A 72,089-nucleotide genomic window follows, 5' to 3' on the forward strand; every position below is an offset into this window, starting at 1 on the left:
AAATGTGTAGATACACTTAAAAGAGTCGTTTCGATCTAGGAAGCTATTTTCGAAATAATAGATTTGTTTTTCACCTCATAAAATTGCAAAATGGAAAGAACTCACATGTAGTTTCTTTGTAAAACCTATATTAATGGAAACAGCAGGTAGTTTCAAAATGTCATTTCAACTGCATCATGGCATTAAAAACAAATCAGTAACTGCTTTGAAATTCGCAAAGAAATAGTTTCTGCAGGCCCGGATTTGAAAATTTTGGTCCCTCCAGCAAAAACTCAGCAATGCCGCAAATCGCCTACTGGATTGCTTATTTCCCACTCCCCCCCCCCCCTCAATAATGAAGAGAGCGTTTGTTTAAATTTTAAACTGCTTTAATATTTCTACCTTCTAGATAGTTATGTGGTTTTTTTAAGCCCGATTTTTGAACACTTATTTTATTTAAAAATTATGTCAGCAAGGAAACAAGTCTCCCATAAATTGACATTGTTTCCATCCGTGTCTCCGGCAATTCGCCCTCTCCAGCGTTTCGCCATCCAAATGATTGACATGTCAAATCAGGTGAGGCATCATCACACTTCAGTGATTTCCCTACAAAGTAGGTAGGGAAAAGACGTAGGGATTATTTATCCCTATCACTGAGCTTAAAGAAAGAAAATATTCCTAAAAGTTTCAAGATCCCTTAACCCCTCCCTAGCCCCTTATCACTTCGTGGGTGTTCATTTGCACATGGATTGAAGAGAGGTACGCATTAGAAAAATGGCGGTCAATTTCGTGCGATCTCAACGCGGAGGGAAACTAGATTTTTTCCAAGGATATTTATATCTTATCGCTTACAGTAAAAACGGAAAATTATACTGGAAAACCTGCGGTGGCCATACAGTCCTATTTTTTGATGCCATATTCCACATTTTTGAACGCTATTAAATTAGTAATATTAAGAGACAGTAATATAGTCCAATTTTCCGGAAAAAACAACAAATCAGCTTTAGGGACCACGCCCCCTAACTTCTAAACTTCTTTTGACCCCCCCCCCCCCCACTTTTTTGATGCAAAAGCCGCCCTGCTTACATCTTCGGACATTTTCAGAAGCCAGATTTTTGTCACTTAGACGGAGACTGAAGGCTAGCACCTAAAAAATTTTTTAGTATAACGAAGGACACTCATCCGTTGGATAACCAATTACATAGTTTGCAAGGTACACCGATCACGCAACATTTTTAAGGTTTTGGGGAATTCGCTTACGTAGCGTACAGTGCATAAAAAATGACAAAACGTACAACTTCAAATTTAGCATATTTATTAAATGCTAATGTATTATATTGAAACCAAGTTTAAGGTAAAAATTTTTTAATAGCTGAAATTTCGACTAAATGGAACATACAAACGGAAAATGACTACTAGAATATACAGCTCAAAAAAAAAAAAAAAAAAACTTTATCAACTTTCTTTACTAAGAACAAAACGCATTTTATCAGGGGGGAAAAATCTGAGCTTTTCTATGGCAATCAAGTTTGTCTGAGCAACAACGACCAAACAAAAAAAAAAAAAAAATAAATAAAATAAATGGAATTATTGTATTTATTTTATTGTATATTGTTTAGACTACGTTTTTTATTTATCGTTTGCCAAGTTTAGCTTATGTTTAGTCCTAATGTTATTTTCTTACAATGCATTTTGGAAACAAAACAATTTTTGTCTTTTAATTTTTAGAACACCGATGAGAAAATAAAATATTTAAAACTTAGTGTTATAGGTGGCTTTAGAATTATTATCATACATTTTTTAACAGTATTATACAAAAATGAAATTATATCTTTTGAAATTCGTGTTATATTGAAACCGTGTAGTATTAAATTAAAATTTTGTTTCGTGTAATATCGAAACCGTGTTGTAGAAGCATCGTGTGATATGAGGGATGCCTGTATTCAGATACGCTAGTCTCCGTTGTAGGGGCCATTCATTCATTATGTATGGGTTCCGAGGGGGAGGGGTGTTGGAGAAATCTCTACATACCCTTACTTGGGGGGAGGGGAGGGGTCAAACCCATTCCTACGTAATATTTTCCAAGTCGATATTTTATATTAGAAATCGCGCGGTCAAGTGATTCGGCAGGGATCATATTTCATTTGCTTCTACAAGGTTAAAAACGTATTAGGATAAGATGTTTTTTACTTGTTTTTCAAACTGATAGTGTAAAATATAATAAAAGAATCGCACTGTGTATGGCATGCCTTATTTTTAATTAGTATCGCATCATATTCAAAAAAGAATTTATCGAAAAAACATTCAGTCACGATTTCTTTTAGTAAATATTTCTTTGCACAAAAATGTTTTTAAAAAATTTAATAATAGTGAATTTAATAACGCTTTCAGTGATGTACGATTTGTTATTTTATTATTTTGAATAACAAAGTGGAATCTTACGTAAGATGGGGGGGGGGGTGAATATTTTACTTACCCTTACATGGGGGAGGGGGTCAAAAATTGCCAAAATCATCCTCACGTAGTTACTGAATGGCACCTTACTTTGACAATAATTTTTAAAACTTATTAAATTTTAAGAAAATGTTCAAGGGGTCGATCCAAGTTTTATTTTCTGGGTCCCCATTTTGTTAAAAAACAAAATATTTTTCTAAATTTTCTTTGTTTTTGAGAATGAAGTTACTGTGAATTGCCAGGTTATACATGGGCATGGCAAAATGATGCTCATTCACAATATGAAATATAAGAAGAGAATTGTTAATGTCCTAGTGATAGAATCACAAAAACCGTTTTTTGGAGGTCACCACTTCGTCACACTGAATCACCATGTGGCAAGGGATGACCCTAAATCTTGAATTTCAGTTCATGATGCAAATTTTTGTGAATGAGCCGCTTTTACGATGTGGAATTTTGTGAAGCTGCCGCTTTTACAATGCAGATTTTTGTGAAGGGGCCGCAAGGCGGACCCAATTCCAGTCGGGGATCGATCTTATTTTGGTGAGCACAGGGCCGCATAGAGCCGATTGAGCCCCTCGTCATTTTGGTCGCCAGGTCTCCCTTTTCTCATACAATTTGTACATTTATGTGTCTCAGATTCCAAGCTGGGCCCCTATTTCCCGACTAGGCTGACAAGGCCTGTAGGCGAGCAACAAATGTTGTTCCCTAATTTTGTGTTTCTCCCAATTAATAATGTTGAAAAAAGAGCAATTATAATTTAAAAAAACATGCTGGTATCATTGTGGCACTCTACTCACTGACATTTTTGCTGTTGCTTATGATATGGCACTGGAGACTCTGAAGAAATACATCGGTTTTTTGCAGAAATTTAAGAGAATTTAAATTCACAGTTTTAAATTTTATCAAAATCTTGGTTGAGGTTCTACTCTACTGTAAAGTATTGTTTCTGAATTCAATCAAATCCATCAACTTAAAACAGCAAAACATGCAACAAAAAATCAAGTAACTTCAATTGTTAATGGAGTTTTTTACAATAACAACAAACAATATCAATAATCCTGATTATTACATTACGAAATCAAATGAAATTAGTGTAAAAATTTGAGCATCAAAACACTATAATTGAAATAAAATTGGACAGGAACTATTTTTACCTACTTGTCACAATCCAAAAAAGTGCAGCCTGTAGAACAAAAAAGTCAGCAATAGAATATGTTAGATTTTAAAGTATACTAGCACTCGCTTTTGCCGCCCATTTTGTTATCGATGTTTCTATAACAAAGTTCGTTTAATGCAGTAGCGTATTTTCAGAATAACTTTATATTCAAAAGAACGATGCAGGAATGACAACAAAAAAGGCTTGTAATTTTTTTTTTTTTTTTTTTGAAAAACCTTTCTTTGATTCTGACCCTTTTATGCATATTCAAGAAAATTAAAAATGAGAACTAAATAGAAGACCACAGAATACTTAAGACGAATCCGATTGACTTTTTACATGCTTTTTCTTAAGACTATGGATCGAGCAAATGTCAGGTATGGAAGCTTCTACATTTCACGCTACAACATGATCTCCATTCCCTATTTCCACATTCCAGTGTCAAACAGAAGCGCGGCACAATGAAACCTTTCTCCCAAACCAAAAATATAGCATGAAAACAACAAAAACATATTTTTAATCCTGAATTTTAACGGGAACTTTTCCAGTACTTAGCCTTGATATTCAAAATGTTAACTCACAGATCACGTGGTTTCCACTAACCTCGAACCCAAATCGTGAATAGACCACTTTTTCCCTAAAATTTTCCCTGCCGTTAAGAGAAATCCCTACGATTTAGTTACGGTTCATTGATTTGCAATGTTTCCCCCTCCCTTGCAGAGCAGACACGCCTTCTTCTTTGTGAGCGCCGTGGATGGCGAATATGCGGAGAGGGCGAATTTGGGGTAGAATCGTTTCCATCTCCCGAAATTAAAAAAACCTTGTAATTTCAATGTCGGCTACTATTAGTGAAGATTCGCTGTTGTTCTTGATGCGTAGTATGCGCTGAGTTTCTAATTTTCCTGAAATTTTTACTAAAACATTACAAAAATATTTCCATTTTTTAAAACTTGATTAAAGTTCCTTTTATTTTTTTATTTTTTTCTTCGTTTCTTGGGCCGTGGGCCCCTTAGTGCTGTGGGACCTGCGGTTACGTAGATCCGGGCCTGAGCTTCTGAATTCTTCAATGAAACTTATGAAGTTGATTTTCCTAATTACATGATATTTTACAGCTAAAACATAAATTAATTTATAAAACTCAAATGAGGTATGAGTTTATTTAAAAGCCTCGCCCTCAGGGCCGACTCTAGGAATTCTGCCGCCCTAGGTGATACTGACAAATGCCGCCCCCTCACATTGAATCCTAATAACAACAATATAAAATAATAATATATTAAGAAAATAAAAATTATTTTAAAGTGCTTAAAATTAAAATGAGTTTCTTGTTAAATTCCAAACTGGGTTTAGCATATCCAAGCACTGCTACACACTTGGAATTATCTTTTTTAACATTAAAATTGCTCAACTTATCACACTGAAACATATATTAAAATGACTTTTAAATCATGCTTCACTAAATTCGCCGCCTCTAAAATTAAATTGAATTTACTGTTAAATTCCGAACTATATATATATATGTTTTGCACATCCAAGCACTGGTACACAATCTAAATTCTTTTTTCGTTTTAGCATGAAGCAGTGAATTTTATGACGCTGAAACAAACATTTATATATTTAAAATATATATGTTTCAATTTTTATACATTTATATATTTAAAATATATATGTTTCAACTTCGAAATTTGCCGCCTTAGGCGGCCGTCTTCCCCAAGAGCCGGGCCTGCGCTGCCCTCGTGTTATAATCATTATGACAATGTTCCTAATTAAAACCGTTCATATAATAACATCTCGCTGACATTATATAGTGTTTAGTATTTAATTTGCTTGAAATGTTAAAGATATTTTACGTCCACATTTAAAGCATATTAGTGCATAATATTTATGTACCTAAAAGTAGACGAAAAGGCCCTAAGTGATAGTAAAAAAAAAATAAAAAAATAAAAGTCGTGAAAACTTTGGTATGAAACATTGTGTTCGGGGGGAGGGGAGGAAGGTGCGCTATGCAATTTCCGTGCCCCCTCCAAAAGTTTTTTTCTGTATCCGTTCCTGCCATAGATTAACCGTTTTCCCTGAGGCTGTAACATATCAATGCTTGCTTTTAAGAGCAGTTATAGTCGGCATTTTCGTTATAAAAAAAAATCTACGCATCCGATTTAAAACCCAACAATGGATCCAAACAGAACAATAAAACAATGAAAAACAATAAAAAGCCGCCAAATGGCATCTTCACCAAATACCTGCCAAAACAGCGATAAAGTTGCCAAGCTGGCAGCACAGCCGAAATCCGCCCCATGATGGCGGCGAAAGGCTTCGCTGTGTCGAGAAGCTGTGAAAGGGAAGAGGATATATAAAATGGGATTGTTTTGAGCTTTTTTCTAATTTATGTATGTCGCAGTTTAAAAAAAAGTGGTTGCTTTGAAACATCTCTCTATTCTTTACTTGCGACGTATTTTGAAAATAAATCGTGGAGTCTGAGGTCTGAGAGCATAAGAAAGAAATAAAATAAAATTGAATTTTGAAACTCTTGGCTTCTCAAAAAATGCCTTTCGGCATATTTGGTCCATTAATAAACAATTTTCACTACTGACTTACACAGGAGACTATCATATATGTACTAAGTCTGTAGTGTATGTTGTATATTTAAAAATGTATGTTATATATTAATAAAAAGATCGATGTTTTAAAACATCAATGTTTTTTCGTCGATGAATCAATATCATCGATGTTTTATTTTCTTGTATCGATGTTTTGCCATCGATGTCGCACCTCTACAATGTATACTTAAAATATTTTAGGGGTTCTTTAATCTACAATTGCCCTCCTTTATTTTACACAATTTTACTAATTCCTCATTCGCAAATGTCGTCGTAAATGATCAAGGAACGAAGCAACCACGCGACGTACAACACCTACCGCACCTAAAGCTCTGTGTACAGAGCAGTATAGAGGCGTCCCTCGTATAACACTATACTTCTACAACACGGTTTCGATATTACACGGAACCAAATTTGCGATTATTATCACACAGTTCCGATATTACACGGTACGAACTTGAATTTAATACTACAAGGTTTTGATATAACACGGGAGTTATGTTTAAAAAAGATGGAATTTCATTTTTTTTAAATACATTCTGCTAACGGTTGATAACGCTAATAAGTTTTGTTTTGTTTTTATGAAACGTGGTTTCGATATAACACGATACAAATCCCTTGCTTTGCATTATTTCTAAGTGTCTTATAACACGGTTTCGATATAACATGGAACACGGTTTCGATATATTACGATATATCTTATATATATATATATATATATATATATATATATATATATATATATATATATATATAAACTGATATTTCTCATGCACATACATAATTATTATTAAAAATAAAAAAAATGTTATTTTAAGAAAAGTCTCGTATAACACGGTTTCGATCTTACATGGAACGAATATACTGTGTTATACGAGGGATTCCTGTACAGTGCTTTAGCCGCAGCTGAAAAAAAATAACGAGTCCTCCCCCCTACTCGTCCTCTATCCTTGAGTAAAGCTATTATCACTATTCCATCCAAAATTATCGGACAACCCCCCCCCCCTTTTTTTTTGTTCTTAAAATGTCCCAATGAGAGGCTCAGCAAGGGGGTGGGTGGGGATAAACTACTAGAACACCTGGTTTTTTGCCATGCTGTCAATCCTATTATAGAAATAAATGTACAATCAATACAGTTATGCCCTTTGAAATGCTATGGAATATCCCCTCAAGAGAATAAACATCGAGAGTGTAAACCAGCACTTTTTAAAGTAAATGAGAGCATGTATAACACAGGGTCGGGGGAGTCAGTTTCGGGGCAGGTTTTACAGAGCACATTTCGCGTGAAATCTACATGATTGATAACATTTGATTTCACCTGTAAAATTCTAATGATTTTTGTTACAGTAGGTTATTTAAATGACGGGGGGGGGGGAGATGCTTTAAGGCCATGAACATGTGCAAATGTAAAAGATGATTATCTATTGAATGAAAGAAAAAAAATATGTGTACACTACATCACTTCACTCCTGTGAAATGTTCCATGTATTTTCATCCACCCAAAAGAATAGTGAGCTCGTATATAGTGCACTCGTAATAAGTGAGCTCGTATAATCGCATTCGAAGTAGCCGGTATTAAATTCATATTTTTTGACACCCATAAAATATGTGAAATACACCGCCAGCTCAGTCATTTCCAGCCGAGGACTGCAGTTTCGTGCTTATTAGCAAGATATAGAATTAGACACTTTGAAATTTAAAGAACTTGGATGTTCTTGTTGGCGTTAGATATATAAACATTTGAAGAAAAATGCAACAACTACAATAAAAATAAATACTGTAGATAAAGCACTAAGACTGCATAGTTCTTCAATTATAATAATTTCATTTTTCAAATGAAATTGAAAAATAAAATAGTAGTGACAAAGTTTTTTACAATTAGTGTGTAATAAAAAACGTTTTTTGGAAAAGTTTTGAAAAATTTCGGAGAACGTTTGAACCTTAAATACACACCCCTTATTTACGCGACCCTAGTATAATATATAAAGATTCCTCAGAAACACTTAATAGCTGAACCAAAGAATTTTTATAATGCTCAAAATGTAAAATTGCGCCATCTGTTGCAAATATATCAAGAATACAATGGAAAAAAGAAAAATCTCCTGAAAGCTATTGTGAAGACTCGAGTCATATGCATTAATAAGAACTATTTGTTTTGAATGTTGTAGCTAAAGAATCTCGCACTGGCCTCAAATGAAAGGTTGCGCCATCTGTTGGAAGTTAAGGAAAAATGAATAGGCAAAAAAAAAGCATAATGTTTTGTAGGAAGAAAACAACTCTTCAAAGCAATTTTGTGAAGAAATATGCGTTTCTCTTAAATATTAATTTTAAAAATTAAACCAAAAAAAAAAAAAAAAAATTTAGTTATGTGCAGGCCGTATCGCCACATTTTAAAATTTGAATCTGCTTAACATGAAAGATCTATCCTATTCTTTCAACAATAGCGATTGGAGTGGATAGAAAAGAACGAAATAAAGTAATATTATGTGTCAATATAGGTTACAAATCGAGCGAATATTACCAATAAACGCCAAGTGAATTAGATAATACTTAAAAACATCAATTTCTGGTGCCAAATAAAGGTCATCTTTATCGAAAAATATAAAAAAACAACAAATCAGTTCATCTACAGAATTTAGTATTTCCTGTGGAATGCAGAAATTGAAATGAAAAAAAAAAAAAAAAAAAAACAGTTTTTTAATAACATCATATTTTGTATCGTAAGAGCCTCAAGCATTGTGTCATGCTCTGTACGATTCCACACCCAAAAGTATTGCGGGGACAAAACGTTTTTCATTACGTGATAATATTAGGGGAAAGTGGGACAAAGAGAAATAGCGGGGAAAAGTGATATTTACTATGCTTTTGGCACCACTTGTCTAATTATATTTTAACTTTGCAGTAGCACATATAGTATTCTATTCCAGTCAAGAAAAAATTACCTCTGAAGATCAAAGAATATTGAATAAGAAGCAACTTCCAAAAATTGATACTCATGTTCTAATATTTTGATGCAAGTTAAAAATTATTTTTGTTATTATTAAATAATAAAGTGCACGCTATTATTATAAGGTTTTCCAAATGAAAAATGGACAGGCGCGATAACGTCAGAATGAATGATTCGATTACAGAGCCACTGCACAAGTATATACAGTAGGGGCATGCATCTCAGATGCCGTTGAGCATGGAAATCTGTTTGCATCAGCGGGAATTGCACAAAAGATTGTCGTGCTATCCATGGCTGCATCCAGATCGGAACAACGCGCGGTAGCACGGTTTCTGGTTGCGGAAGGTGAGCGTAGTGGGGACATCTATCGGCGAAAGGTGGCGGTGTATGGCTACAACTGTTTAGATCGTATGGCTGTAAACAGGTGGTGTAAAAGTTTTCGAGAAGGGTGGAAAACGACATCGGATCTGCCGAGACCGGGCTAAGCAAACATCGCGATCGCCAAGGACACCTTCGTTAATGAAAAGATCCGAGCTAATCGAGGGATTTAGGCTCGTGAAATGAGTGACGAACTCAATCTAAGTAAAGGAATGGTTTACATTATCATCTACAAACCTGTCAACGCGTTTTAGAGCACCCCCCCCCCACCACCGTATAGTCCGGACTTGTCACCCTGTGACTTCCGCATCTCTGACCCACTTAAGAGAGCATTACAGGGGAAGCGTTTCCATTCGGACGATGAAGCGAAAGAAGCCGTGCAGGACATCCTCAGTAGGGTTTCCAATCCCGAAATCCCGATTCCGAATCCGGCAGGATATTAAGCGGGATTGAGAGCAAAATCTCGCGGGATTTCCAATCCCGCGACTTTTTTCTATTCAAACGTTTTCCAACGTTTGCCGCTCATAAAAGGACTATTTTCACAAGCATCATTTGTTTGAATCGCTTTCCTCGTATATCTGCAGGAAGAGCGAGAAGAACTCTGTGTCTTACTTAATGAACATGGATTTACCATTCAAGAAAACAATAAAAATAGAGTATATTTTTCTGAGAATTAATTGATATCCTCATTTGAGGTTTCATTTCAAAGCGGACAGCAACTAAGAAAATGCATATAATTTAAAAGCATTTTTGAAAACCATCACTAAAGTTTAAATCCAGGAAATTTTGCTTGAGCTTGAATGTTGGATCACTTCTGTATGCTTGACTAATGTACTTAAATCCTTTAACTTGCAAAAAGTGCACAATATTTGTCTCCAGAGAAGAAAGTAATGAAAAATCTTACAATATTTATACCATGTTCGGCAAGACTCTAAAAGAGGCGACCGAAACTTGAATGAAACACAGGATAACTCTCAAGTGGGAGGTAAAATCGGCGAAGTTATCCAAAAATGTTTACTGAGACTGCGACTTGGTGAAACCACGCAGCCCTCACCCCTTGCTGAAATGTTTCGAATGCACTGACACAATGAAAAACGTTACTGAAGTCAATTGGGTATTCTCAATGAAAGTTCAATTGTATACAGCAAAACACGCATCCAATAGACATCGTTTTTTCTCCGAAATTTTCTGTTCTCGAACAAAAACCAAGAGCATAAGAAAAGGCTACTTCGGAAGGTGATGAAGTGAATCGAGATCTTTTGCTAAATGTCCGCAGTTATTTAATCTCAGTAAAACCACCTGCACCGGAGCAGCACGTGTTTTCATCCAGAGGATTATTTTTTGAGCAACCGAAAACCTTTTCTCACTCCATACGTACAATGCTTTGTTAAGACGTGTTGGACTTTTTTAGAGCCCACTTTTGCGTGCAAAACGATAGTTGCCAATTGGGATCTGACTTTATTCACTTCTACAATTGGTGTAAGGAATTCGAAAAAACTACTAATTCAAGTAGCAAAAGCATTTATTCTAAAAGGCCAACTTTTTCTATTACACATAAAAATTAAATTTTTATAAAATAGAGGATACCGGGATCCCGCGGGAATGGCTCCTTGCAATCCCGAAATCCCGCGAAACTGAATTCGGTGCAGGATTGGAAACCCTAATCCTCAGGAATCAGCCCCGATCTTTCTACAGCAAAGGCATCGACCTGCTGCCGCAACGCTGGGACCTGTGTCTCAAAGCCCATGGCGATTTCTCTTGATTTTCATTAATCGTACTACTTTTATTCCATTTATTCACTTTTCATTTGGGTCACCCTTATATATTAAATATTAAAGGATACCTACTGATATTCAGTGCAATATTTATTTGCTTAGTATTCAGTTTATTTGTATTTTAAATGCTTTGTGCTGTTAATCAAGTACAAGCGGCGCAAGTGAAATAGTTCACTTCATTTACTAATACATTGTGGTTAAAATTAAACGCACACAGTACTCAGAGGCTCATAGCTCCGGTTCTACTGAACGGATCCGAATGAAATTTAAAATATAAATTAATGTAGAACATGCGCTCGAGGTTTTTGCAAAAAAAAAAAATCAAATTTCTCTCCAATAGATGGCGCTGTTCTGCGAAAACCATATGCAAATGAATAGCGACTGTATTCTGTGTATAAAACAGAGATGCAAGCTCACTTTCCTGATGAACGCGTCATCTCGCGGACTTTCCCAATTGCCTGGCCAGCAAGGTCACCAGATCTAAACCCTTGCGACTTCTGGCTGTGATGTTTTCTCAAAGATCGCGTCTATCCAGGAAATGTCACTAATGAAGCAGAGTTGAAAGCGTCTGTCTACGCCACGTCTCACTAATTCACCCATTCATTTGCATGCGGTCGTTGAACACGCGATCGTACGCTTTCAGCATATTGTTGACTGGCAGGGTATGCACGTAGAGCATACGCGTGTGTAACTCAATAAACCTTCTTTTATTTCTTGAATTTTTAGTGTTATCTTCCTTCTTACGTCATTACAGCGCCATCTATTGGCAATAAATTTAAACTTTTTTTTTTTTTGCATAAACCTCGAGCGCATGTCCTACATAACGCATAATTTAAATTTCATTCGGATCCGTTCAGTAGAACCGGAGCTATGAGCTTCTGAGTACTGTGCGTTTAATTTTAACCATCCTGTATAATCTTTTTTCAAATCACTTACACGCTCATAATTCCCTTATTTATTCATTTTTCACTTATTTTCTTATTCATTCACTTATTTATCTATTCTCGTAGATTAACTTATTAAGCTGTTTATTCGTGAATTCTTTCATTTCCATTTTTTTATTATTTATTAGTTCTCATTTATCTGATCGAAAATATCTTTAATAATAGAATAGAAAATGTATCATCATTAAAATATTTTATTTTTCACTTTGCCCCCACAAAAACAAAAACAAAAGTGAATATTTTCCACTTTTTTTTTTTTTTTTTTTTTTGCAGTGCAAAATTACTCCCAGAAATGAAAATAATGTTTCAATGCAAGTTTTGTAATATATATATACTTCTTTCTCCGTGTACCGTAATTCTCAGAACAAATCTGTTCATTTTGACAAAAGTAAGTGATCGTAAATATTTCATTTTGCTCCATGTTTTCCTACTTGAGATCTTTAGACGACTGATATGTACTTTGGAAAAATGAAAGAAACTAAAGCAGCAATGAAATAATAGCCCTATCATTATTTTAAAGATGCTACGATTACTTACATTTTCTCTCATTAGATGGCGCTGAACTTGTTAGTTTTGCATACTTGAGAGTGGCGGATTTCACGCTTTCAGTAAATTCCTTGTTGCGCAGGAGGATATATGCATTTACCTCCCACGCTTAATTTTAAGTTGCGTTGTTCCTGCGGCATACGATGATCTTTTTTTTTAAATTTAATACGCACTGCAAAGTCAAAAACTACTGGTAGTTTTGAATGTTGCGCTTTGAAAACGCCTTGACTATTGCCACGGACTTCATTCGGATGACGCGCCCGCCTCAGGCGGGCGTCATTGATGGTAGAGCTTAATGGCTCTTTTGATCAGTCTCAGTTAGAAAACTTAAAAGTTAAACAATAGAGTAAGCTAGACCTAATAAACTAGGTAGTTGCCTACCACACTTATCTTGAAGATCGCAGGTTAGGCCTACGTCTATATAGAATACTCAATCAATAATACAATTATTATTGAGCGACAAGAGAGGGAAAGAGTGACAACAATTTTTCATTTGAACATTCGCAAAGATTTGAAATGGAACGTCAGCTGAAACAAGCAATTTCCACCTTCAGTGATGGGTATAGTAAAGCGGAGCGCTCATTGGACGGTCATAAATCCGCCACAGTAAGCCACGCCTACTCAACAGACAGTAATGGCGGGAAAACCTAAATTTGTAGTATCAAATAAAGAGAGAAAAAGAACTGGTAGCTAGCAGTGACATAATTTGAATCCGCAATCCACGCAATTCAAGCAGAAGATTTTGAAGGGTAATTGTTAGCTTATCGATAACAGTGTTATTTGATTTGGGAGAAACAGGGGGGACCTGTTGAGTTTCATTACTAGCATTAGAATTTTTTGGCGAGGGGCCCAAGTAGATGCAAGTTTCGGTTTTGTTTCCGATTCAAGGAGACGATGAGATTTTGTCGTTTTGGACAACTTCTAAAATTTGCAAGATGTTCACCCTTGCAGTGAAAACATGAGGGTGGTAAGTTTGAAGGTTTTCTGCAATCTTTAGTTTTATGCTGTCCTGCACACACAAGGCAAACAGGGGGACGAGCACAGCTAAAAGAGGAGTGGAAGAATTCTTGGCAGTTCCAACACTGCATAATGTCTTTTTTTCTGAGAGATTCGAAGGTTATATCAAAATCCCCCAATCTCTCAAGAGACCAAATTTTTTCATTTTCAACTTGATCTTTCATGTAAATGAGAAAGAGGGGCAGTTTACACTTCCTGTCCAATTTTACGCAATTGCGTAATGTGCTGGGGGCAGTGGCGTAGCTAGGGAGGGGCGGAGGGGGCGGTCCGCCCCGGGCGGCACTTTTTTGGGGGCGGCAATTTCGCACTATTGATGCCAAAAAATTCAATGTAATTTCCCAATAAGGAAATCAGACTTTTCATCTGTTACTGGAAGCAAAAAAAAAAAAAAAGGGGGTCTTTGAATTGTAAAGTTTTTGTAGGACTATGATAATAAAATTAAACTAATAAAAAACATATGTTTTTCTTGTGGACATCGCATTACTATTTTTTCTTTTTTCTCTCCCTTCGTCTGAATATACAGACTGAGGGAAGCTGCAGTGTAAAATCAAAGGACCTAAGGGGTTTTTTTTTCACTCTAAAGGCTTACAGTAGGGAGGAAGCAATAAATTTCATAACCTTTCGTTATATGATGAATCTACCTCTTAATGTTCAGAAAGTTCCTTGGAAACCACCTTATTAAAAAAAACTTTTTTTTTTATTAAAAAGCAAGAGTAAGATGAGAAAAGTCCAGGCAGAATGAATTTTATGCGCACTTTATAAAAGCACTTATTCACAACTCAAATATTATTTGCTGTTAATATTGCTGTTTTATATTAACAATATTCCTTTAAACCATGAGTTTCATATTCTGTCATTCATTATAATGAAAACCTTTTAATCAATAAAATGTCTAGGCAAATCCTGTTACATTTGCGTCAAAAGTAATGATTTTGATGCACAACCTTTCCTTCTCATAAATTACAGTATTATTGAACGAACGCATAGGGCTTCTTTATCTTACCGTCCTCTATGAGTAAAGAAAAGAATCCTCTAAATTTGGTAATATAGCAGTAAAGGATCTTAGAAAGTATTGCTCGTAACCTGGGCGGCAACTTCTGAATTAGTCAACATTAAGTGATACGCTCATCCCTTTGAAAAACCAAAGAGACCCTAAAATTGCGTTTCTAAAATTTCTAATTAGGAAAACTTCCGTGACGAAGCCCCTACATTTACGCTCTTTCCAACTGTCACAAAGCTTCAAATGCATTTTCAAGACCTTCGATTTAGAAAACTTTTCGGAGGAGAGCTACGAACTTGCCCTTTTTCTCTTAACTGGGCAAAACATAGGATAGAACAGCTTTTTTTTGAGGCTCCATTTTCAACCTCTTACCCCACCCCCCATCTTGGTCTAACGTTTCTAAAGATAGCTTTAAAATGTGCTTTCAGGTCGACGAATTTTGACCCCTTCCCATATAATAAAAATGAAGACAGCTTAAAATTGTGCTGTTAAAGCCTCAATAAATGTCACATTTTTCGGGAAAAGCAACTGAACCTTCCTATCCATTAACGTCACCGAACAGCCTAAAAATGCAGTTTTAGGCCTTCAATCTCAAAACATTTCATTTCCGTTTAAAACTTCAGTATTAACAAATTGCTCAGAGCAGTCGAATTCTGACCGACCTGATCCTTCCTGTAACGTGATTAAAGATAGTGTAAAATGGGGGTTTAGCACATCAACTTCAAACTTTATAAACCCCATCTCATCCAATATCTTCAAAAATCGCATAAATTAGGGTTTTTTAAACTTCAGTTTCAGAAAAATTCTAAGGAAGAGGCTACAAATGTCCCCGCAGTCACCTAAAGTCACAAGCTGGCTCAAAATTTCGCTTTTAGAAATTTCGGAAAGAATTTCGCGACGCCTTTTTTCCCCCTCAATGATGAAGAGATGAAAATAAACAACAATTTTTTTTTCGAGAAAGATTTCAGGTAGGAAACCCCCGCCTGACCTCTCTCTCATAACGTTGTCTGTCAAACAACGGTTAAAATCGCGTTTTTGAGAAGTCATTTTCAAAACGTTTCCAGGGGAGCAGGAAGAGCCATCTGACTTTCCAACATTTTTAGAAACATTCAGCCACTGCCTAACGCCCACCAAAGATAGCCTACAATTGCGTTTTTGAAACTTCAACATCGAAAAACTTCCAGAGAGCTCTTCGGAAGTTCCCTACTCTACTTAATGTCATTAAAGATTGCCAAAAATTGATTTTTCTATGGAAAATATTTCGGGAAGAAAATCCAGTTTGAATCCCTTACACCACTAAATACAGCCTACACATTTGTGTTTCTCACAGTCTAGTCAAAACACTTTTCGAGCAGCTCCCCCGAACGTTCCCCAATCTCTTCGAAAATCCAAAGATATCCTAAATTGCATTTTGACTCAAATTCGGAAATTTTTTTTGAAAAATCCCGCTTCCCCCTAATGGCACCAAAGAAAGGTAAAAATGATTTTTTTTTTGTTTTTTGTTTTTCAAAATTAATCTAGAAGGAGCTCTAAGCTTCTTTCCTATTAGCATTAGTAAAATTTCAAATTTTGACTTAACTTTTGGAATTTTTCGGTGAGGCCCTGAACTCTTTCTTTTTCAGCAAGAAAAATATGAAGAAATAAAATAAATTCCCTTTTTTTTAATTAAGTTCTTATTTTTACTTCAAATACTTTTGACTCTATAAAGTATTAGCTATTTTTTTCAAAAGGGCGGCAAATTGAGGAACCGCCCCGGGCGGCAGAAAGTGTAGCTACGACACTGCTTAAACCATTGCGAGAGACGTTGTTCAAACTACAAAAGGGGCCCCATACTTGAAACAGCTTAGGACCCCGTTAAGTCTAAATCCTGCCCTGGATTGGACCCCTCCGAAGTGAAATCCTGGCTACGCCAATGCTCTTGTATGATATTTCGTATGAATCTAAAGGGCAAACTGATATTCCGGAAAATTTATAACTTTTATAAATACAGATTGAACACCCAGATGTTATCACTGAGTGTTAAAATGTCATAATTTGTCAGAAAATAGTTAATGTTCTTTTTCCCTCACCGTAATTTATAACTACCAGTTCTTTATTTTGCTGACTCTTTATATTTAAAAGAGCAGCACATACAGCTTTAGTTTAAATCTCTTTAAAAAAAAATCATTTAATAAACGGGCATGTGCAGGTTTTTCCGTTTGTCTGTGTCATCAGTATGCCGTACTACAGGGCTGTCGAACTGAACTTCTTTTTCAGCATATTTCGTTTTTCGACATTTATTGCGTATCAAGTAGCATCCGAGACTACCCTTCTCGGTCAAGACGGGGTCCCGAAAATTTCCTCTTGATCGCCCTTTTATACTCCTTTCATTAATTTGAGAGAAAAAGGTACAGGACATCTACAGATCAAGGTCAAGCAATCCTACCCTGCACGCTAGTGTTCAAACGAATTCCTAGAAATAGAATTGCCTAGCGTTGGCGGAGGGAGACAGGGAGGGAAGAGAGAAACATTTCAGATAAGCAAAATCTGCCTGCGATTGGTTGAAAATAAAGCCTCCCCCTCCCCCCTCACTGATTCTACGGTCTTTGTTGATTTCGAAAAAGGAATTTGAGAATTTGCTCTTGTCGCTTCAATGTTTGGGAGCACATATTTTTGCGAAAGTGCTTCTTCGACAATGAACTTTATCAAGAATCGTCACAGGAGCTATCTCTCTCTCCGACAGTTCATTGATAGACCTTCTTCTGCTGGCAACGAAAAACATCGATGTTGGCATTCCTGCCGTTGTAAGGAAGGCGGATCTGCCTCAATTTTCCAATTAAAATTGTTTTATAATACTCCTTGTTCATTGTTTTATAATTAATTACCTCTAATACATTAAGAATTCTTATTAATTGTTATTGCATAAGAGGTAAGAGCTTATTGTTCAAATTTTTCAAACTGCGGCCCGCCAGGTGATCAGTGACCGGAATTCTGGCCCGTGGGCTCTTTGTAGTTGGACAGCTCTGCAGTAGTACATTAACCCCTCGTTATATCGCGCTTTTCGGGGGACAAAGAAAAAGAGTGATATAATGGAGGGCATTAAAAATAGTCATGTCTAATACGCAAGTAAATTGGCATTTGTTCTTTTTGACATTAGTTTCTAATGGTTTCGATGTGGGTACTATCACACCTATTGAAATTTAAACAAGTAAATTTTCACCGTCAGAAAGGTAAAATCATCCAATGGCGAATGAAGACGATCTTTCTGAGCTACCGCGAGATAAGAATGAGCTCTCCAATACCCTCCTATTCCGAGTAGGTTTTCTAATCCGTTTTACTCGCTGTAGAAAGGATGTGAACAGTAAAAGAAACCAGATTGTTTCCAGGAAACTATTTCGCCCGTCCAGATCATTATTCCCTTCTTTGATGCAAATCCTGGTTTGTGCAACCAAGTACAAATCTTTTCTGTACTAAAAGAAGGGCTATGTTCTCTTCTACATGGGCTACTATGACACTTGCTTGATGTCTCTCACTCGTTGTAAAGGCAATGTATCAATACAAAAGAAGATGTCAAGTAGTTTACAGACCATCTTAAACTGAAATATACTGTGCGGGTATGTACATTTGGATGCCAGGAATTGCTGCTGCTTTTCCAGCGAATGCAGAAGAAATGCTTCATTTTGTTTATTGGCAAAATAGAGAAGAAAGAGACCTTCCATATGTTTTCAGAAATGGTTTCAAACGTAAAGAAAAGTTTTTTTCTTATTTTAGGCTTTAATATTTCGGGAGACAGAAGAAAAGAGCGATATATCCGAATGAGCGATATAACGAGGTGCGAAATAACGAGGGGCTACTGTACTTCAGACGAAGAACGTAGAAGCAGGAGAAAATGCTACAAATTGATTTCATTGATGAACTGTCAAAAATGCATCGCTATTTAATTCCGACTCAGTCTTGTTTGCTTCAATTTCAAGTAAAATACGATTATGATTGTTATGCTGGGGTGTTGACTTACCACCAGCAGGGCGGCCGTGATCGTATAGTGGTTAGTACATTGCGTTGTGGCCGCAATAACCCAGGTTCGGATCCTGGCCACGGCACCATATGTTATGCTGGGGTGTTGACTTACCACCAGCAGGGCGGACGGTATGCGTATAGTGGTTAATACAAGAATCTCCTGGTTACAGGAGTTAGGAGTATGAGTTTGGCTGCATCAAAAACGATTAACGTTAGGTCAGAAAAACACCCGCACAGTCTTTATTCTCTCTAGGAGACATTAGATATTACAATAACTTGAACTAGGTGTACACCTTAAAATGAGCATGATTGAAAATTATAGCATCATTAGAAATTACTCCGATTAAACAAACATGGTAAAAGAAAAAATACATGCGCCTAGGGGTTAAACATAGTAAAAGAAAATATACATGTACAAGAAAAAAAACAACCTCACCCAAAGAGTCCAGATCAAACACTCGTACGACGACGCCGGATGTATTTTGGATCATAGCAGCGACCTTAGGTCGCGCGCGGGCCGTAGAATCGACCTCTACGAGCCCTCGCTTGAGAGACACGCGCACTAGATACAGATTCTTCGCCTTATCGGCCACTGCTTTCACTTTTACTCGGCGAGGGAGCCGGACATTTTTCCAACAGGGCTAGGATGTTTTACTACCCTTGTTCCGGGGATCCTGCAATGTTCAGACGGTGGGAAGTCGTTGCGCCATTTTCACACGTGCTCAGTCGTGCAGGGGCTGCTCTGCTGCGCTGGGGCTGCTCCGCTGTGCCAGGCTCTTTGCTCCGGGGATATGATAACAGCTCAGGCGGTGGGAAGTCGTTGCGCCATTTTCACACGTGCTCAGTCGTGCCGGGGCTGCTCCGCTGTGCCAGGCTCTTAGAGAGTTGCGAATGTGGCTCCAAAGACTTATTAGATGAATTCAGATGAGGCTGCAGGCGGTGCTAGAAGATTGCCGGCGGCTTGAGCATCAATTTTCCGGGGCTATGTTTCCGAGTTCAGAGTTGCTAGTCTCTGGCCGCCATCTGCTTCCATCGGGCACTATGTGGCTTATTCATGCCTGCATTCTAATTTCACTTGGGCCGAAGACGGTGTTCTTTTTGGGGAAGAGTTGATTTTTTTTTTATTATCTCATTCTTGAGACATGTTACCAAAAAAAGGCTTCTCTCTTTCTCTGCTTCTTCCAGGCCTCACTCGTCTTCCGACCGCGTCTCTCCATGGCTACCCGAGCAAGTGGCGGGAAGGGGAAAAAAATCTCTCTCCAGATAGGCTGGGAGAAAAACAGGTTTTCATTTGATGCACGCTGTATGGTGCTGACATCTAGGTTTGGTGCATGGAGTTAATTGATTTCCAGTATGAGGTATTATTTGAAATTGTGACAAGTTTTGTTGTCACATTTATCCCCCCCTTAAAAGCAAAAAAACAGGCGCGTTACACTGTCAACATGGTAGGCACATCCTACGAGCTCGTCGAATTGGTGACATACATGATAAATGAAAAATTCTTGAATAAAATTGCATATATGTATATAATAGAAAAACAAATACAAAATATTCATATGATGCAGCAACTCATATTTTGTTATTGATAAGATTCGATCATCAACTCATGAGGAATACCAAAAGCGTTGGGTTGCGAAATTATGTCGTTTGTTTAAAATGTCCCGATTGCACGTATCAACTTTAGCCAACATTACTGCACAAAATCTTATGGTCGAGAGAGAAGAAAATATAAAAGGAAAAAAAAATTTTGTTGCTGAATTACAACATTTTTTTTTTTTTTTTTGTTATATTCCTGATCAGTCAAACACGGAACCAGCCAGCTATCAAACCGAAAGAAAATGTAATTTTGGCCAAAAATTACATTTACAGGAAAACAAATTTTGGCATTTTCCTTACTTTTTCTTTTCTCTACCAGAGTGCGGCAATAAGGACATGACACGGCAAAGGGAACACAAAGATCAAAGCAAATTAGTGCTGCAAATTTGGACGCAATTCATGAATGGGGATTAATTTGCTCGCATGTACTTTCATTTCTTTATCATCTTTTTGAATGATATAATTATCATTTCTGATTGTACGTGTTATCTCATAGGGCCCTGAATTTTTACTATCTAATGCAGTTGAGCCATGGAAGTTCTTTAAATATACTTTGTCCCCTAATTTAAAAATATGCTTTTTCCTGCCTTTGATTTGTTTGTTCGCAGTTTCGAAGTATCCTTCCTCATTTTCCTGCACAATTTTTTTTGCTTCAGCAAAGTGTTCATTTAACTTTTTTATGTACACAGAATGACTTTCGACCGTTTGGGGTTGCTCAAAATTGCTGAATGGCATATTCAGTTTCCTCCCAAAAAACAATTCAGCAGGAGCAAACTGTGTGACCGCATGGACAGAATTGTTGTAATGGAGTTTAAAAAAAAGTAGTCTGTGTGGCCACTCAAATACTTTCTCAGACATTGCGGAGAGACTCTGTTTTAAAGACAAGTGTATTCGTTCAATCAAGCCATTTGATTCCGGATGATATATAGAGGATTTTCTGTAATTAATTTGCAAATTTTGTAAATAATCCTCGAATTCTTTGGAGCGAAAATTTGGACCGTTGTCAGATAACAAAATTTTGCATAGACCAAATCGGGAAAAGTAACCATTCATAGCCTTTATTATGGCAGGGGTTTTGATGTTTTGTAAAGGGATTGCCTCCAGATGCCTAGAATAGTGGTCGACAATTGTTAGGATGTAATTCTTATTGTCGTAGCTACGAGGCAGAGGCCCAACACAGTCGATTGCTAAGATCTCATTTGGGGCCAAATGACTCTTTGGAATCAATGCACATTTTGTTTTTGTGCTTCTAGACTTATTTTCCAGACATTTAGAACAATTGTCACAGAAACTCTTAGTATCCGAAAACATCCCTACCCAAAAAAATTTTTGTTAAAGAAAATCATAGGTCTTTTTGACACCGAAGTGTGGTGCATGTGCATTTTCTAAGCAAGTTGTTATAAGTGAGCGCGGAATTACGATTTTATTATGAATTGATTTATTTTTTCCCCTTGGGTTTGTATGTTTGATCACGACAACATTGGTGTGTGAGTCGACAAAATAGGGTTCCTTAGGGGTCAGAGTGTTGTTTTGAATTTTTTGCAAGATACCAGATACAAAAGTATCCCTTTCCTGATGCTGCCTTATGATTTCATGTGTGATATGATTTTTTAATGCAAAGACATTTATGTTATTTATTTTTACAGTGTCGTCAATGCATCTGGTCAAATAATCACTTGGGTTTCTGAAACCGGGCAGATGTGAAATCTTGTAATCAAAAGGCTGCAGGTATTGCCTATTGGCCAACGTGCAACAATGTCAGGTTGTTTTTCTAACTTCAGATGATACGTTAGTGCCTTTGCATCGGTTAAAATTGTAAAGGGTTTTGCATACAAATTTTCATGAAAATGTTTTACGGATGCAAAAATTGCCAAGAGTTCACGCCTAATTGAAGGATAACGGGATTCAGCACCTGACAACTTTCTTGAGTAAAATTCAATGGGATAGAATTTTCCCTTATCCTTTTGCATTAATATGCCACATATTGCCTGCTGAGAAGCATCAGTCACAAGATACAATTCTTCATTAGGGTTCAAATTTCTTAATACAGGCTTCTTAAGTATTGTGTCCTGCAATGTGTCGAAGGCATTTTGACATTCAGAGTTCCAAATAAAAGGTGTGTTTTTTTGGTTAGATTGGTTAAAGGTTCAATTACTTTTGAAAAATTAAAAATCATATGCCGAAAATAATTTACCATTCCCAGAAATGATTGAAGGGTTTGAAGATCTTTGGGTTTGGGAAAAGACAAAATTTTATTGATGTTTTCCTCCGATGGAGAATACCCATGTTTATCAAGGGTGTGGCCCAAGTACACAATTTTGTTTTTGCATATTTGCATTTTAGCAGGGTCTAATGTCAAGTTGAATAATCTCAGTCGATGGAAAACATCACTTAACAATTTGAGCATTTCAGGGAGTGATAAAGAGGCTAATATGATATCATCCAAGAAAAATTGAACATTTTTGCCTGTCAGGCCATTTAAACATTTAGATATGGCCAAATGGAAGAAAGAAGTGGAATTTTTGGCACCGAACGGCAAGCGGCAAGGCTGGAAATTGGCAATTTCGGAGCAGAAAGCAAGTTTTTCCTTGTCTTGATCCTGAAGTTTAATTTGGAAAAAAGCAGACTTAAGGTCCAAAACACAATAATAATTCTGACCAGCAATATTTTGTATGATTTCAGCAATTTTAGGAAGGCATATTTTAAAGGATTCAGTTATGCTATTTAATAACCGGTAGTCTATTACCATGAGAAATTTCAATTCTTTGGAATCTTGGTTGGGATGACTGCCTTTCCTGACAAAAAGTACAGGGAAATTATAGGAACTAGTGCTTGGTTCGATCAACTTGGCTTCTAGGAGCTGGGCAATCTCCCTCTGAGCAAACTGTTTTGCAACTTTAGGAATGGGGTAGGGCTTTGTCTGCAAAGGAAAATTGTGAAGAAGTTTGAATTCCGGGGTAACGGCGTCCGTCAGACCAAGCGTGGCATAACTGTTTGAAAAAACAGAGTAATTATCCATCAACAACTTCAAAACTTCCTTTCTATCATTTTCATTAAGGTGATTTAAATCAAAGTCAGACTCCTTTAATTCTTCTTTCCTCAAACTGTCAATATCCTGGGTATTCAAATTGTTGACCTGAAAAATCTGCTCCTTTGTGGGTTTCACTAAATTATTTTCATTGAAAGTTCGAGTGTCCCAACAATTGTTGTTTTTCTGATTTTGATTTTCTTCGCAGTGTCATTCTCGATAATTGTATAAATAAAATTGTCACAAGTGGTTTTGTGAATGGAATCACTGATTCGATAACCAATTCTATTTGTTTTTGGGGTGAGCAAGACCTGTTTGTGCATCTGCATTTTTTCTGGGATTGCAAGTTTCACTACCTCAAAATTTCTTGGCAAAATAGTTATATTGTTAACAACTTTAGCATTGTATATACATTTGTCCAAATCGGTGTCATTGGGAGTCTGATTATTTTCAGGTTCAGTGTGAGGGTCAAAAAATTTGAAGTGATTATTGTCCATGATAAGCCTGTTATTGGCAGGATCAATTATCAACTTGTTTCTCTGTAAGAAATCATATCCTAATATGAACTGATAATTGTAGCCCCAGTTGTTTTGAGTGACGAAAAATAGGTTCCTGAACCATTTAGTGTCTATTTTGAAAGACAGGTTAACAGATGACATGTAAGGAACGGTGGAGCTGTTCAAAAGTTGAATTTTGACTGAACGGGAGACATACTCCACCTTTGCAACTTCTTTTATTTTAGATAATATGTCAGCCTGAGCCAAGCTGATGCTTGCACCTGAATCGATAAGAGCAATGTAAGTCTGTTTGCCAAATTTAATTTCAATTAATGGTAAACTGCAAGGATTTTGAGTATTACATGATGATAAAATCTGAATTTCAGAATTCTCAGCTGACTCATTATCATTGGAAGAAATTTTGGGATGGTCCCTATTCACGTCAGATTTTAAGTTTTTTCTTTTGTTTTGAGAACTTTTTTTACTGTCATTACTAAGGGTTGCTTCTTTTTTTTTGTGGGGTTTCTGTGGGATCCCTTAGTTCTATTTTCTTATTTTTCTGCCAAAAACCCCCTTTTAGTTTAAATTCCCTCCATAGTTTGAATTTCTTTGGTAGGGTTTGAAAGGACCTCGCCTACTAGTAAAAGATCTACGACTGCCCCTATTGGTTGAATGCCCATTAAAACTACCCCTTTGGCTGTAATTACTGCCCCTATGACTGTATAAATTTCCCCGCTGACTATACGAATTTCCCTGCTGACTAGTGTTAGTAGGGTAATGCCAACATTGGGTGGTGAGATGTGGTTTCCCACAAATATGACATGAAATTTTGTCATTTTGAAAATTTGTCGTGAAATGGGACCTAGGAATGAATTCCTGAACAGAAGGATTGGCCCAAGACGTGGTTGGTAAATTTTGTTGTTGGGTGTTATTCACCTGGACAGAATTTTCTTTGAAGTGATTTAACTGATCAGTGAGAATTTTTATTTGCTTATTCGTCTCTATTTGGTTTTGAAGTAAAGTTTGAATCTCAATATTGGGGCGACAGCTTTTGTTTGAAACACTATACTCATCAGAGCTAAATGCACTTTCTATATTTTTGGCAAATTTTGCCGCTTCCTCAAAATTAACTGGACCGAGTTTTTTGACTTCAATTTTGATGTCCCCCCTTAAGGCTTCTAAGAGTTTTGAAAATTTTAAATTTTCCTTTAATTTCTGAATTTCAGCTGAAGGATCATTGACATCAATGTATTTAGTGGCAGCTATTTCAATTTGCTCGATTAAGTCCGAAACTGACTGATTTGGTTTCTGCCTTATATTAGAGAAATTCTCCTGCACTTGTTGAAAATTTGTTTTCACAGAAAATTTATCTATCAATAATTTTGTTAAATCATCAAAACACTTAGCTGATACAGCACGAGGGTCGTTGATCAGGAATTCAAGTGCTTTGTTCTTTAAATTTAATTTTAAGAATATTAACTTCTTTTCAGGTGACCATTTCTCTAACTCAGCAACATCTGATATTTGTGAAACGAAATTTCTGACACATTCATTTTCCTGGCCTGAAAAAGAGGGTAAAGCATTTGCCAAAGACATATTTGGTGAATTAAAATTGTGCGCAGCGATTGGGGATGTGGCTTGATTAACTCTGGCGAGTGATTTACTTCGCGTAAGCATAATACATGGCAAAAGGAGATTTTGACACAAATTTCATACCAATGTTAAAAAAAAAGATACCTTACCCCTAAAAATTGTACATATAAACAGTGAATAATCATTGCAACACTTCGAATTACATTGCAAAAAAAAAGTTCATTTCATGATGAAATATCTCACTATGTTTGATAATCAATACATATAAATACCCCTAACATAATCTATGTAATATATAAATGCAATAATTTCAAAATTTCAATTCTAAAGAATTCATGCATCGTTGAATAAAAACACTTCAGAATGGAATTATGGCATATCACAAAACAATGTATGAGTTGACGATCGAATGAATTTATAATTGATCACAACTTTCAAATGAAACAAAATTAAGCTCAATTAAAAATATTTTTTTGAATTCCTCGTGAAAATTCAATAATAATAATAATAATAATAACCCAGAAACTCAACCTTGAGATAAAAAGGAAATTTTTTTTTTTTTTTTTTTTTTTTTTTTTTAACGGCACCATATGTTATGCTGGGGTGTTGACTTACCACCAGCAGGGCGGACGGTATGCGTATAGTGGTTAGTACAAGAATCTCCTGGTTACAGGAGTTAGGAGTATGAGTTTGGCTGCATCAAAAACGATTAACGTTAGGTCAGAAAAACACTTCTTTATTCTCTCTAGGAGACAATAGATATTACAATAACTTGAACTAGGTGTACACCTTAAAATGAGTATGATTGAAAATTATAGCATCATTAGAAATTATTCCGATTAAACAAACATGGTAAAAGAAAAAATACATGCGCCTAGGGGTTAAACATGGTAAAAGAAAATATACATGTACAAGAAAAAAAAACAACCTCACCCAAAGAGTCCAGATCAAACACTCGTACGACGACGCCGGATGTATTTTGGAGCATAGCAGCGACCTTAGGTCGCACGCGGGCCGTAGAATCGAACTCTACGAGCCCTCGCTTGAGAGACACGCCCACTAGATACAGATTCTTCGCCTTATCGGCCACTACTCGGCGAGGGAGCCGGACATTTTTCCAACAGGGCTAGGATGTTTTACTACCCTTGTTCCGGGGATCCTGCAATGTTCAGACGGTGGGAAGTCGTTGCGCCATTTTCACACGTGCTCAGTCGTGCAGGGGCTGCTCTGCTGCGCTGGGGCTGCTCCGCTGTGCCAGGCTCTTTGCTCCGGGGATATGATAACAGCTCAGGCGGTGGGAAGTCGTTGCGCCATTTTCACACGTGCTCAGTCGTGCCGGGGCTGCTCTGCTGCGCTGGGGCTGATCCGCTGTGCCAGGCTCTTAGAGAGTTGCGAATGTGGCTCCAAAGACTTATTAGATGAATTCAGATGAGGGCTGCAGGCGGTGCTAGAAGATTGCCGGCGGCTTGAGCATCAATTTTCCGGGAGCAAAGAGCCTGGCACAGCGGAGCAGCCCCAGCGCAGCAGAGCAGCCCCTGCACGACTGAGCACGTGTGAAAATGGCGCAACGACTTCCCACCGTCTGAACATTGTAGGATCCCCGGAACAAGGGTAGGAAAACATCCTAGCCTTGTTGGAAAAATGTCCGAATCCCTCGCCGAGTAAAAGTGAAAGCAGAGGCCGATAAGGCGAAGAATCTGTAACTAGTGCGCGTGTCTCACAAGCGAGGGCTCGTAGAGGTCGATTCTACGGCCCGCGCGCGACCTAAGGTCGCTGCTATGATCCAAAATACATCCGACGTCGTCGTACGAGTGTTTGATCTGGACTCTTTGGGTGAGGTTGTTTTTTTTCTTGTACATGTATATTTTCTTTTACCATGTTTAACCCCTAGGCGCATGTATTTTTTCTTTTACCATGTTTGTTTAATCGGAATAATTTCTAATGATGCTATAATTTTCAATCATACTCATTTTAAGGTGTACACCTAGTTCAAGTTATTGTAATATCTAATGTCTCCTAGAGAGAATAAAGAAGTGTTTTTCTGACCTAACGTTAATCGTTTTTGATGCAGCCAAACTCATACTCCTAACTCCTGTAACCAGGAGATTCTTGTACTAACCACTATACGCATACCGTCCGCCCTGCTGGTGGTAAGTCAACACCCCAGCATAACAATGATCAAAAAATAAGTTAATTTTCCAGAAAATTTACATCAACAGTTCTAAAAAATGTGAGAGTGCATTTACATATGTATTTCCTCTCGTTAAATCACACTTCCTCTTGCGTCTCTCCTGTTTATGTATGTATGCAAAGAACGAATATTAATAAAAGAAAATAAGTTGAAAATAAATCCATGTTTTTACTTCTTGGACATTGTGTGTGGTAAAAAAAAAATCTCGTCTCTCAATTTTCAAAAAATTAAAAAAAAAGAAAGAAATGACGATCACTGACCACAAACAGATAAAAATTCTAAGAAAAAATTAAAAGTTAACAACTTCGGATTATTTTTCATTTGGGAAAAAATATTACTTTTCGAAACGCACTAGTATACCACGCATGTGTCTTCTTCTTCTTTTGAGGCAGTGTGCAGTTTCAGCAGCGTCTCTAAGCACCGGCACGGGTCCGCAACCGTCGCTTACAACTGAATATAACTAAGGTAAACTTTCATCTCTGATATCTTTTTATCGTAAAACCACCCAAGAGCATATGCATAACACAAAAAAAAAAAAAAAAAAAATTGCAAAATTATGTTAGTTTAATTTGTTTGATGATAGATATAGAATTTGGAATCATCGAAATAACGCCATTTTATAAGAGGTATGAGGTTAGGTTATTGTAACGCCATGTCTTGTCGATAATCGTGATAAATAATGGAGTTGGCGGATTCTCTCTTTTATTTTTTTTAACATTTTAATGTAGTTTAAAGGAATATCTGTTTATTTATTTGGTGAGTTATCTAGTAATGTTCTTAAACGTTTCCCAGTTTTCTATCGGCTGATTCATTTCTTTGCATGAACTTTATATGACTACGCTGACTCGTCATTTTGAACTTTTTTGAGAGGTGGAGTAGAGAGCAAGAAATATAAGTTTTACCCAAAAACAACAAAAACCACTCCTACTTATTTTCAAAAACATAATTTTTTGAAAGCCGGGGGGGGGGGGATTGTCCTGCTACTCTACCAACTTTCGAAACATTTTGATTCATCAATTCTTTCAGCTAAATTGAACTTTTAGTTTTTCGAATAAAAATCGTAATGTGAGTTTTAATTTCGCTGTTCGTAAGTAATTTATATTACAGTCCTATTATAAATAATAGCCACTGATCGAGAAACCCACGTGTTTCAGCAAATGAATGATTTTTTTGAGCAATCACGATTGCTTATTGTTCTCATTTGACTGTTTTCAATTCCTATGATTTTATTTTCCCACCAGCACTCACTGCCAGCACCACCGTCGTCCGGCCTCACGATGCTGCTCCTCTCGCGAAAACCGTCTCCAGGTTGAGTCCAAATCCTACACACACGCCTACGCACACATGCACACACTCATGCCTGCGCACAGACACAAACACACTCCTACACACACACACAAGTGCCTACGCAAACACACACGCTCGTGATTGCAAAAAACATAATTTGTAATAATACATACAGGGTGATTATAATTAAAGTTCCACTTTCAAAACGCTGTAAAAATAAAACCATTGATCAGAATGACGTCAAACTTCAACGGAATATTATCGAAGAAGGGGGGTACTTCATGAGAGAAGAAAAATAAATAGTTGGAATTTCAGCAATAGATGGCGCTGTAAGCATCATAATTTAATGGTGGTCGACTACAAATGACAAATAAATCATAAAATATTACCTAATGTGTAAACTATACGTTAAAACACCGTACTACTCTGCGTACAAAAGGCTATTGGTGTGTTACTGTTAGTTAAGCAAGCCCATCCAACACGGACAGGTCATATCACATCGGATGGAAAAAATCGGTTTTTAATTGTCCTGAGGCCAAAAACCGCATAAAAAGTATCAGTTAAAATAAAATCGGTCTTTAATTTTCGTGAGACTGGCGCAAAAGATATTTAATATAATGTATCCCGTTTTCTGTAACAAGTTGAAATCGAGAAACAGCATGTTCCACAACATATTGAAGTTTTTCCGATGTCACGTTTAGAATGTGTTGCGCAATGCATGCCTTCAGCTCAGCAAAGTTCGCAATCGGAGCACTGACCACAATAGCTTACAGATAGCCCCATATCCAGAAGTCACACGGGTTAAGATCAGGTGATAGGGACAGCCGGGTCTTTCATTGAGACTGTCATGGTGAACTTCTCAGATGCGGAATGAGGGAAAAAACGTGTATTTGGCGTTTTTATAACAACTTCAATGAGCATGACAGGTGTTTTGATTTACATATTCGGACACTTGCAGCGCCATCTATTGCTAAAAATTCCAACTATTTTTTTTTATTTTGTCATACGTTTCCCCCTTCTTCGATAATATTCTGCTGAAATTTGGGGTCATTCTGACCAGTATTTTTATTTTTACAGCGTTTTGAAAGTGGAACTTTAATTATATTCACCATATATATATATATATATATGTATATATATATATATATATATATATATATATATATATATATATATATATATATATATATATATATATATATATATATATATATATATTAATGTCTTTTCAGGGGAATGAAGAAACGAAAAAATGGTCAGCAATGAGCGCTACCTACTAGAGTTTAGGGCTTATCCACAGGAGTTGGAGTTACAATTTCAACTTTCGAAATATCACCAAACAGGCAATAGCTTCATTAAAGTGCAGAAATTTTTTTAACCCGTCATACCTTGACGGGCGATTTTCGAGTCTTATATTAATCGATATGGGTTTGAGTTTCTGATATTTTTGTTTTATTCTGCCGAAAACAGATGTAATTTTTTGAATTGTTTATAAATTTCCATTACATGAAAATCCGATAAGCTCTAGATACACTTGCGGCGTCAGATAAACCAGGAGCGTAGTAGCGGGAAATCGTGCATTGCCACAACATTGCTTACAAGCGTTCTTGTATGATATTTCGTATGAATTTAAACGGCAAACTGATATTTATGCAAAATCAAGTTTTTAAAACGCAACTTTTAGAAACACAAAGGAAACACCCTGAGTGCGAAAATATCAAAATAATTTGTCAGAAACAAAGTTAAAGCTCTCTTTATTATTGCACTTTATATCTGCCAGTGTTTTATTTTGCCTATTCTAAATAAGTAGAAAAGCAGCGTTTCATTTGCAGAGAAGTTTGTTTACTTGTTCAGAATCCCGAAAGAGAATGTCATCAGATAGTCTCTTCTGCGTAGAAAGATTAGCTTAACATCCAAGGGACCGGTCCTCGCCGCGTCACCCTTCCTCCGCTGATGATCTCCCCCCTGACCTGACCTCCATCTTCGAAAGGACTCGGGCTACGTGAAGCTAAAAAAGGGCTAGATTTCGTAGCGCCATCTGTAGCATACCGCCGTAAGCACAAATGAGGTATCCGCGCACTTTGTCAAAATTTAATTACTGTCACGGCGGCCGGTTATTAGCAATTTAGTTTACCTAAATCTCAAGTTTTTTGGTTCATTTGCGAACGCGAAATATTAAAAAAAGCTTTAGGGTATAATTGGTGCATATTTCTAAGGCATAGTAACAAATACTATGCCTTAAATCACATAATAAGCCTTCAATGCAGTATTTGCGCAGTTACCCGTTTTTGCCTTAGTTCTCATCTCATCTCATTAAATTTTGGGCAGGACTGGGGGATACCCCTATTTACCTGACTTCGTGGTAGTGAGTAGGAGAAGAAGTAACTAGCAATAGCTTACAATATTTGGAGGGGGAAAAAAAACCGTCGTCAGGGCCACAACTAGTAAAAAAAAAATAAAAACATTTAAAGTACAAGTAAAATGATGAAGGACTAGTTGCCTTAATGGGGAAAAAATTCTCCTAATTTGAGGAACCATTTTATGATTTTTTTGTAATTTTGCAAAATTTTATAATTTTTTTCCGTATTATTTTCAAAGCGTTTTATAAATTTTTTTGTCCGTTTTGATTTTATAATTTTTTTGAAAATTTTATGTTTATCGATTTATTTATTTATTTATTTATTTATTTATTTATTTATTTTTATTTTTCCATTTTTTTCTCTCGTTTTATATCAAAACGCAAGGGAGAAACCCAGAAAGGAAATAGGGGGGAAAAGATCTTCATAGGCAAGCTGCGGGTTAGGGAGAGGATTGTTCTTGGTACTCAGAGTGTCGAAGGTGAGAAGTCTGCAATGGGCAGGAAACTTATGGGTGGGGTTTTGTTGTTCATTGTAGAGGGCCTGATCTCTTATCAGGGGGTTGGGATGCTGATGAACGCTTTCGAAAAATTTTCTAGAATGTTTTATGATGTAATGGGAAATGGAGTCAGTATTTGCATCTCGATGAATGTCCTTGCCTTTTATGAACCAAGGGGGAGTTGCTGATTTGCCTAAGAATTCTATTCTGAGTGGACTGAATTTTCTTTAGATTTTTCTTGGCAGTGAAGCCCCAGATATGAATTGCATATTTTAGAACGGGACGGAACACCGTCTTGTAGAGGAGGACTTTGCTCCTGAAGGGGAGATGGCAGTACCGGTTTAACAGGGCCTTCATTTGATGGGTGCGAAGGGTTGTTTTCTCGATCTGATTTTTCTTATGCTTGGTGAAACTGAGTTTTCTATCTAGAGTGATACCAAGATATTTGATATCTTGGGAATAAGAGATTAGTTTTCTATTTATTTTAATTTGCTTGGGGTGAACAGCATTCCCTTTGGAGAAGAAAATTGTCTGAGTTTTGGTTGTGTTAATTGTGAGTTTCCGATTTTTGTACCAGGTTGCAATTATGTTGATGTGCCTTTGGAGCCGAGTACGGGCAACATTCCTTGACCGGTGCCTAGAAAGGATCGAGAGGTCGTCAGCGAAGAGGGAAAGAGCCGTGTAGTCGCTCAGGGGGAAGATCCGACATAAAGATGGAGAAAAGGGTGGGTCCCAGTACACTATCTTGGGGAACACCAGCCCTCATGGGGCGAAGCTGGGAGAGGGAGGAGCTAACCTTTACTTGAAAAAACCTATTTTGAAGGTAGTTGAAAATGAGCATGATAATGTAGTTTGGAAAATTGGGCTTGATAAGCTTATATGGGTGATTCCAAGGTGCCAAACTCTGTTGAATGCTTTGCTGATATCCAGAGAGGCACCGACAGAGAAATTTCTATGGTTGAAACCGTCCATAACGTAATTAACATTCCGAAGGAGCTGATGTATGCTAGAATGTTTTTGCCTGTAGCCAAATTGCTCATTTTGGATGATATTGTTTTCATTGCAGAAATAGCTTATTCTATTTTTGACAATTTTTTCGAGGATCTTCCCCAGAACACTAAGTAGGCTGATGGGACTGTAATTGTTAATGTTGTTGAGGGACGTTTCTTTCCTGTGAATGCAAACGACGATAGCAATTTTCCAACAATCAGGAAAGTAGGAACACCTGAGACAATTTTAGTAATATTAGTGACAACTTTGAGGGGGGTATTTTTGAGCATGTGGGCGCTGATATTATCCCTGCCAGGGGTTTTTTCTTTTGGAGGACTTTGATCAAGTCGCTAACTTCAGAGGGTGTGCAGAACTCATTGGGGGAGGGGGGGAGGTCAAGACCAAGGTAATTATGGACCGAGCTAATGACTTCTCTGTCAAGGGGGGAGGTGAGAGTATTGGTGAAGTTACCTTGAAAGGTGTCAGCAAAAGCATTAGCTTTTACCTAGTCTGTAGCAAGAGTACTGTCGTTGATAGTGAGTGTGGGGATGGGGTTCCTGAAATTGCGGGCAAGACGATAAAGGTTTCTGTTGTCATTTGGCAGGTTTTTAATGAAAGAGTTTCAGTTATCAGTCCTGTAGTCCCTAATAAGATCTTTGATAACCTCAGTAAGATGATTGATCTCAGAGAAGTCAAAAATTATCGCATATTCCATGCACGCTGCAATGTGTATCCAGTGACTGGACTAGAATTCACAAAAACTTTTCTTGTAAATACGATAAAACGGTTGCGCAACAAACACTGCTTCTTCTTGAAAGATGGATTCTTTTTCACAATTGGCTGCAGTGAAAGTTACCTTTCCGGAATGGACCAATCATTCTCCCAGACACGACTGCTCGACGGATCGCTAGATGCATAAGTCACACAGAATGCGGGTCTATACGTACGTTAGTCCAACTGCAATAGGTAATGCTACTAAAAGTACAAACTTCGTTTTTTTCTCTCTCTTACTTAAGACCAAACATATTAACTATTTTTAATCTTGTTTTATGAGCTAGAAGAACATAAACAGATTAAAAAATATTAATCGCAAAGCTACTTTGTAACTCCCAGGCTTTTTATCTGGTAGTTACAATATAACTAAAAATTTGAATTTCCTTGACTGTTTAAAGGAATACAACATTTGTAAATGAATAATACAAAAATAAGGCAATTAAAATGAAAAAAAAAAAAACACTTCAACTAGAAAAAAAAACCTTATCTTTATGGACTGTGTGGTAGGCCTTAATATTGCAGAAGAGCAAACACTTCTTTTTGACCCTAATTACCTGCTTGGCTGCTGATATATTTCAGCTTCAGAAATTCTTAAAATTCACCTTACATTCTTTTAAAATGACAAGTAAAAAAATCATTTTTTAGAGGAAATTTTAAATTTTAGGCCTCCTGCTGGACACCTAAATATTTTTTTTTAAGGTGGACAAATATTTTTGTGCTACATGTGGGACTTTAGGGGCAACCTTTTATCAAAATGAAATTTCGACTTTAAAAAAAAGTTTTTTTTTTTTTTTTTTTTTTTTTTCATTCCACCTAGTACACAGTGCTGGTTCACACATTCCGACCCAAGTCGGCACGGGTTGCCGTTGTTCAATTAACATGAAACTCATTTTACAATTGTTTTGACATAAATAGATAAGTATAAGAAGGTGTGCAACTTGAAATAGGATTTTGGGGGGGGGGGGGACACCCTGATTTTTTTTTCAAACCCGTGTTTTATACCCGATTGGTGGACGTCTAAGTACAAACGTGACAGTGCTATGTGACAACAAGAATAAAGCGTAATAATTATTCCTTTTTAAAACTCTGAACACGCAACCACCGTTTGTTTTGACTTTCGGCTGTTTCATTTGACGATAGACACGGTTTTTTTTTTTTGTTTTTTTTCTTAAAGCGAGAGCTTTTGTTTTCGTTTCGATAATTTTGGAAACCAGCAACAGTTACCCTCTTTATTTTTGCCATATGTCTTTCCAGTAGCACAGGGATCGACTCCACAAATCCAGCTAGGCAAAATTTCTGTGGTTAAAACAACTTGAAATAAAAGTTTACCACCAACATTTTCATCACAGAGTCACTATCTGAAGAACTTAATTCAATTGCCAGAATGTTTTTCAATAAGAACGCAGTGGTTGAACTCATTAATGGCCCAGAAATATTATTTTTCATAATTAAACCAATAAACTCTTTGTGCAAAGCAGCGCCATCTATTGAGTTTCAAAGAAAGAACGGAATAAAAAAAAGGAACGTGTAGCTTTTGCTTCGATTATATCTATTATATTAATTGAAATCAAAGGGATCACTTGAAGGGGCTAAATATGGGTTTTTTATTAATAATATTTCACTTTGCATACTTTTTTTAAGGTTCTTTTCATTGCAGATTTATCATTGCAGAACACTAAATGTTGCACGTTGAACAACTAACGCCTCTCTTCCTTAAAGCTAAATTGCCATCGCATTTGTCTCACAATGTGAACGGTCCATATAGGAATATAATACTGGGAACAGCGCCACCCAGCCATCACAAAACGATGGAGTTGCATGTCGATGGAACTAAGCAATTCAGATCAAATTGTTGATCTGACACAGTTGCAGTTTGTCGATAAGCTGAAGCACTAGCTTATCGACAAAATAATATAATTGCGTTTATTTTATTGCGTCTGCGTCGATCTTTTGCTAATTATAAGAGTGAATGAATGGGAAAAAAATTGCTCAACATTTTCCTCTTCAATTTCAATTCTATCATTTTGTTTAAAACTTACTAGGAAAAAAAACCTCACGTGCTAGCGCATACAGAATACACCTTCTAGTAGGAGCGCAAAAAGTTCTTTCGTATATAAACTACTATATTAGTATCGGCAATAGTATTAACAAATTCATAAGCGCGTCAGAGTTATAGCCCCTCCCCCCCTTGTTACGTTGGGGGCTAAACAAAAAATGAAATCTGCTACATATGCTGTAGGTTAAGAGCGAAATTTTTTAATACACCAATAAGACTGCGGTTCTTAACCTGGGTTGCGCAGCTTAATAGGAGGGCATAGAAGAATTTCAAGAGGGCATAAGCGTAAAAAATAAGTAAATGTAGCAGTAAAACGAACCGTGATTTGTTGAATTACTCAATTTTTCGTCGTTTCGTAAAACGTTTTTATAAAATACTCCTTTCTTCGGAGGGGGGGGGGAGGTGGTGCGCTTTTCATCCACACACATTGAGTCGTACTTTGTCGCAATAATAATCTTATTTGGAAAAACTTTTGCAGAACTAAGGCAGCATTCCTAATCATTTTTTAAAAGCAGTTAGCATAACAGACCATCTTCACCTATATGCCTCAATTTGATTCGAATTTTGTTTTAAATTTATTAGTTTTCCACATTCAAGTAAAATATTCAAATTAAAGTTGAAAGTTGTGACACTTTTTGTGTGCATCTTTTCAATTGCCTTTCAACTATTATTGGCAGCATCAGTTTAAACTGATCAGTGTTGCCAATTTAGCCCTTTTGGGGCTAGATCTAGCCCTTTTTCGGCTCGTTGAGCCCCGAAGAAGAAAATCTAGCACCTAGCCCCGAATCTAGCCCCTAACGCTTTTTTATTTTTTCAATAATGTTTTTGGCTGAGTTAGTTTATTAACCTTTAAAAATACATCTCCCATTTTTGCAACATCAGAATTTCTATTTGAACTTCATACGTAAACTGTAACCGACGTGCCAGCATCGGTTACAGTTTTCCTAGATGAGACAAAAGGTCGCAGACGCGTTCGCATAGCGCTACCAGTCGATTTAACTGGTTGATTGACATTTTTGAGCAATAATAAGTATTAATCATCTGTGCAAGTAACTACGTTATCAACCAAAATCTTTCCGCTATCTAGATAGGCCGACGCATCAGCTTAAGTTTAGCCATTTTGGATCAGATTTTTCATTGTTGCGCTGCTAGGGTTATCACAGCCAAGTTTTGGATTTCGCCAAATTTGCCGAAAATAATATATACGAGCCGGTGCATCAGCTCGTATATATCAGCTCGTATACACCGGTATCAGCCGGCTATAGGGGCTCTACATCAGCTTAAGATCAGCCTTTTTGGATCGGAGCGCGTGTTAGAGTGGTTGTCTTTTCTGGCGAGTAATCGAGTTTGGTGATTGTTCACTGCAAGCGATTCTTAGCGGCACGTGAATTGTTTATTAAATGAAGTATTATTTTTGGCAAATTTGGCGAAACCCGAAACTTTGCTGTGATAACCCTAGCAGCGCAGCAATGAAAAATCCGATCCAAAATGGCTAAACTAAAGCTGATGCGTCGGCCTGTGCGGCTCTAGTTCCATGGAGCATCGGTTGGTGCACCATTGACGTCATTAACTGTCAGCGATCAACTGACTGAGTTCGACTAGAAAACACATATCTATTTAAACATTTATAAAAAAATTTATTAGTTTTTATTATTGACCTTTTTCAACTATTCAGTTAATAGCTAAACTAAACTTAAGTACTCTGCTACAAAAACTGCTACATTATTAAATATGCTACTTTACTAAGGTATAAAAGTTGTATCTACATAATAACTAAGGAAAAAACGGGTAACTGCGCAGATACTACATTAAATGCTTAGTATTTGTCACTTTGCCTTAGAAATATGCACCAATTATACCCTAAAGCTTTTTTTAATATTTTGCCTTCGCAAATGAACCAATAAAAACTTGAGGTTTAGGTAAACTAAACTACTAATGACCGTCCAGCGACAGTAATTAAATTTTGATAAAATGTGCGGATACCATATTTGTGCTTACGGCAGTATACTACAGATGGCGCTACTGAATCTAGCCCCATTCGTCCATGCGTTGGCTTGATCTAGCCCTTTTTTTAGCTTGACTTAGCCCCAGTCCTTTCGAAGAGTTGGCAACACTGAAACTGATTCGATAGCCCACGAGGGAAGGGGAGGGTGGCGCAGCGCCTTACAAAGGATCTTGAACATTACAGGAACTCATATTTGTAATAATCCTCCCAGAAGTTGATCCCACGAGGATTTCAGGATTAGAAAAGAGCAGAGGATTGCCATTTAGTGGACGGCTGAAAAGCTGCTTTTCAAATTATATAGAATAGGTAGAATAAATAACTGGGAGATAGAAATTACAATAACAAAAAGAACTTTAACTTGTTTCTGACAAATTATTGTGATATTTTCGCACTCAGGGATTATATCAGGGTGTTTCATCTGCGTTTCTAAAAGTTGCGTTTTCAAAACTTGATTTTGCATAAATATAAGTTTGCGGTTGAAATTCATACGAAATATCATACAAGAACGCTTGTAAGCAATGTTGTGGCATTGCACGATATTCTCGCTACTACGCTACTGGTTTATCTGACGCCGCAAGTGTATCTAGAGCTTATCAGTTTTTTTATTTAATGGAAATTTATAAACAATTCAAAAAGTCACAGCATCTGTTTTCGGCAGAATAAAATAAACATATCAGAAACTCAAAGACATATCGATTAATATATCGCTAGAAAACCGCCCGTCAAGGTATGACGTGTGAAAATTTTTCTGCATTTTAACGAAGTCATTGCAGATTTGGTAATTTTTTCATAGTTGAAATTGTAACTCCAACTCCAGTGGATTAGCCCTAAACTATTGTAGGTTGCGCGCATTGTTGTTTATTTTTTCGTATATTCCTTCCCCTGAAAAGACACAGTCTTACCAGTAAAACTTAAGTTGCCGGATGGAGTTCAACCTTGTCACAATAAAGCCTTTCCCTGCATGTTTGCATGGTAAACATTGCAAAAAAAAAGTAATAATAATAATTTGAATTCTGAAATTTTTAATTCAAATTATGTGTTTTGCAATCATGAGTTGCGACAAGACTCTACTCATTGGAGTCAGTTTCTAGAAACGGCTCCTGTCCCCCCAAGCCTGTCCCGCCTCCTGGGCAGTTGTGTGTGTGTAGGTGCGCGTCCGCGCCTGAGTAGACTTGTCTGTTTGCACGTAGGCATGTGTGTGTGTGTATGAGCGTGCTTGTGTGTATATGAGTGCGTGTGTGTGTGTATATGAGTGCGTGTGTGTGTGTATGGACGTGTGTGTGTGTATGGACGTGTGTGTAGGACATGCACGCCACCGACCAGGAGAAGCTACCACCGAGGGACTGTCGCGCCTGCAGAGGCCCCTGGTCCAAGCTGAAAAATGAACCACAACATCAAGGACGGTCAAGTGAGAACAATAAGCAATCGTGATTGCTCAAAAAAAAAAAAATAATAATAATAATAATAATAATTATTCATTTGTTGAAAAACGTGGGTTTATCGGTCACTGGCTATTATTTATATCAGGATTGTTATATAAATTATTTACGAACAGCGAAAGTAAAACTGACATCCCGATTTTTATTTGAAAAACTAAAAGTTCAATCTGCTACGAAGTTTTCCCATCAAATGTGGCAAATTTAATGCACGGTCGAGCAACCGATGTGGGAGCGCCAAAAAGTACAAAGCTGCTTTCCGCGGTCGCCAATCTCCTTTCCATGTTTTTAATTTTCTCATTCACATGATTTTCAACTGTTGCGATACGGTTTTCTACTGTTTCAAATTTTTCCTCAAAAGCATCAACTCGATGCTCCATCTCATTAAATTTATTTTCCATCACAGTCTTTACCGAAGTAAGGTCGTTTTTAATTTCCTCTTGGTTTAAAGCTAAATCGTTTTTCAGCACCATTAAATCACTTTTCCATTGTACTTGATTAGCCGCCAATTCGTTTTTCAATTGTTCTTGATTAGCCGCCAATTCATTTTTCAATTGTACTTGATTTGCGGCAAAACTTTCAGTCAAGTCACTTTTCACAGCATTAATTGCTTCCAGAAGTTGTTTTAATTGGTCATCCATTGCGCGAGTAATCAACATAAAAAAATAAAGTCCCAAATTCAAACAGTCTTGATGAAAAAATGTCCAAAGTCACACTTACTCCAAGAAAGTCCAGAAGAAGCCCCACGTTGGGCGCATATTGTAACGGATCCGGTGCGACTTCCAACTTTCTTGAAAGGATGACACAGTTCTTGATTAAAAACACGGGAAATTTATTTACACTATGTACAGGAAAGAGCGTCAACAACTGCTAAATTAATCATCAGCAATTAAGCAAATATCACAAAACACCGTAAACTCAACGGTTACACACGTATTTACTTCCGAATACGAAAAACAACACAGCAAAATGCCTCGCAATAAACAGAGCCAATACACTCTCAGTACAAATTCTCTATCGAAAAAATTTTTTTTATCATGCATAACGGCTTTTTATACACACCGAAAGATATCTCTCAACTATTCCAGAAAATGCTACACCGTTCCACACTTTCTTATTTCTTTTCATTCACAAATCTTATCAATGAAAAAATAGGGACCCATATACTTCAGCCGAATGTATAGGGGCTGTATATTCATTACGGGAAACTATTTACAGGTTACGTTACTACAATAGTTACTATTTACAGAATTTGTAACAATACTAAATAAGAAAGAAAGTAAAAATATCTGCATTTTAAGCAAAGGGCAAATACAAAACAGCAGAAATACTGTGATCAGAAAAATGTAACTTTTGAACTGAATAATTGAATAGAATTAAATGAATTAATAATTATTCACATAGTTTTTTAAAAATTGGAACATCAATGAATAAATAAATAAAGAAAAATTAATTTTAATTTTGGCTATGTCTTTCGCAATAACGAGTTTGTGTGTGTGTGTGTGTGTATGTAGGCGTGTGCGTGTAAGTCTATCTGCAGGCATGTAGTTGTGTGCAGGCGTGTATATGCAGGTGTGTGAGTGTGTACGCAGGTGTATGTGTGTGTGTGTGTGTGTAGGCATCTGGTCGTGTGTAGGATATGGGTCCAACCTTTAGACGGTGCCCGCTGGAGTAGCAGTATGGGGAGGAGGTGGCCAGGGTGGAGTCCCTCCAAAAATCCTCCGGTGGTGGCAAAAATAAAATCAAAGGATGAAATGACGCCCAAAACGGTCAAGTGAGAACAATAAGCAATTCGCAATTGCTGAATTTAATAAAATGCAAAATAAAAAAGTTTATATAATATAAATATGTTTTCGCAATCGCGGCTGTTTATTGTTTTTACTTGACAATAGTTGATTTCCTTTGATTTCATTTTTCTATGCTTATGATGCAAACTTCTCTGGTGCACGAGCCTCCATGAGCGTGTCCATCTTCTTCATTGGTGGCGCCCATGTCCTCGGGCCTCCGCGAGCACGTCCCTCCTCCTCAGGTCCATGTCCTCTGGTCCACGGGCCTCCACTAGCATGTTCCTTCCCTTGGATGGTAGCGTCCATGCACCTCGAAATCAAATTATTTATTAACGACCTTTTCGACTTCACACATCTTTTTTAAGCGAAAACAGTATCCAGCACGCAACATCCAACACATAACATCCAGTATCCAGCCCCAGGCATTCATTTGAATTTTGACTTTAAGAATTCAAATTACAGCGTTGCGGTAAAATCCATTTGTAGGAAAAAAGAAGCCCGTTGAGTAGGGTCCCCAGGTAAATGATACAGCGACCTTTGCATGTTCTTAACATGTCGCCGTATTCGCCTGAACGGTAGGACGTTGGATTCGCAACTGCAGCGTCGCGGGCTCGATGCAGCTGGTCGGAGACCTCCGTGTATGCTAATGGCGACAGGTTCACGTCACGTTTAATCAGTCGTGATCACGAAGACCTCCATTTTCCATTCCAAAGTTTCCATTCCAAATCGATATCTCCGAGGGTGCTGGATCAGGGATTGCCCGGCTCCTGGTCTGGATCAAGAAACTTAACTGTTTTCAGGGTCCCGACCAATGAAATCATGTATAAACTGTAGGTGCGGGAACACGGGCGCTCATATGCATAATTTTAAGGGGGGGGGGGGCTCAGATATTTTCTTCATGGTTTAGCAGGATATTTTCCCCATAGAAACCGATTTCAGTGCAGATTAGGCTTATTGAAGTGGGACATTTTTAATAAATCATTCATTGATGGGTAGAGAAGCAATGTTTTTACATTTTTGCAAAAAAAAAGTACTAAAAGCAATTAGGTTCTAATATCAAGGGGGGGGGCTGGAGCCCCAATTTGCCCCCCTATATGGGCGCCCTTGACAGGGGATCCTGGAGTGTAGGCTAGTGTTATTGAATATGCTGACTGCGGAGGTATTGCTATTTCTGCTACTTTAATCTGCTATTAACCTATTACCAGGTATTTGCTAGAGAAAAAAAGTTACACTTCAATTTCATTTCATTCCCCCCCCCCCCGAAATTTTAAACTTTTTAAATTTGATCCTATATTTACAAGTTTATTCATTTAAAACGCGTATAACTAGCTTTAAATCCTTGAAATAAAAATCAACAAAACTTATAGACTAACATTTGGCAGTGGGGTTCTAAAATCAGACGTTCCGGTCAGCCGAACGCGGAGCCCCTAGTGTTTAGATTCCAAGCACGCTTGGTACTCGTTTTAACGACCCACTGAAGAAATGAAAGGCCGAGTTGACCGTGCCCAACTTTGGCATAGAACCTGGGTCAGCGGCGTAGCGAAACGAGCAAGAGACTCTTATTCAAGTCATCCTAGTTTATTCCATAAAATAATACAAAAAAAAAACCGAAACTTCGTCAAAAGCAGTCATTTAAAGGAGTTATGATGCCTGAGCACAAATGCACTAAACTTCAGCAATGTATATTTTTCGTTTTAATCCATACCTCTGTTTCCTCTTATTCCTCATTAGAAATAATTTGGATTTTGTACAACAATATTGTCCCCCCCCCGCTCTTCCATTTTCATTGTTTTTTTGTCAGCCGTTTTATTTCACGGACTCTCAAAACCTATTGTTCCCCATAAACTTAGCTATGAAATTATCCCATTTAACTATTAAATTTTATTTAATAGCTAAAATAAAAATACAATGGTTGAGTAACTTGATAAACTGTTTTCGATAATCGCCACCCCCTATTTTAAACTTTAATAATAATATTAACAAGAAATATTCAATGTTTTTTAATACAAATAAACAGGCTTTTACCGGATGTCTTTACATCCAAATGTTCACAACTTTGAATTGAAAACAGGGTTCCTGGAAACCGCGAAACACGTGTATTCAACAATCTATTTATTTGTGCTAATAAACGTTAGATATTTCCTGTTATTTCTCGGCTCATAGGGAATTAAATTATTTCTTAACAAAAAATTTCGTACTTTCTTTCCTTTCTTTTTTCGTATACCGTTTTATTTTACAGAAACTTAAAACCCATTTCCCCCTACAAAATATTTCCCTTAAATAGCTAAAATAAAACATATTTTGGTAAATAACTTGAAAAACAAATCTTGATACTTCCTCCCCCTCCCATTTTCGAATAAAATAATCAATCTTTTCGAACGCCAAATTTATATCTTAAAAAAATATTATTTGAATTAAATATGAAGTAAAACCGTTATTGCTGTAAAAAATAAATTCCCTTTCTGTTTTTAACATTAACAAAAAGGAAATAAAGATAAGAAAAATAAATAAATAAAAAAATAAGATCGAAAAGCGAAAAGAAAAAAATATCAAACGCGAACTAGCAAAAGAAACGATGTGACGTCAGAAGGTTACGTAGCTCCACCCATTCTTGTGACGTCAGAGGTAGACTTGCAGCCGAAGCCGGAGCAAATGATTGTATAGGTAAACAAATGGATTCATTTGTAAACAAAAAACCATTATGTGTACTACCAACAAAGATATTTAAAAAAATAATAATAACTGAATTATACTGCCGTATCAAGGTAAAGCGTAGTAGCTACAGAAATGAGTTTTTGAGACATTTCAAGAAAATCGTTTTGGGTTCCTCACCAACAATAACGAAGCGTCGGATGTTTTTTTTTTCTTTTTTTCGTGCTTTATGTTCAACAAAGGCCAAATAAGCACTCTCGTATGACAAAGCTTAAGTACAGCAGATGACATTAAAGCAAGAAACATGTATGTACAGGGGGTCCGAAAACTCCTTGACACATTATAAAGTTTACAGAAAAACAACAGATTATCGTATAAATGTGCGATTTGCGCCTTAATACTTTAAAGGTGCAAGAACTTTTATGCTATTGCAAAAAAGGAAAAAAAAAAAAAAAACGAGACATAAAAAGAAAAATATAGAAACCATAAATAATTTTCATTGCTTTCAAAAGTTAAACTAAATTTTATTTCTTTTCCTTCATCGATATAATATTCATCCAAAAAAATATTTATGTTTCTTCTACTTGTCAATAGATGGCGATCATGATATTTTTTCAACTCGTTGCACTGCGTAAAGTTATTTGTGAATGAAATCACTACATCATCTACAAAGTTATTCGATTAGATGTCGTTCACTCTCTATAACGATAATAAAATATTACTCTGTCTAGCTTTTTATTGTGTGACTCAATTTCTCTTCGAAATATAATATTTTTCATACTGTAAAGGGGCTTGCTTCCTTGCAACCCCGAAATACTTCTACGCAAGTTTTGTAAATGTTTGCATTCGATCTTTTTTTAAAACTTTGTTTACAAATTTTTACGCTGTAACATACAGGTAGGTTTGTCAGACGTTCCTATTTGACCTTAACAGTCCCGGTTTTCGGACAAAATTTTGGTGTCCCGGCCGGTTTACTTCACGGTCTAGTAAATGATAAATTTGATCACAGATGACCAAAAAAAAATTGTGAAGAATTATTTAAGGTAATTACATTTGAAATATTGACTTATTAAATTCATATCTGATTAATTTGTGGAAATTTTTACAGCAAGGCAAAACCAAAAAAAAAAAAGACTTTCTAAAAAAAGTAATAGCTATGTAAATTATTGTTTAAATTTTTATTCCTCATTTAAAGTGTTTCTTCTTACTAAAGTAACTTTTTAACATTAGCATGAAGGAAATAAAATGCTTGAATTCATCCGCTTGTGTCATTTATTATTACTCCTGGTTTAGGGTTCATAATTAGTAACCATTTATTTATGCCATTGTGAATGAACAACCCACTTTCAAACACTCTGAAAAATCAACAAGGATTGTTTACCCTTTTGAATACTGTGGCGTAGTCGTAAAGTAAGTGTTACTCATACTTTGCCAAGTAATAATACAGTTTACATGGACTGAAAATTTATTCGCACAGTCTGGGCTGTTTTCATATATTTACAATGTTTACAGACTTTCGTTTGCCGAAATTAACATACGTGATATTTTACTGACACATTGCCTCAAACGGAGAACTTTATAAGATTGCGTACAGTTCGTAAGTAAATGATAAAACGGCACAACAACAGTTGTGCCTCTGGTACACAGTTCCGAAACTTGTAAGAAATTGCTCCGCACCACAGGTACGCGAGAAAGAAGGTTTTTTTTTTATACTCCACATCACGAAGTCGTAACGTCGTCTCCTCGATCAAAAAATTTTACCAAGGAACTTACCAAGAGGTGTGCCCGGGCCAACATTAATTTTTTTAATTGGTCGGTTTCTTGGCGCTTCGGCCGTAGCAAAATCAGGAAGAGATTTGATTTGCGTGTCCTAAGACTGCACAAAGTCTATACCCTCCTACTGCACTCGGCATAAGTTCAAAAGCGACCATGGTAATCGGCCTTCAAAAGGTGCGACATTGCCAAAGGACCTAAGGGTGTCCCAGTCTATTCACTACTCAGACTGGACGGAGCTGTACGTCAACCTTAGGTGATCTATCAAAGTGGGTCAGCAGTAGGGCCACGTGGAAAGTAGCACGTCACGAAGCGCATCCGCTTTTTGACCACTAAAAGAATCATTTTCTAAATTTTTCCAGGCGTCAAATCATCTGTTTTGAAATTAGCGAAATACGTTATTATGGTTTTAACTCTCAAAGAGTGATCTTGGGTCACTCCGAGATTACATAGTTAAAGAGGCCCAGAAAATTTATTAGATGATGTTCCATACGTTTTTCAAAAATAGTACTCTCATTAAATAAACAACCCTCGTTTATCGCGATTAATTGGTTCCAGACTATACCGCGATAACTGAATTTCCGCGAAGTAGGATTCTGTATTTATAGACCTAATATTTTCCTAATTAGAGCGCAGAAAACTTACTTACAACAATTTAAATAGGGTTTTAACATAGTTAGACATGAAACAGCACCCTTAGCCACCATTACATTTGTGTTACTTGATACATTGCGCAAAATAGGAATAAATGAGATATATTAGACGAAATAGATATCACATTGTTAATTATTGAGAAATAAACTACACACACACGTGCAATTCTCACACACTAAGACTGCTAATCTATGAAATAGCACTACTTGTTCGAAGATGAATTAATTGTCAGTTAGTGACCATATATACCCCCGTTCTTCCTCTACATTTATCCTCATTTCAGGTATTGCGCATAAAACTTTTACACGAACGCATTGAAAAGGCTAATTGCTATATTTGAAAAAAAAAAAATCCAGAAAAATCAGCGATATAGTGAAGTAGCCGCGAAAGTCGAAACACGAAGTAGCGAGGGCTACTTCGCGTAGGGCTACACTTAAAATATGAGCGTCACAATGCATTCAAAATACCAAGGAATTTTCTATAAAATCATTCAGCCCCAGCATATTATTTCCTTAGGAAAAGTTAAAAATGTGCTGATAGAATCTGAATTATAAATGAAAATTTTTGAAGCTTGATGGTATACGCTATTTGTGTGAAAAATGTTTGAGAGTTATAAAGCGTATATGAAGTATACCCTACGGGAACACCTCTGAGAGGGAGTAATTGTATATCTACTCGGTCAACTTTCAAAACATTGTGGTTCATCACTTCTGTATGAGATGAATCGAAATTTTACTGTTTCGAATGAAAAGCGGAATGTAAGGATTACTTCCGCTGTTCGTAAATTATTTATTTTATTATTTTATATTAATCGATATGGGCTATGAAATTCTGACGTTTTTTTTTTATTCATCCGAATGTAGAGGTAGCCTTTTTTTTGAATTGTTTATACATTACATAAAAAATACAGATTAGCTCAAAATACACTTGCGACGTGAGAAGAAAAATCGTGCAGGCACAATATTGCTCATGGTGCTCTTGTATGATATTTCGTATGAATCAAAAGGAAGGGCAAATTGATGCGTATTGAAAATTATACTTTTTTAGGAACACAGATCATCTGACAGAAACGAGCTGTTTTACTCGATTGTATTTTTAACTCCCAGTTTTTTATTTTGCTTACTCCTTATAATTAGAAAAGCAACGTTTTCCTGATATACAACTGAACCAAAGCTAAATATCAGCAATATCCAGCAATCCTTTCGAGCCAAACCTCTGAGAGGTGAACTCCAAAGCCCAACTGACGTCACACTTAGCGAATTTTAATCTATCCCGCTCTAATCCAGACAACACTTTCAAATACCTCAATCCGATGTGCACCCACGATGTGCACCCATTCGATGAATATACAGAGTGATTATAATTAAAGTTCCATTTTCAAAACGCTGTAAAAATAAAACCACTGGTCAGAATGACGTCAGATTTCAATAGCATATTGTCGAGGAAGGGTGAAAACGTATGGCAAATGAAAATTAAATAATTAAAATTTTTAGCAATAGATGGCGCTGTAAGCATCATAATTTAATTGCGGTCGTTTATTCTTTCATCAAATTGGTTTTTAACTGTCGTGAGACTGGCACAAAAGATGTTCAATATGCTGTCCCCTGTTTGGAAACAAGTGGAAATCGAGAAACAGCATGTTCCACAACTGATCGAAGTGTTTCCGGGCTAACGTTTAAAATGTGTTGCGCAATACGTGCCTTCAGCTCAGCTAAGTTTGCGATCGGAACACAACAGCTTTCAGCCAGAAGTCACACCATAGCCAGAAGTCACACGGGTTAAGATCAGATGATCTGGACGGGCAGGCTGTATGGAAATGGCGGCTGATAATTCTAGCATTTCCGAAATGGGGCGTCAGCAGCTGCTTCGCTGGATTCGCGATGTGCGGAGTTGCGCCATGTTGCATAAAAATGACTTCATCCACGCATCCGTGCTGCTGTAGAATTAGAATGACGTGGTTGCGCAAAAGGCATTCATAGCGCTTACCAGTTACGGTACAAGTAACAGGACCGGAGGAACCAATCTCTTCGAAAAAATATGACGCTATGATAAATGATGCCGTAAACCCACACCACACTGTGTCCTTTGCAGTATGAAGCGGTTCTGGATTATTTGCGTATGGATTTTCTGTTGCCCATATTAGACAATTCTGGGCATTCACATATCTGTCAGGTGGAATTGAGCTTCGTCAGTCCACAAAATCTTTCACGGCCATTCATTGTCAACTTCCATGCGAGCAAGAAATTCCAAAGCAAAAGTCTCTCTTGCTGACAGGTCAACAGGAACTCGTGCAGCTGGGTAATTTTGAATGGATAGCACAGAAGAATGTTACGTAAAATTTTGCGTACAGTGCTCACAGGTCTGTCCAATGTTCGGGCAATTCTACGTGCACCACACGTTTGTACAATATCATTCGACTCCTCCTGCATTGCCTGGGGGTGGCTACTTCTTCCACTGCCGTCGAATCAATTCGTTTCCTCCCTCTACCAGGTTGCATAGCAAAAGAACCCGTCTTTTCGAACTTTGGTATCATTTTCTCCAGACCTTTGACAGTCATCAAACCAACGCCTTGTTTGAAATAATTCAGGGACCGAAACTTCTGCAGAGCTAAATTTGCGCAATCACCATTCTTGGAGTAGAGTTTCCCCCCAGCAAAGCACGATCTTTCACTGAGACAGTCATGGTGAACTTCTCAGACGCGAAATGACCCAGCCATTTTAGAACAACTTCAATGAGTCGTGCGCATGACAGCTGACTTCTTTTACACATTCTTGATTTACATAACCCCCGGGTGGTTACTATAATTAAAATTCTACTTTCAAATCGCCGTAAAACTAAAACCATTGGTCAGAATGACGTCAAATTTGAATGGAATATTATCGACGAAGGAGAAAAGCGTATGGCAGAAGAAAAATAAATACTAGTTGGTATTTTTAGAATAGATGCCACTGCAAGTGTCAGAATATGTAAATCAATACAGCTGTCATGAACATTAAGTTATGAAGCTTACAGCGCCATCTATTGCTAAAAATTTCAACTATTTTTTTTCATTCGCCATACTTTTCCCCCTTCTTCGATAATATGCTGTTGAAATCTGACGTCATTCTGACAGTGGTTTTATTTTTACAGCGTTTTGAAAATGGAACTTTAATTATAATCACCCTGTACATCGATAATGGTAAAGCGAGTGGCTACTTTGAGCAGTCTCAATTAGGAAAAAACTTAAAGGTTAAATAATCTAGTAGGCTAGGCCCAATAAATTAAGATATGCTTACCACATTTTATTTGAAGATCGCAGGTTAGACCCACGTCTATGAAGAAAGAAACAGTTGATTCAATAATTAAAATTATTAAGCGGGCAAATGAGGGAAAAGTGACAATAATTATTCTTATAAAAAAAAAAATTTATTTGGAATAGAACTTTAACCGTAACAAGCAAATTCCACCTCCAGGGCTATGAAATGTTAAGAAGCACGCTCATTAGACGGCCATAAATCCGGTTCAGACAGCAGATTATGGAGGATAATTGTTAATTTATCGTCAACAGTAGTTTTTTTTTTAGTAGAAACAGGGGGGGGGGCTATTGAATATCATTCACAGGACTAGAGATTTGGGGTGAAGGACCCAAATTGATGCAAGTTTCAATTTTATTTCTCAGGTTCAAGGAGTCAATGAGATTTTGTCGTTTTGCACAACTTTTAAAGTTAGTTCACCCTTGCAGTGAAAACATGAGGTGGTACGTTTGGGGGTTTTCGGCAGTCTTTAGTTTTGTGTTGCCCCGCACACACAAGGCAGATGGGAGGTCGTGCACTACTAAATGAGGAGTAAAAAAATTCTTCACAGTTCCAACATTGCATAATGTCTTTTTTCCTGAAGGATTCAAGGGTGATATTGAAATTCTCTAATATCTCAAGCGACCAGATTTTATCATTTGCATCTTGATCTTTCAAATAAATGAGTAACAAGGACAATTTGTTTTTGTCCTGACCAATTTTTAGCAATTGCGCAATATGTTGGGGGACAAATCCTAATATGGTTAGATTATCAGTAATCCAGTCCAGTTCAGTTTGTATGGGTAATCCGCGGATAACAATCTTAATTTGTTTCTCCCTATGAAATTATCATCAAGGTACGTTTTTAATTCCTTATGCGCTTCAAAACTGGGCATGGCACACATAATTTTGTCATGTTTCATTTTGCAGGTAATTGTGACACCGGTCACTTCAGAAAATAATTTTAACCGACTGTCAGAGTCGTTAGTTCCGTCAACCCAAATCGGAGGAACTTTATTTTTCCTTGATCTGGGATTCTTAAAACCTCTAAAAGCATTTTCAGTTCTAATTTCAGATTGGTTAATTGTTTCCGAAGAGGAATATGATTCAATCTCTGAGTCAGTTAAGGAGACCGATGGGCAACCAGCAGCAATCGAATCAGAGTCAATTTTTTGAGTTTGAACTTCGTTTTTGACGATGTTCTTAACATTGATCCTTATGAATAAAAGCATTATTATTTTCTTTTTTCTTCTTTTTACGTTCTTTAACGCTTCTCTTATTAGAAGTTTGGAGATCTTCACTATAGTCCAAGAGCCCGAGGCCGCCAGACCTATGTTATTTTCTAAGTAACAAAATGTGTAGGGCAGACTAGAGTTAGCATGTACTTTCAACATACCCGTGTTTATTATCTTGGTCTGCGAGCCAATTTGCAGGTACTGGGTGCTGAATGTACGTAAAAACAGTGCTAAACTAAGTTATTTTCTAAGTCTCAATTTTTATATTATGATACTCAGGGAACTATTCCAAAACATTTTTTAAGCAGCCAGACCAATCGTAGGAGCCAAACATCCCGCCAGACACAGTTATAACAAACTACCAGACACATCCCGTGGGCACCAATGGCTGCCAGCGGTGCAACTTTACTTATTTTCTAAGTCCCAATTTTTACATTATGATACTCAGGGAACTATTCCAAAACATTTTGTAAGCAGCCAGACCAATCGTATGGGCCAAACTCCCGCCAGACATAGTTAAAACATCGCTCTGAGTACGAGCGCGATGCTATTATTCTTGCGCTGAAGCACTGAAAAATATTGTCTGCTTTCAAAAAGCAATATTGTTAAAGCAGAAAACCTAGTAAAAAAAAAACATGAAGAAGGATTTCAGTGAAACCCCAATTTTACGTCCCCCGAATCTACGTTTTCTCCATATTTCACGTTTTTTTCATCAAGTCCCCCAGTTATGGAAATTAGTATCGGAACTCGGAAGGAGGAAAACGAAGGCTAAAGCTGGAGCTATAATTCCTGGGGGAGGGAAATATACTCCCATTTGCGAAAGATTTCAAAAAATTCTGTATAATTAGTTGATTTCCTGGAAATTTAAATCTGTTTTTAAATCCGTTTGCAAAAACTGAAAGTAATAGGATCACAAGAAGTTTAAAACAGGCGGGGCAGTAAATCCTGCCTCTCCCCTTGTCGTTTATGTCTTATTGCACATGATCAAAAGGGTAAATTGAGAAGTTGCAGAACGATACAACCAAAAAATAAATAGTTGGACTCTTTCGCAATAGATGGCGCTACAAATTTCAATATCTATGATATCAAAACATATGCCCACGACGCATTGAAGTCGTTAAAAAAATGCCGGGTACACGCCTGGCTGTCCCCGATCACATGATCTTAACCCGTGTGACTTCTGACTGTGGGGCTCTCAGAAAGCTGTTGTGTTCAGTGTTCCGATTGCAAACTTCGCTGAACAGAAGGCACGCATTGCGCAACGCATTTTGAACGAGATTCAGGAAGCAGTTCGATCAGTTGTAGAAAATGTTGTTTCTCGATTTCGACTTGTTTCAGAAACCGGGGAACAGAAGATTGAACAGCTTTTGCGCCAGTCTAACGAATATTAAAGACGGATTTGATTTTTAGTGATGTTTTTTATGCGATTTCTGCGCTCAGGACAATTAAAAACCGATTTAATTGAAGCTTTTTTTATGCGGTTTTTGGCCTCTGGACGATTAGAAACCGATTTTTCCCGTCCAATGTGATATTACTTTGCCGTGGTGGATAAGCTTACTTAACTAACAGTATCAGACCAGTACCCTCGTGCACACTGAGTAGTACAGCTTTTTAACGCATAATCGAAACATTAGGCAATATTTTATGGTTTATTTGTCATTTACAGTCGACATAAATTAAATTACGATGTTTACAGCGCCATCTATTGCTGAAAGTTACAACTATTAAATTTCTTCCTGCCCTACGCATTTCTCATTCTTCGATAATATTCAGTAGAAATTTGACGTCATTCTGACCAGTAGTTTGATTTGTACAGCGTTTTGAAAGAGGAACTTTAATTATTATCACCCTGCAGTAAGGGTACCCACGTAGATGCTGAAAGGCCACTTTTGAGACACCAAGTTTCGAAGTTTGATTTTTCTTTTTTTTTTTTCAGACCACCCAATCACTTATCTCTACTACAAACATGCGTCACGCACTCCGATTTATTTTCAAAATGTATAATGTAAATAAATAATAGAGACATAGTTAAAAACAACCAGTTGTTTTAAATCTGTGACGTACGTAAATTAGAAATGCTGACTTCCCCATTTGAGTTGTCGAATACCACACAGTATAAAGTCTCGATAATCCAGTCCTATACTTCTGTGTAGGGCTGGCGAAATCAAAGGTTACTTAAAACTTCCTTACAAATGTAGGAGAACAGGTGGTAGATTTTCGTTTACTGTGTGCTATTTGAGGTTTTCTATGGAAAACTTTTACAGCAGCGCTGTCTAGTGAGGGCAATACAATAATTTATAAGCGTTTATCAGACTGATTGTTAAAAATATCAAGTATCATGTCACGAAGAGTCCTATCCACATAATTACCTTCGGTATGGTGTAGTGTTGCACACATCACGACATAATTATTTCGGACTGTGTTCTGTATCGTAAAACCATCCAATGCAATTATTCATAGGCGTTATCAAGCCAATTGTTTTTCCACTCCTCTCTATCTAAAAACAAACTTCACTTTTATAAGTAGTCATGTGATTAAAAACATTATGTCCTCGTCATCATTTAGGGTTTGTTGTATTGCACACAGCACAACATAATTATTACGGATCGTAAAAGGATGTAGATAAAAAAAAATTTTTTCATTGATCAAAGTTCTGCATTCTTAAGAAATACCAGTTTCTGTAGATGATTTGTTTTTTTTTTTTTTTTTTTTTTTTGTTCTTTTTTACTTATCCTTTATTTGCGGCCAGAAATGATGTGTTTAAGCAATATCTCCATGACTTTGCCTTTACCTGATACATTATTTCTGTAGTCTATTTTTCTGTCGCTACTCGAGGTCTTACTTATCAATCAATCAAACTCCATGATTTCTCCCTCATTTTAAATATTATCGGGCAGCCTTTGAAATATTTAGGGATGGAGGGGTACTCACGGGGGAATACCCCCATGAGTCTCCCAACATGATCAAAATGTTAATGCTTTTGAGCTTTGCACTTCTCTAGCCCCTCTGAAGAGTGTTAAGGGCAAATTTTATGTTCCCTTCCCCTCCAAATAAAATGTCTGTTAAACTATCCAAAATTTGAAGAAAAAAAAAAGGTAAGCGCCTTTTCCAAAATTTGAGGCTTGTAAGGGGCAGGGAAAGGAAAAACGGTTTTCCTATTTGGATTCAGGGAGTCATTTAGCATAAGAATCGGCTAGAATTATGTCAGAAGCATCTTGAAGTTTTTTTTTTTTTTTTTTTTTTCCGCACAGTGGAATCAACTCTCCACTGTAATCGCTATTTCTCTTCATGTTGCTGATTGTCAGTTTTAAACCTATAACAGTCCCTGAAACCATGTCAATTACGCAATGATTTTATCAAACAAATAACTTTTAGTAAAAAGTAGTCTGAGTAATTTATCAGTGTCTCTACAAAAAAGGAAATTGCGCGTGCTTTAGCAAAGCTGCACCGAGCCATATGCAGACGACACAGGTCCTTGGTTAATGCATTAAAGAAAAAAAAAAGAAACCTCTAAAAATATATAGCTCTAATTACTTTCTGAGCCTCAATATATTAATCTGCATTGGAAAATTTTGCAAAAGTTGTTTTTTTTTTTTTCGTAATTTTCAATATTTCCTGCATTTTTTCTTTTTTTTTTTTAGATTTACACTGAGAACACCTGCGTTATGGTCGATTTTCTCACTCAAACAAGTGACGCCCTCTGGAGAAGTGAAATTTATTTGACACTAATTTAAGTCGCTGGCCAGTGTCACTTGAATATTGCTCATTCTCACGTTCATCCTTGCGATTAATCCTGCTTTTATTGTCGCCATAACATACACAAACAACAAAATAAAATAGTTTGTCCCTTTTGTAGGAACATTTGCTTGAAATACCAAGTCTTTTTCCTTGAACAACATTCTCGCTTCAGCATATTTTCTGGCGAATGCCACTGTGTAGTAATAATGTGGCTAACATAATGACTGTAGAAGTTAGAAAGAAATAGCTACTACTCGAATATACATTTTATGAAATATTTTCGACACTTTAAAAGTTTTTGCAATCAAATTTTCATTTTATGATTCAACATACACACGTTGTTTTGAAGAATCATAAAAGATACATATATATTTTTTAATTTACAAAGAGTAACACATAAAATTACAACGAACTTTGAGAAAATAGGAACGCAATGACAACTTTTTAAAGAAAATTTGAACAATATATGTTAGTTGATAAAATTAACCGCAGTTAACTTTGCTATCAAGGCCGTACCGAATGGGAGGTTTTTAGGGCTTACACCCCTTCCATTGGAGCAATAATTAAATGAAAAAATAGCTTAACTTTTAATATAGGTTCAAATTAGAGATACTGCGTAAGTTTCAGTAATATATCGTACCCCTTCGCAGCTAAATAAAGTTTAGCTAGAGAAACTCAATGATGAAACTACCTTTGAATCAATCTGTCAAATATTTAGGTTAATATTTGTATTTCTTGCGTAAAATAGTGATACCTAAATTAAAAGTAATAAAAATTAGGTTAGTGCGTATATTCCTGCATTATAACATATTCCTTCTCAGTTAAAAAGAATTTAACCGGAAAAGTTCAATGACGAAAGACTGGTTGAAAACCAGATTGATCTGGTAAAGTTAAACGTCTGAATGCTTTTATTTCTTCTGAAAGGAGATTTCAGATGAATTTTGTCTTATGTAATATGTAGCAAGAATAAAAAAGAAAAGCATTCAGGCTCGTCATTTAGGGGGGTCAGGAGGGGACAATAGCCCGCTACCTCTGTTTTCGAAAAAAATTTGTATTCACATATACGTGGGCATGATTTTTGCGACTTACCGATACATTTACGTTATGTATCTATTCTTTGACACTCCCAAATTGTGTGGAAAACAAAGAGCTTTGTTAAAAAAATTCAGAGAATTAGTGCACGTTTTCATCGTCAATAAATTACCTAATAAGTTTTATCAAGCATTTTTTAAAATTTATTTTCGTTTCATTTATTTATCTATTTTCATTAGTTTTTTTAATTGCAGTTTTTAGTTTTTGGTATTGTCACCAAGGATGGAAAATTCTTTAGAACTATTTCCACAAAATTTTCCTAGTCTTGGGCCTGATTGCTACAAAGGAGAATAGAAATGAAGGTTTTCTTTTGCTTAATAGTCTAAGAATTGAGTCCAAAAACTCTGAAATAGAAATAATATCCCTACCAGTCGTTAAATAAACTATTTTTTATAACGAAGTACAACTACAACTAATTTATTACAAATGTAGTTAACTAAAACCACAAAAAATTTGTTTTTAATGAAGCGACTACAAACTACTTTTGAAATGTAGTCCCTACGTCGCTACTTTTTAAAAAATAAATAAATAAAAATCATACACACACACACACACACCGTTTTATAGATTGAACGAAAATTTGCTCAAATGAATAAATTAGCTCATTTGAACACGGAATATTACTTAGAATTATCATTTCTTCCTTTCTTTTCTTTTTTAAACCATCCTTACAAATATTCGTTGTAAGAAAGAATTAAAAAGAAAAATTCAAACTTTTACAATTCGGCTATTTTAAAAATGCAAATATATAAGCAGTAATAATTTGATTTAAATTTTACATTGCCATACATATGCATAACATTGATTAGATGGGAAAAACATCTTTTAAACGGAGGAGAAAAGTAAATTTTTTACAATGGAATTAATTTCACAGGAACCTATATTTTGTAGAATCTAATTAATTAATTTTGAAGTTCCATCTAGGGGCTTTGATCTGTAAACCATCCCTTTTCTTGCGCTGCTGATAAAATGTTTTTCTTTCAAAATTAAATTAAAAGTTGTTCTTAGAAATCGCTTCAAACTTTTTTTTTCCTATCGAGCTACTAGCATCTCTACTTTTTTTTTTTTAAATTAGTGCGCTACACTACAAAATATTTTAAAAATTAGCAACCCACAAGATGGTAACTGTTCTAATTCAAGCCACTGATCTTTATATTTCTTTGGAAAAACGTTTTGCTAAAGGAAAATTAAGTTTCTCGTTTTAATTCTCATTGCTCCTTAGTTGCCGCCATGTTAAAAAAAAAGAAAAAAAAAGAACCTATATTGATCAAAAATGAATTATAAACACGTTTTTTACTCAGATTTCGATGAAATATGTGTATTTTAGAGTAAAAAGACATACAATATCCTTACTCTTTAATGATTTTATTTATAAATCCGGAGTAAACTGCTATTTTTATTCAAAATTGCATTACGCGCAGCGTAAGTTGTTGAGAGAATTCGTTTTTATTAGTGAATTCAAATCAATTGACGTTTTTTGTTCTCCGTTTGCAAAAAAATGTACAAGTTTGAGTGTGGGAACATTGCAATTTCTTGTTAAGGACACTCCAACGATGGCAAATACAAAAATTCTCGTAGTTACAAAATATGGTAAACGACTTGTCATGATACAGGTTTCGTCTCGCGGTCTATACGGGGAAACTGAAAGTCAAACTAGATTCCGCACTTGAAGGCGGATTTACCTTCAAACAAATTTTGTTGGAAATAGCTCTTGACGACAAACTTTATAGCTCCTGACTCGGACTCCGACTCCTTTGTCCGACAGTTAGTCGGACTCCGACTCCCCGACTTCGACTCTGACTTCGTAGCTTTGACAAAAATTTATACATGGAGGAAAAAATAACTGACTCCAATTCTTGGATATTCGACTCCAACTCCGACTTCTTTATCCCGAAAAAAATCCAACTCCGACTCCGCAAACATTGGCAGAGTTGCGTACTCTAAGGCTACGGGAAATGAGTGATTCCAACTCCCAGTCTTTGAATTAATCATCTTCGGCTCCCGAATCTGATATTTTATCCCAAAATGAGATTGACTCCGACTTCGACTCCGCAGCCATGGTTTTAATTGTGAAATAATTATTGTTAATATGATTTGTTTTTATTTTCACTCTAAAGTTTTAATTTATGTATTCAGTTTTCTGTGGATAAACTCGAAGTCCTTCATCTTTTTACATAAAAAAATGCGCTGACGTTTTTTTTTTTTTTTTTTTGACATTGAAAATTATTTCTTTAAGTAGACATTCTATCGTTTTTATTTGTTTCGGAAAGTACATTAATTCATTTAAAAAATTATTTCTTGGCCATTGTGGGGGAAACAAACGTTTTTTTTTTTTGGATATGGAGTATTTAGTTTAATGAGCTTCTTAATTTAATTTTTTTTTTTTTTTGAAAACGGTTAAAGAATTTATTTAATGGAAAAAAAGTGTATTAGCTGCTTTGTTTGAAAGGTGCTGCTATTTTATTTGTTCATTTATTTGTTTTTATACAGCTAATTTTTTAGAAGAGTAAGGCATATTTTCTTCCTAGAAATCGGCTTGAAGTATTAAAACATTATGTTTGAAACAATTTGCGATTTTAGCTATTTTTAGCTAAAATAGGTGAATTCCAGGAAGAAGGTGACATGACACTTGAATTTTAAAATTTAACATTCTGTTACTTGCCACATACCATTCTCTTCAGAAATAAATGATTTTCTTAAATCTTAACCAGTTTTTTCCAAATAGTTTGATGACTTCCAGAAAGTCAAGGGCAACATCAAGTTTTCTCTTTATATTTTTACAGAGCAAAAAATCTTTTTTTTTTTTTTTTTTTGTTACATACTGTATTTTCAATATATCTTGTTATCGGCATATAATATTTAGGTTCACTTTTATCTTTTGAATGTCTAGTTAAACTTTTCGGTAAGTAATTTAATTTTTTTTCCAACCGTGAAATAGGTCCAATAGTTAGGTGACAGTTTGATGTCCTTCCGTTACCAAAATACTACATCTTAGTTAGTTCACCAAAGCAGAATTATGTTCCTTGTCAAGCGGGCCCAATTAGAATTTTATTCTAGATTTAATTTACATGGTTTTTAAAGAAAATGAAAGGACAAAAAAATACGGTAACGGAAGGACATTTATCTATAAACTGATACAGGGTAAAATTTTAGAATGCTAGTGGAAAACAAACTATTGTTTAAAGTTAGTAGACACATTTAAAACATATATAAGTAATATTTGTATAAAAATTATGTGTGCTTTCATTTAAAACATAAAATTATATTTAATTTTTTAAGAAATTGTTTTGTGATTTTGTTTATTCTATTGTATGGGATAAAAATCATGAAAACTGCACTTAAAAGTTCCTAAGCATGTGAAAATCATTTTGGTATGACATGTTTGTGGTATGACAAGACTATTTAAGCAGAAAAAATTGCTTACAAACTTGATGCTTATATTGGAATAAACAAATATTAAAACTGCTTAACACAAATCACAGGAAAGGATTGTTGAGAGCATTAGTTCAACCGTTAAAAATACTGCGAAAAGATCAGTGAATTCAAAGATCAATTTTCAAAAAGATGGAGTAATACCCATTCTCATCCTGACCCACAAAATATGCACTATTTGAACCCTGTAACAAGTTATGTTTTTGGATAAAATCAGTATTTGAACAAATCGAACGAGATTTCACTTCTGACTGATAGTCAACAGAATGACAGTTATAAATAATACTGAAAAGAAGATACAGCTGAATCAAAAGCACCAAATAAGGAGAATATTCGAAAGAATTTATAACATTTGGACGAATTTTGTTAGTTGAATGGAAGGGAAAGAAATAAACAAAGGGCAATGTTGGACAGGTACTTCATACGGAAGATAAAGGAGTAAAAATATCTTGTTTGAGGATGCATAATAATATGGGAATGTTCTTTGTATTCCATGACGAAGAAGATAAATTTTCTACGGATTCTGATAATATTTTTGAGTATTTCAAAAATCCAGAATTGTAAGATGGCTTAGGTATTAGATGTCATTGTTTCCGACTGCTGTATTAGCTGAATAAATGTTTTTAAGTTGAAATTTACCAAGTTAAATTGTTTTCGACTTCTTGTCCTTCTGTTGACCTTAACAAATACATAATTCATATGCTTAAAATAATTATTTTTTAAAACTGGAGGTGAAATTTTAATGATTGAAGTCGTATTTGCTCTAATTTTTATAGAATTTTAACTTTTATAGTTTGGCTGAACTTTTGGGAAGAACATGATTGCATCAAAATCATGTCGCAAAAATGTCCTTCCGTTACCACTTTTTAAATTTCATTTTTTTAAAAAAGCTACTGGTAAAAAATTCCTGGCTTTGGCTTTTTTAGCAAATTACTATGATGTGTATAAAAGTATTTTCATTAATTTTCGAAAAAAATAGATTTTTTGATGTGCTTACTGACATAAATGAATCGATTTTTTTTTGTTGAAACTCCTACCGTTACCGCTGGAATTCACCAATATTGATCAGATACTTAAGAAGCAGATATGGGTTTTTGGGAAAGTAGGCTCAATTAGTTCTAGACGGAACTTCTTGTTTTTCCTAAAGGAGGGGGGGGGGCTACATTCAATCCACTTCCAAGTGAAATAGGTCACCTCGTTTCTCTTCAATTTTAAAGTAATTTCAATGCATGTCACTGTGCAGATAGTTCCACGGTTTACAAAGCCTTAAGTGGACAAAATCGAAAAATTTTTGGTTTTACAGTAAAAATCAGTATGTATGAGTAATGCATGTATGCGTCTTCACTGCAGTAGCGTAATTAGGAGTTGGCAGGAGTGGCGCTCGCCAGGGGCGCAGCAGCCCGGGGGGCGGTATGTCAACTGATAAAAAAAAATTAAGAGTTTTTTTTTCTTTTGATCATAAAGTTTGAAAAATGCTTCAAAAAAAGAAAAAGAAAGAAAAACAAGAAAGAATAAGAGCTGGAGACACATACCTAACATCTACTGAGAAAGACATTTTGCATTGTTGAAAACAATTCTGAAAAGAAAATAAGAAATAAAATTACAATGCTGCCTCCTATTTGTCGAATCAACTAATCAAAATGTTCCAAAAAAAAATTGGAGGACACAACGACCTCGGTGACTTTCTATGTGGGCGACCCTGACGGGGGGGGTGAGCCGCAATTTCCTTGGATCACCAGGGGCGCTAGCCCCCATAGTTACGCTACGGCTTCACAGTTGCTTTAAACAGTCATTTTCTTCTCTCATTACGTTTGTATTATTTTTTAATTGCTTTCTCTTCACGTTTCGTTCTGACTTTACTTCCAACAGATGGCATTGTTCAAATTTCGGAATTTTTAGAGTTACCTTGGCTTAATTATCAAAATTGATCCATCTAAAATATGCGAATGTGTTTTCATCCTCTCATTTCTTGTGAAAAGCGTTGTTTTACTCCCAATGTGCTATCCATGCGTGTTATTTTCTACCTTTGACGTTACACAGGTAGCGCCACCTTTGAAAACAAACCAAATCTTTTAAAGAGATCCTATTGGTTTAATAAATAAGATCAATTTTTTACAACAAGGTCATCATATGTGTTTCGTAAATGCTGTTCGTAATCTATTATCGGTGCATTTAGTTCTCTTTCCATCTGGTCCTTTCCTTGACTCTCAATAGATGGCGCTGTTTAAGACAAAGAACTACCTTTAAGATTTTTCGGTTTATTATTTGAAATAAACATTTCTGAAGTGTATTTGACAAAAAGTTGTTCTTTTAGTTATATGCAGTGCGGAGTCAGAAAATACTGGGAGTTTTGAAAGTTGTACTTTGCTCAAACGACAACTTTAACACAAAATTGAAAGCAAGGCGTCATTAGGAGGCGTGGTTTAAACAAAATGTCACTTGGAATGCACGTTAATATGTTTGACAAACCACCCTGTGACAAACTGATAACTTTCAATCCGGTATTTATCCGCCCATCCCAGGCATAAAATTTTATGCCGGACGCTGATTTTAGTCTCGCACGAAGACAGCGCAATCTGATTTGTTTTCAAAGTCACGTGACGAACGTGAGGATTTCCTCTCTGTAAGGTTGCGTGTCTCTCAACCCAGCACGAATAACACTGCCATCTATTGCGATTTTTGGAGTTAATGGCAGGAAAATTAACAATTCGACAAAAAAATTAACAGTTTATCCTTACAAAAGAAAAAACTCGAATTATTTGGACTTTCACTGATGGCCGATGTGTAGCGGACGTTCTCTTTATCAATAATTTATATGGGTACGGATAATTCACTCCTTCAGGCAAATGCGATAGGGTTTTAGTATTAAGGGCGTCAAAATTTACCCCTCAAAAAATCGATCCTTTATCCCATTATCGGTAGCAGAAAGCGCAAAAGGCATCGGTAAGCGTCCAACTATGTATATGGCTGTATGTATATCGTATATGGCTGTATGAAATAATTTGTCTCTTTTTTTACTCCTTATTTCTATAGGGAACATAATATGGTGAAATTTTAATAGTTGCATCCAGACAAGATGCAGCCGTCGCAATTTCGCGGTGTTCTAGTTTACCAATATGCTTAGGTAGAATATTAGGTAGCACACCATTGCAGCTGAACTGTGCATTCAACCGTTCCAGACTGAAATCAACTGATATATATATATATATATATATATATATATATATACTAGCTGCGTAGCCCGGCTTTGCACGGTCTACCTCAGAAATAAAAGTTATGTCAAGTGACGCATGTTCTACAGTCAGGCTTGAACAAAAAAAAAAAAAAAACAGTAAAATTTTGCGGAAGATTGCAGAAAACGAATCAAAAAGGAATAATTTTAAATCCCTCAATTACAGGAAAAGCATTTGTAACAAAAGATTGAATTTTTGTTGTTCATATTCGAAAAAAAATGGCAACGGATCTTTCGTCTCAATGATTTTCTTCAAACTACGAATTTTAATAAAAGCTTTGTTACGAGAAGTTGAGATGAAGCACTAAATAATAATTTGAATAGAGGAAAGCCTTCAAAAAATGGGGATTTTACGTCGAAATCTAAGTAAAATAATTAATAATTCACACTTGATAAGTACGCTAATAATTATCAGATTATTATGTTAAATAACCAAATATAAAGCCAAATTACGAATCTATCGATACCTGGTTTAATGGTCAGTTTACTGGCGTTTGGCAGAAGTAACTCGGACATAGATACATAGATAGTTACATACATAGATACGCTCAGTTTTTAATAATATAAGATTTTTAAAAACATGGATACTGAATACTGGTTGGTTTATCAAACATATTTTGCACTAAGAAGGGTGCATTAGTGCATCGTTTTCTGAAACATCTAAGTTTTATTTTTGCGTGGTTTATCTTCGATTCAGAGTCACAACTGACTTCAACTGCATTTATGTCGAGGGCTGCATACTAAGTGCCGTACCTCCATTATTTTTATATACCGATAGATGGCAGCACCATCCCGGATCGAGCAGTTAATGAGAATTTAGAACTAGTCCAAGAGCTAATAGCTACCTGGTGCTAGCACCCCCAGAGGTATCGTTTCACTTGGAGGACATTGAGACCACGAGCATATTTAACGTCGCCCAGTCCCCTTTAATGACGACGGTGGGTCTTCGACCAGCAAGGATCGAACCCGAGGCCCTCCGGCCCCGAGTCCAATGCCTTACCGATCAGGCTACCACGGCCCGAGGTTTATCTTATAAAACTATTTTGAACATCATTAGCGTTTCCAAAGATTGCAAAAACTTTTTCTATCTGTAACGGTCATTACTCTAATTTTGTTGAACTAGAACTGGTAAGTTCATGGAGGATAAATATATGCTTCCAGACTGCGGCAACAAAATTTCACTTTACCAGAATGCGTGACTGTTATTTCAATGAGAAAATCGACATGAGCGCAGGTGTTCTCAGTGAAAATTTGAAATTTCATTTTTTGCAAGAAATATAGAAAATTATGAAAAAAAAAAAAAAAAAACTTTGCACATGAAATATGCAGCCTATTAAACCTGACAGAGAAATCAAAGCCATATATATTTGGTGACTTTGTTTTTGTTTATAATGCATTAGGATCTGTATCGGCTCGGTGTAACTTTGCTAAGCAAGCGTAATTTGTTTTCTAATTTCCTAGAAACTTTTTTCCACTGCTTCTTTTTATTGAAAGTCATTTATTTGCAAAAATTCTTGCATAATTAAGTTTAGGTTTCAGGGAGTGTTCTAATTTTAAAAGGGAAAATCAGAAATACGGGAAGAGAAAGAGCTATTACAACGGACAGTTAATTCCACTGTGCGGCAAAAAAAAAAAAAAAAAAAAAAACTTCAAAATGCTTCTGATATAATTCTAGCTTATTCTTATGTAAAATGACCGCCTGAATCCAAAAATGACAAACGTTTTCCTCCCTACACGTCCCGCTTTTTAGAAAGGGCAACATTCAATTTTTTTTTTTTTTTTTTTTTGAGCAATGACGATTGCTTATTGTTCTCACTTGACTGTTTTTGGCGTTCCTATCATTTTATTTTCCCACCAGCACCCTCCGCAGCGTCACCGTCGACCGGCTCCTCACGATGCTGCACCTCTAGCGAAAACCGTCTCCAGATTTCGTCATTATCCTACACTTACACGCATACGTACACGCACCTACACACATATACATATATACACTTACACACACATACATACACCTACACACATACACAAACACATATACACACAAACACACATACACACTAGGGTGGGCCGCAATAAGCCGAAAAATTTTTTTTTTTTTCGAAATCAATTTTTGGATAGCGCGCAAAAGTTGCGTAGTGAGCTAGTTAGAACTCACAAAAAAATTCTTGGATATTAAAAAATATCTAGCCGACGCTATTTGACACTGAAAAACCGAAAAAAAAAGAGAAAAATGAATTTTTGTCGAAATTTTTTATAAAAAACTAAATTCCAAATATTTTGCTGTAATGAACCTAAAATGTTATATAATGAACCAGTTCGAGCCAATAAAATGTTTCATTGATTTTAATTAGCATTTAACCGCTCTTTTCCGATATCAAAAATTGGAGAAAAATGAAAAAAATTAAAATTCTTTAAAAACAAATGTGAAATTTTTTTTTTTTAAATATATCATAGACAAATTAATTAAATAGCACTATTAACCATAGCAATTATTTTCACGCAAAAGTATCATACATTTTCTAGAATTACACATAGAGATAATAAAATTTTGAGAAAGAAATGTTCTAATTTGATTTATAATACCTCATGCATAATGAATATTATTTTTTGGAATAATATTGCCCCTTGTTATCAAATGATGGAAGTTCTCTCCTAGCTTGAAGTTTGGCACGAATGTATCCATCTCGAGCAGTTTCACCACGAACTTTTATTGCAGCTTCGGTTACTAGTTTCACACAACGTTCCACAGCTTGCGTGTGACAGAGAAATTTCTCGAAAGTGAACTCTGTAGGCTGTTCTTTGCACATTTCTTTCAATTGTTGGTTTTTTAGATGCATTGTAAGAGTTGGCTCTGGTACAACACAGTTTGTCCAATCAACTAAATCAACATAATCAACGGCTTCAAAATTGAGTTAGGACGCTTAAAAAATCGTACACCATCCGAGCTCTTCGTCTCCTTATATTTAGAGTTCAGAATGCGCCTAACAGCTAATTCCAGAATGTATTTTCTTGAGTCAAACAACACTGTCAACAGTAGCCTTTCAGGATGAGCGAAATATGCATTATTTGAGTGAACTTTGAAAACTATCTCCTTAACGTTGTCTAGAAACTGCCTTGCAAGAGAAATCATTTTCCAAAAATGTTGGGCACCATACTGGCAGTTCGGTTTCATTTTTATTTCAAACCACATTGGAGTATAAACTAACATTACGTGCTTCACAAGCATTGTAAGATTTTCTGATGGAGTTAGAGTGCCTATATACAAACGCAACAAACGGTTTGCAGTTGTCAGCCATCGCGCATGACTGAGTTTGCCTGGGCTACTGACAGCCACGCTAGAAGGACAACTACCATCTTTTACGGCAAAACAGATTCTGTTCAAATATTGTTGTTCAGTACTTAAATTTTTTTAAATCTTCCACGTCCGAAACCAGAGGATTGCAGTCAATTTTATCAAATTTGACCACCGGATTTTTTTTACAACCTCTAAGAAGTTGTTCGATAGCTCCAGAATATGAATGTGGCCCCTTTGTGCAACCGTCCAATTCCAGAAAAAGATGCCTCAGTGGCAACTCATTAGTATGCAGCGTACATATGTTCCACTGTAAAGGTCTTTTGAGGTATGTCTCAAGTAAACGAATTACTCCACCTTTCCATCTCGTATTTACATTTGTTCCTTCGCATCCAATAACCGATAAGTTATGTAAGCTCATATTATACTTTTTTGCAAAGCCTATAATACCTTGCGAAATTTCTTTTGCACTTTCACCAACTGTTAGTGATAAATGACCGATGTATTTGCTACCTGGTTCTTCTATCAGTGCTACATGTGCTTCAGATGCTAATTTTTGATGGCTAGATGTCATTTGAAGGGTGTCATCTTTGCGGCCGTCAAAATACAAATTCTTTATAGCTGCTCCTGTAACTGCTTTTAAGTCCCTTTCTCTTAGCTCGCTCCTTTTTTTATCCTTACTTTGTTTTTATCGACTACATATTTTTGTTGTTTAGGGTTGTTAGGGCTTGTTGTCAAAGTCTGTCTCTATTTGTTATATATATATATATATATATATATATATATATATATATATATATATATATATATATATATATATATATATATATATATATATATATATATATATATATATATATATATATATATATATATATATATATATATATATATATATATATATATATATATATATATATATATATATATATATATATATAATAGTGTTAAAATAATGTTAGGAATAATAGAAGCAGTTGAGCGGCGTTTATTATCCATGAGAAACAGTTGGAACCGAAGATTAAAAAATTAGCATCTTATATAACTATTTTTTGTTTGAGTGTGTGCATTTTTTAAAATTGGCATACAAATGTCGGATAAAATTGATTGAATTTTCAGTTTTTTCTAAGTAACGTATTAAGTAACATTTCAGTATTTACTTAATACGAAACTTTTTTTTTTTTTTTTTTCATTTTTCCCATGTTTTAGTCTTAAAGGAGCGTAGCTAAATATTCTACGAAATGTATAAAAGTCTTTGAGGATTTCAACTAATTCACTGCCAGATACTTCTAATGTTTGCTGAAACTAGCTTCAAACTTTTATTTTTGCCCCCCCCCCCCCCTTTTTTTGAAAAAAGTGCATTTTTGCCCTTTTTTTCAGTTTTTCAAGGTCAAATAGCGCCGGCTAAATATTAAACAAATTTAGCGAAATTTTTTATGGGTAATAACGGGTCCATATAGCAACTTTTCCGCACTATCGAAAAACAGATTTCCAAAAAAAGTTTTTTCGGCCCACCCTAATACACACACCTACCCACATACTCATGCCTGCACACAGACACAGACACATATGCCTACACACACATACATCCCCCCCCACACACACCTACACACATACACACAACTACCACACACTCAGGCCTGCACACAGACACAAAGACACATGCCTACACACACACATATACCCCCCACACACAAACACATACGCTTACATATACACACACACTCGTGATTGCGAAAAACATTATTTGAATTCAAAATGCTAAAATCCAAATTAATTTATTTTTTTTTTTTCAGTTTTTGAGTTTTACAGCCATTATTTTTATTTGGAGGAGAAGGGAATATACAATTAGCCCTTAACACTCTTTCGAAGGGGTAGAGAAGTGCGAATTTCAAAAGCATGAACATTTTGCTCAAAATTGAGAACTCACAGGGGAACACCCCCTAAAATATTTCAAAATCTTCAACACCGATTTTTTTTCCTAGGGATTTGTTTTGCAATTTCTTCTCTTATTTTTCGACAAAAAAAATAGGGTAAAGAGTTCACTTCTGTGAGTCCCGAATCCGAAAATTTTTTCGCATACTAAAAAAATTCCGTAATATGCAACTTGCATTCAAAGATTTAATTATGTTTAAAAATGAACTTACCTGTGCTTAGAAAGTAGCATTAATTGTATATACGGGTATTTACATTTCTGGGGATGCACCGCCTCCATTGTGAATAATTTCTTGATGTAATGGAAAACAATGGGAGCAGCGCACTTCCAAAAATATTAATATGCATTAGTGACATTGTATAAGCTTACCTAAGTTCATTTTTTTTCTCAAAATTTTACCTGGGAATGAAAGTTGAATAATAGGGGAAAGTTTTTTACTGAAGATCTGCGATGCGACTCTTACTATTCAAAGTACGGCGCTTCCAATATTTTTCTAAAAAAATTTACGACTTGAAAATTTTTTCGGACATTGGGCTCATAAGAGTGAGTGTTATACTCAGATTTTATGCCCAAAAATAAGGGAAAAAATTGTAAAAGAAACTCTTGGAAAAAAAAAGAAAGAAAGTATAATAGGTATAGGTTAAAGTGCATTAGACTTCGCAGGGACTAATTTGAAAAACGTATAAGAGAATAACGTATAAACGATGCTTCACTGTAGTTACAATGTGACGAAATTAATTAAAAATTATCTAATGGGTGAGTTCAATTAATTTTATCCCTTCGAGAGGAGCACGTAAACTCTCAATTCCCCCCCCCCAAAAGCTTTGCAACTGCATTTAACTCGTGATTTAAATACTTTTAAAGCTTAGATTTTGTGTTTATATACATAATCTGAGAAAAAAAACCCGCAATTATTTATTAAATTTAAGCAAAAGTTAAATTATTTATTAGCGTCAGTTTTGCCAGGTTTTTTCCTCGCAATTCTCAAGCGAAGAAAAGAAAATGCTTTCCAGACAGTTATTTAGGACCTTCGATCTGTGGACAGCAGGTGGAGAAGAAAATCACCCACAAGTGGGGGGGGGGGGGGCTGACCGTTTTCCTCGAAAACTAAATCAGAGAAAACTGTGTGACTTCTAATTTTTATCTGTTGCTATCTCATATTTATTACCAGACATAAAATCTTTGTAATTAATTTAGCAAGATTTTTGAAATCAGCTAAGTTCGCGGGCAAGCGCAGTTGAAATGGCAAATTTGTGATAACCGGGATTTAACGTCGAGTGTCTGATGCGGCTTCCCAAGCTCTTCGTCGAAGAAGGACAGGTTGTAAGTGGCAGAGTTTATTTTACTATTCTTCCTTTGCGGCGATCCCGCCCCAAGAATGAACTCACCACCATGGTTGCGCAACTTTTGGGGTTGGCGCTGTGGGTTTCGATCAGCGAGAGCGTCCGGCGGCATCAGACCCTCGAACGCGAACTTATATGTATAGAAGATAATCGGGGAGATGCAGAAACATCTACTAATAAATAACTTCAGTGTTTAAAACACTGGTAGTCATTACGAAAGTGTTTCCAAACACCATTTTACGGTGTTATATCGTTACAAGCAGCAAGCAATTACCGTAAGCATGCCGTAACGTTTAACTAGAGACATGCATCCTAACTTTTCTTAAGATTAATTTGATCCATCTTTAGATCCATCCTTTCTTTTGGATGATTTGAGGCAAAATGTTCTGTGCATTGTATCCAAGATTTTCTGAAAGTAAGACGGTATGAAACATTTTACTTAATGATTGTTTGTTAGCCAATGAAAACCTAATTTGCGTTCAAAATCTTAATTATTTCCCAATCAGGTTGATGTAAGTTGACATCGCACCGTACACACTCAGTTTTGAAGCTGTAGATGTCCTAAACCAACAATACTCATTTTTGCCCGTAAGTCACATGCGACTAACTGAATTCTCCGAATGTAATCTAAAATCATTCAAATGAAAAATCATGCAAAAAAAAAAAAAAAATGTTAGAAATTATGTTTTATACACAAAAAAAAAAATATATATATATAAAATTTTAATTTTTCCAAAAAAAAAAAAAAAAAAAATGAAAGCTTTAGCTGTGAGAAAACTGCGAAGACGTATCTTCCAGTAAAAAGGAATGCTACAGAAAAGAGTTAAAAACTAAAAATCATAAAGCAGATATATAGAGGTGAAAATAAATTAAAATACAGCAATTTTTTTGATCAGAATTTAAGAAAGCACACTCGCTTCATCTATCACTTCTAATGTATGTATATATATATATATATATATATATATATATATATTTCAAAGTATAAACATATAATAAATTGGAAGCTATGCAAGCAAATCAATTTTTCAAAGTTGAATAGCATAAGTGAGGAGTTGCGAACTGGACCTGCATATTTAATAAAGCAGAAGGTAAAATGCTTCTTCTCTTGTTCTGAAGAAATTCACAAAATACGATGCAGTTAAGTCTACCCAATTTTCCACAGGCCATGGAGCTCCCCCAAACACTTTTAGTATATATAAGTGTTTATAAATGGGAAATTATTATCAAACTGAATTCTCTTTCTAACCATTTTGGTTATTGATTCCAACGCTCTCGTAATACTATCTCTTTTCTCGATTTCAAACATAGAGCAAAAACGAACTCAATGAGTCACGAACTATACTGCCATCTATCGAAGTTCTTTAAAACTAGTAGATAGGAATAAGAATGGAATTGGTACCAACGAACAATTTGATTTGAATTGTTTAGTTCCATCGACATAGCAACTCCATCGTTTTGTGATGGCTGGGTGGCGCTTGTCCCAGTATTATTAACCTATATGGACTGTTCACTTTTTGGGGCAAATGCGATGGCAATTTAGTATTAAGGAATAGAGGCGTTAGTTGATCAACGTGTAATATTTAGTTCTTTTCATTGTTCTAAGTACTAGCTTATCGAAAAACTAATATAATTGCATTTATTTTAATGCGTCTGTGTCGATTCTTTGCTGAACAGTTGCTAATTATAAGAGTGAATGAATGGGAAAAAAATAGCTCAACATTTTCCTACTCGATTTCAATTCTATCATTTTGTTTAAAACTTAGTAGGAAAAAAAAAACGCCACGTGCTAGCGAATACAGAATACACCTTCTAGTTGGGGCTCAAAAAAATCTTACGTATATAAACTACTATTTTAGTACTGGCAATTATATTAACAGATTCATGAGGCGTCAAAGTTATAGTCCCTCCCCCCTTGTTACGTTGGGAGTTAAACAAAAAATGAAATCTGCTACATGTGCTGTAGGTTAAGAGCGAAGATTTTTAATTTATCTAGCATTCATCAAGGTGGTGGGCAGCATTCCCAATCATTTTGTAAAAGTGAGTAGTGACCATCTTCACATATATGCCTCAAATTGATGTGAATTTTGCTTTTAATTCATTAGTTTTCTATATTGTAGTAGAATGTTCATACTAAAGTTCAAAGTTGTAACAAAGACTACGGTGGGACCGCGGAGAGGAGGAGGGAGGGCAGCGCTGCACATTGGATCCTGCCAATGACATATGCTCAACTTTGCAAGGATCCTCCCGGAAGTTTATCCCACGGGGAATACAGGAATTGAATGGTGAATTCGCGTCTTCGTCAACGATAAAATGCTGCCTTTCAAATTAGGTGGAATAGTTAAAATAAAAAACTGGCAGTTATAAATTACAATTATAAAAAGAACTTTAACTTGTTTCTGATAAATTATTGTGATATTTTCGCACTCAGGGCTTACATAAGGGTGTTTCATTTGTGTTTCTAAAAGTTGCGTTTCATAAAGTTGATTTTGCATAACTTTCAGTTTGCTGTTTAAATTCATAAAATTTGCGTTTCGAGAAGTAATGTCAAAGAAGTGAAAACATCGATTCATTTTCAACTTATTTTCTTTTATCAATATTCGTTCTTTGCATACATACATAAACAGGAGAGACGCAAGAGGAAATATGATTTAACGAGAGGAAATACATAGGTAAATGCATTCTCACATTTTTCAGAGCTGTTGATGTAAATTTTCTGTAAAATGAAAGTTTTAATTATCATAATCAATCGTATTTTGCTTGAAGTAAAAGCAAACATCACTGAGTCGAAATTAAATCGCTACGCGTTTTTGACTTTTCATCAATGAAATCAATTTGTTGCATTTTTTCCTGCTTGTGCGTTATTCGTCTGAAGCACTACTGCATACTGCTAACACAGAGAAACGGGAAAACCTGCACATGCACGATAAATTTATCTTTTTTTTTTATACGTACGTATAAAACAAGTGCATTAAGTGCGGCTCTTCTATATATAAAGAGTCAACAAAATAAAGAACTGGCAGTTATAAATTACGGTAAGGGAAAAAGAACAATAACTATTTTCTGACAAATTATGACATTTTAACACTCAGGGATAACATCTGGGTGTTCAATCTGTATTTCTAAAAGTTATAAATTTTGCTGAATATCAGTTTGCCCTTTAGATTCGTACGAAATATCATACAAGAGCAGTGGCGTAGCCAGGATTTCACTTCGGAGGGTCCAATCCAGGGCCGGATTAAGACTTAACGGTGCCCTAAGCTGTTTCAAGTAAGGGGCCCTTTTTGTAGTTCGAGCAACGTTCCTCGCAATGGTGTAAGAGGCAATTATTATTATTTTTTTTCTCCTTTACTATGTTTTGTCTCTTTCCTCTGATACATACAGCAAATACTTTACTTTTTTTTTCGTTTTTTAATGTGTTTTTCTTTATGTCATTTTTGAATTGACCTTAAGAGGGGAAATGGTATCAAGAGAAAGACGCAGGACTGCCCTTGAAGTTGAGTATAGTATATTCCCAATTGTAGGGCGTCATAACGTTATACGCAGTAAATAA

Source organism: Uloborus diversus, chromosome 9, assembly GCF_026930045.1.
Source record: "Uloborus diversus isolate 005 chromosome 9, Udiv.v.3.1, whole genome shotgun sequence".
Taxonomy (NCBI): domain Eukaryota; kingdom Metazoa; phylum Arthropoda; class Arachnida; order Araneae; family Uloboridae; genus Uloborus; species Uloborus diversus.